At 36.8% G+C, this 72,089-nt stretch overlaps 1 pseudogene; it reads left to right on the top strand.

Annotated features, from left to right (window-relative positions):
* Nucleotides 1-19,724: 19,724 nt before the first annotated feature.
* Nucleotides 19,725-61,794, top strand: LOC131900190 (probable ATP-dependent RNA helicase DDX5; annotated as a pseudogene).
* Nucleotides 61,795-72,089: the final 10,295 nt, after the last annotated feature.

Below are 72,089 nucleotides of genomic sequence, written 5' to 3'. Positions count from 1 at the left end.
AAATTGTCTAGCATTGTCACTGAGTTTCATTAACCTTTAACTGTTCCTGGTGCAATATATACAGATTCTGATTTCACTGGGAAATGGAAAAATGTGTTCAGAACCTGGTGCTAGGAATAATGCATCTGAAATAATTTTCACTCACAGTGTTTCCCTCTTCTACTTTTAGGAATTGTGTTAGTAGTTTTTCAATTATTTTAGGAGTGAAATATGTATTGGAAAACTGGTACAGTTTATAATTTTGCAAAGTTACCTTTGGTGTGTTTGTTTGTTTGTTTGTTTGTTTGTTTGAGACAGGGATTATATACCGCCTACCTTACTCTGTAGTACCCTAGAATTCAGTTTGTGCCCATTGTAGCCTCAAACATGGGTCAATCTTTTTACTTTGACTTCCCAAGTACTACATAACAAATATGAGTCAATTCTCCCTAACAATATACTATGTTTCTACAGCATTTTTGTAACCCAGAACCTTGAGATTTGTGAGAAAAGCAGACTACACAGAGTTACACATTTCCTGCCCTCCATGCCACTACTCAAAGAGTTTACTAAGAGTAACAAAGGAAAATCGTACAAAATTATCTGATACTAGAGTTGATGCAGAAGAAGGAACAAAATAGCTAAGAGTAGAAATTATTTCTAATTTAGTTTGGTTAGTTTCAAGTGATCTGTCAATTAAGTCAAATATATCAACGGAAACTTTTTATACCACATTGTGTAGCAAAGTACAAATTTAATAATTTCACATAAGATGCATACTTTTAGTTTTAACTATCAAATCAGTACATGTGATTATGAGGCAGAGCACTGTGTTTTTTTAATTTAATTTTATTTTATTTTACAATACAATTCAGTTCTACATATCAGCCACAGATTCCCTTGTTCTCCCCCATCCCGCCACACTCCCCTTACCCCCAGCCTACCCCCTATTCCCACGCCATCCAGGGCAAAGCCTCCCCCAAGGACTGAGATCAACCTGGTAGACTCAGTCCAGGCAGGTCCAGTCCCCTCCTCCCAGGCCGAGCCAAGCGACCCTGTATAAGCCCCAGGTTTCAAACAGCCAACTCATGCAATGAGCACAGGACCCGGTCCCACTGCCTGGATGCCTCCCAAACAGATCAAGCCAATCAACTGTCTCACCCATTCAGAGGGCCTGATCCAGTTGGGGACCCCTCAGCCATTGGTTCATCATTGATGTGTTTCCATTTGTTTGGCTATTTGTCCCTGTGCTTTATCCAACCTTGATCTCAACAATTCTCACTCATATAAACCCTCCTCTTTCTCGCCAATTGGACTCCTGCAGCTCCATTTGGGGCCTGGCCGTGGATCTCTGCATCCGGTTCCCTCAGTCATTGGATGAGGTTTCTAGCACGACAATTAGGGTGTTTGGACATCCTATTACCAGAATAGGTCAGTTCGGGCTTTCTCTTGACCATTGCCAGTAGTTGATTGTGGAGGTATCTTTGTGGATTTCTGTGGGCCTCTCTAGCACTTTGCTTCTTCCTATTCTCATGAGGTCTTCATTTATCAGGGTCTCCTATTCCTTGTTCTCCCTCTCTGTTGTTGATCCAGCTGGGATCTCCCACTCCCACAAGCTCTCTTTCCCTCTACCCTCGCCCTTCATTACCCCTCTCATGTCCAGATTGTTCATGTAGATCTCATCCATTTCTCTGTAATTGGGTGATCGCCCTGTCTTTCTTGGAGTCCTGTTTTCCAGGTAGCCTCCCTGGTGATGTGAGTTGCAGTCCAGTCATCCTTGTTCCACATCTTGTATCCTCCTATGAGTGAGTACATACCATGTTTGTCTTTCTGAGTCTGGGTTACCTCACTCAGGATGATTTTTTTTCTAGATCCATCCATTTGCCTGCAAACCTCATGATGTCATTGTTTTTCTCTGCTGAGTAGTATTCCATTGTGTATATGTACCACATTTTATTTATCCATTCTTCAGTTGAAGGGTGTCTAGGTTGTTTCCAGGTTCTGGCTATTAAAACAATGCTGATATGAACATAGCTGAGCAAGTGCTCTTGTGGTATGATTGGGTATATGCCCAAGAGTGGTATAGCTGGATCTTGGGGGAGATTGATTCCCAATTTTCTAAGAAAGTGCCATATTGATTTCCAAAGTGGTTGTACAAGCTTGCATTCCCACCAGCAGTGGAGGAGAGTTCCCCTAGCTCCACTCCTCTCCAGCATAAGGTGTCTTCAGTGTTTTTGATCTTAGTCATTCTGACAGGCGTAAGGTGGTATCTCAGAGTCGTTTTGATTTGCATTTCCCTGATAATTAGGGATGTTGAGCAATTCCTTAAATGCCTTTTAGCCATTTGAGTTTCCTCTGTTGAGAATTCTCTGTTTAGTTCTATAGCCCATTTCTTAATTGGACTGTTGGGCATTTTGATATATATTTTCAACATGTAATGAATAAATTGTGTCTTAGGCTCATACTGCCCTGAAAGTGATTGATCTCATTTTCTCTAGTGAACAGATTTAGCACCCCTCATGCATATTTGTTTTTGATAGATTTAAAATCTAATACTATGCATATAAACATTCAAGGGTAGGCCAGGGTCTCAGTAGATGACCAACTGGAAATAAACTCAATGATATTTGGGAAAATACTTTGGTCTCATGGTGTTGTGGCATTTTTCTTTTATTGAAAATAGTTTTGCATATAATATATCTTGACTATGGTTTCCTTCACTCTTATTTTCCCAGTTCCTTCCCACCTATCCCCATCCAGATTCACTGGCTTTCTATCTCTCATTAGAAAACAAACAGGCTTCTATGGGATATTAATAAAAATTTAAAAAAAACAAGTCAGAATAGGACAAAACAAGCAAGCAGAAGAAAAAGAGTCCAAGACAAGATGCAGCAAACAAATACAGACATGGATACTCACTATTTTGCACACTCAGGAATATCATAAAAACAAGGAACTGGAAGACAAAATATATATGCAAAGGACATATAGATTAAAAAAGGAAAAAACAGATAAAATTTTGAAAAGTTAAGATTGTGAAAATGAAAAGAGGAAAGAAAAGAAGAGATAATAGAAAGCCCTGACATGATGTTATGAGACAAGGAACCTCCAATGATGCCATTGAGTTCATACTCTGTTGCAGTTTACTGCTGGACAGGCAGCCTACCTAACCTTAATATCAATGTCTGATTTGACTTAAGTACCACTCCACAAGACAGAACACATACTAGACACTGTTTGCATGACCAAGAACCAGAGACTAGATGGCCTAGAGGCTAGAGTGAAACCAAATACTACTGGTCTAAAAAACTTAGTGATAAAATAAATACTAGTGATATTCTTCTATACTCATAGATTGATGCCTTATTCAGACATCATCAGAGAGGCTTTCTTCAATAGTAGATGGGACAAATACAGAGTTCAACAGCCAGACATTTTACACACAACACACACACACACACACACACACACACACACACACACACACACACGTACACACACATACACAGAGAGAGATAGACAGAGACAGAAAGATCTTAAAACACACAACTACAAATGGGATATCTCTATCAAATCCCTTCCCTCCAATTTTAAAAATCCCTGCATAAGGAGGCAGAAAGAGTGAGCCAGAGAGGATGGAGGCTACCAGGAGAACAAGGTCCTCTAAACTAGTTGAGCAAGGCTCATATAAACTCACAGAGACTTAAGGAGCAAGAACTGAGCCTACACAGGTCTTCATCAGGTAACCTAGGTATATATTATAGCCTTCAGCTTAGCATTTTTATGAGACTCCTGAGTGTATGGAGTGGGTGTCTACTTCCTGTGCCTACTCTTGTGGCTATTTTTCTTCTGTTGGGTTGCCTTGTCCAATTTCAATATGGTGGGTTTTGTTTTATCTTACATTTTATTTTGTCATGTTTTGTTGTACGCTCCTAGAAGCTTGTTCTTTTTTGGTGAGCAACAGAAAAAGAGTGGATCTGGAGGTGAGGAGTGGGGTAGGGAGAGTCTGGGAGAAACAGAAAAAGATGTAATCAAGATATACTGCATGATAAAATCTATTTCAATAAATGAGAAAATTGGAAAGAAAAAAAGTAGTTTATTTCTCCAGTGAGATTCACTTGAAGAAAATTAAATTTTCACTTGCAAGTCATTATCAATTGGATATTGCTTCTGGGTTAGGACTGGGGGTTTGTCTGAGTATGTTTTTTACATATTTTGCTTATGTATTATGGTTTCTGATTTTGTGTTTGCATATGTTTTTGGTGTGCATATGTCTCTGCGTGTATATGTACTTCTCATGTCTTTTCTTTGATCTTCTCCACTTTTTTTCTCTGTTTTTTTATTATATTATTGTTGTTTGCCTGTTTGTTTTCTGAAGACAGAGAGAAAGAAGGCTTGAAATTGGATGCATGAGGAGGTGAGAAGGATCTGGTAGGGCATGATGGAGGAGAAATCATGATCATAATATATTGTATAAAAATACTATTTCACCAGGCGGTGGTGGCGCACGCCTTTAATCCCAGCACTCAGGAGGCAGAGCCAGGCAGATCTCTGTGAGTTCGAGGCCAGCCTGGGCTGCCAAGTGAGTTCCAGGAAAGGCACAAAGCTACACAAAGAAATCTGTCTCGAAAAACCAAAAAGAAAATACTATTTCAATTAAAATACTTAAAGATTATGTGTGCATGTCTGTGCACTGGCATGTGCACCTGAATACAGTTGCCTGCAGAGACCAGAAGTGACACATCTGAGACTTGGAGTTACTAAGTGGCTGGGTGCTATCCATTATGTGTGCTGGGACTACGACTTGTGTCCTCTGCAAGAAGAGTGCACACTTTTTTGCCTGCAGAGACCAGAAGTGACACATCTGAGACTTGGAGTTACTAAGTGGCTGGGTGCTATCCATTATGTGTGCTGGGACTACGACTTGTGTCCTCTGCAAGAAGAGTGCACACTTTTATTAGCTTTGCCATATTTCCAACCTTAAAATCTACTATTTTAATGGTTCTGAAATGTATAGTGATTTTAAACATCTATTTTCTTCAAGCTTTTGTAAAAAATAGTTCAATATTTTACTACATACTCTTTGTTTTTGTATATCCTTCTTACCCTATTCATGCCATTACATGTTGCTCCCTGGACAGTTGGATAGCATCTCTTTCTCTCCTCTCTCCTCTCACTATCTCCCTTGGATTTTCCCTCTTGGCTCCATCCTGCCCTGCCACAGGCCAAAGAAAGGACAGTGGCAGGAGACTCCAAACTGCCATTCAAGGAGCAACATATAATGGGATGCAGGTAAAGCCACAGAACATGTGGCAATACATAGATTAACAGTTATGGGTTGAGTTAAGTTATAAGAGGTAGCTAGTAAGAAGCCTGAGTTGTAGGCCAATGCAGTTTTATTTATTAGTCAATGGGAGCAACAGATATTCACAGCATGCAGAAATACATCCCACAGCAAATAGTTGTAGAAGGAATACAAGCTTCTTCTAAGATCTGTCTATAATACTGCAGTGATAGAAGTTGCTGTGGGATGTCTTCCTGTATGCTGAAAATATGTATTGCTCGGATTGGTTGAAAAAATAAAGCTGCATTGGCCTATGGTAGGACAGGATGGAGCCAAGCAGAAAAATCTAAGGATATAGTGAAAGGAGAAAGGGGAAAGAGAGACATCATCCGACCATCCAGAGAGCAGCATGTAATGGCATACAGGTAAAGCCATGGAACACATGGCAACATATAGATTAGTAGAAATGGGCTCGGTTTAAGTGTAAGAGCAAGTTAGTAATAAACCTGAGCTAATGGCCAAGCAGTTATAATTAATGTAAGCCTTTGGGGGACACAAGTGGGACACAGGAAAACTTCTGGCTACAAGAAGTATACATTGAAGAGGCTACATAGTAAGGCAGCAAACCAGAGAGAAATTTAAAGATCAATTTTGCTCATGCTCACAATCACAGAAATTAGCAAAGGACTCTAGAATTGATTGAATTTTTTTTTTTAAGTTAGCACCCACTATGATCCACCAACCTCCCAATGTTGTTGTGTTTTGTTTTTTTGTTTTTTTGTTTTTTTTTTTTTTTACTCTTTGACTCTTTTGGGAGCCTGCCACCCAGCTTCCAAATAAATACACACATATAATGTTGTGGCAATATAAAAGGCTACAACACATCTTTTCATCAATAAACAAATGCTCCACAATTTAAACAAATGTAACACATCTTAAAATAATATTCTACAACATCGCACAGGTAGCCATCTATATCTTAAGCAGTCAACACAGCTTCATGATGCTACTTTTTAAGACAAGATCCTAAAACATGAAATTTTGGAGGAGAAGTGATATCAAAGTTATATTATTTATCCTCTGGCTTTTAAATATTAGCAGCTTCTTGCAATGTAACATATATTTCTAAACATCCAAATATTATCAATGTATTAAGTCATTCTGAATACTATGAAAAGTGCTTCTGAGAACAAATCAAATCACTTCCAATAAATCCCTTCCCAAATCATCTCTTATCAAGACACAATATTGTATAAGGATAAATATGATTCCAACCATGAAACAGAGAGACAAAAAACAATAGTAGGTCCAGAACAAAACTGATACTCTACAAGGCAGATATACCATCTTAAGAGTCCATCATGCAATGCATAGTGTGTTGAGTGTGTCATGAAATCTTGGGATGATCAGCTCTCTTTTTTTGGCCTTGGGATAAATAACCACTATTACATATGGCATCCTGATGTTTACAACATTCAACTTTTTGTATTCTCTGTGCCTAGTTGATTTATTTTTTTTATGACTGTCACTCCAATCTCATGACTCAACTAAGTATCATTCATTCAACTTGAAGCTATTTGTGGAATATTAACTATTACAAACTGAAGAGATTCACTTTTTTTTTAACCGCACATTTGTGGTATATTTTCCATATAGATTGTATAATATCTTTTGTCTTTTTTCTCAAATAGCAGTGTTTATTTAATACTTTTTTAGTTCTATATAAATTTTAGAATTTTTCTAGTGCTGTGAAGAATGTGATTGAATTTTTCATAGAAATTGTAGTAAGTCTGTGAATCACTTTGGGTAGTTAAGATAACAAAATATCACTTGTTCTTCATCTGTGGTAAAAAGAATATCTTTCTAGAATTTAATAGCCTCTACAATTTCCTTCCTGAATGATTTTAAATTTTCAGTATATTTTTCTTTGGTTCGACCTCTTTGGTTGAATTTAATTCTCAGTACTTTAAATTTTTATATCTGTTGAAATTAAGATTCTTTTCTTAATTTGCATTTCAGATAATTTCCAACTGGCATACCATATTAATCCTGATTTCATATGTTGATTTAGAATCCTGCAAATTTTATGAGTTTGGTTTTAATATTTTCTTGGTTTTCTTTATAATTTTCCAGATATAGGATAATGTTATCATAAAAGGTGCCAATTAAATTACTGGGTTTCCCTCATGGATGAAATTTATTGTATCCCTTTCTTTAGCCTGATCATTTTGGCTAGAACCTCTAACTTACCTGGAATAGAAATAAAATTTTACAGGGAAATCATTAAGCTTTTCTGATTTAGCATAGTTTTGGCTAATGACTTATAATAAATAAAGAAATGTTCTTTATTATATGGAGAGACATTCATTTCATGAATAAAATATGTATTGTTTTAATTGAGAAATGATATTGATTTTATATAAATGCCTTTTGTATATAAAATTGCTATATTGTATTTTTTGTTATTTATATGGAATATCACTTTTATAAATTTGTATATGTTGAGCTATCTTTCCATCTCTGGGTTGCATCTCAATTGATCACAACAAATAATGTTGATTTCAATAAGTACTTTATTTAGTATTTTGGCATCTATACATCAAAGATATTGGCCTGGGCATTAGTTGAGGGCATTTGCTACTTTTGCAGAAGAACAGGATTTGGCTCCTAACAATCACATGGCACCTCAGAGCCATATGTCACTCCTTTTCAAGGGTATCTGACATCATCTGGTCTCTGTAAGTCCTGGACACAGAGACTACATGCACATAAAACAACCTTAAAATAAAATAAAAATGAACACATCTTTAGAAAGCATATTGTACTGTGGTTATTTCCTCTTTTTAAAAATGTTTTTAATTGAAATAGAATTGTATCACTTTTCCCCCTTCCTATTCTCTTTTCAATGTCCTATGTAGCCTTCCTCATATAATTCCAATTAACCATTATTTCAGTCTTGCTTATGCATTTTTTTCCACAGAGACTGATTCACAGCAGACTTCCTGGTATTCTAGCTCTTACAATCTTTCTGCTTCACCATCCATATTTTTCCTAGAGCTATAAATGGAGGAGCTGTAATATAGATGTATCCATTGTGGCTGGGCTTGCTATCATCTGTTAACCTCTACATTCTGTTCAGTTGTGGTGTTCTGTAATAGTCTCCACTTACTGTAAACAAAGGTTTCTTTGATATCTGTGGGTATAAAGATAGGATTGAGAATATGGTAAGGAATTATGCTGGTTTAGCAAAGTGGCAGTAGTATATTATTTTCTAAGGTCCATGTCTTCACTACCATAATGAAGCTGGCTAGGTTCATTCTTGTTGAGTGGAGTTTAATCAAGTCCAATTAGACAGCTGTGGTTGCCACTGACATGAATAAACAAAATTAAAAAGGAAACCACAGAATGGTACACCTGATAGAAGACTAATATCAAGAATATGTAAAGATCCCCCCAAAAAAACAAAGACTTGAGGAAACAATTTTAAAATGGGCTAGGTTTTTAAACAGAAATTTCCCAATAGAAGAAATGAAATGGCTAAGAAAAACCTCAGAGAGGTTCATCATCCTTAACAATAAGGAAAAAGAAATTAAAAAATTAAGATTTCATGTCACCTCATTCAGAGTGGCTAGGATCAACAAAACAATTAAAAAGAAATGCTAGCAAGGTTGTGAGAAAAAGTTAAATCCCCATTCACTATTGGGATAAATACAAAAAGGTACAGCCACTATGGAAATCAGTATGGAGAATCCTAAAATAATTAAAAGTAAATCATATGACCCAGTTATAACATTCCTGGGTATATGTTCAAATAATTTGCAATCTTAGTTTACAGATGTTGACTCACCAATGTACATTCACACCCATTTCACAATATCCAGGAAATGAGAACAACTTAAATATCCTTTAACAAATAAACAAAGATAATGTGGTACATAAACACAATGGAATTCTATTAAGATATAAATAAAAATGCAATCATGAAGTTTTAAGAAAATGGATGGACCTAAAAAAGATTATATTAAGAACAGTTACATTGACCTAGAAACACAAACACTGTGTGCTTTCTCTCATCTGCAGTTCCTAGCTCCAAACCCTCGGATGTGTTTATACCAAAGAGAGTAACTACAGAAATCCATAAAATATATTGAAACCATAGGTGTCTTATGAGGTTTGGGAAGTGAATAGCAAGATATAGGTGGCTTAAAGTGGGAAATAGGATAAGGAGGAGGGATTTTTAACTGAGTGGCACGGAGGGAGTCTAGTACAGAAGGACACAGAGGGACAGGGACTAAGTATAAATAACAGCAAGGTTGTTTGATAAAACATTAATAAATCATATTTTATATTAACTTACTATTAAAATATATGTTATACAATCATCTCATCATCTCATTCTTTTTTCTCATATATATATATATATATATATATATATATATATATATATATATATATATATGACACATAGTCTTAAAGAAATTTAAGCCACTTATGCTAACAATGCTGAACAGAAGAATCACAGACTAAGAAACAGCCCAATACTGGTCATGAGAAACCTCCAGGCGTGATAGCAGACCTCTTTTGCTGAAGACACCATACAGTCAAGATGAAGGACTCTGAGTATTTGAGATGGATATGTCCTTAAATAACTTTTCTTGTGTTATAGCTTCCATGATTCTAGTAAATACTATTCAAGTTATCAAGAGAGGGAAGCAGTTAAACAGTCCAATCCAGCTGCAACACCTATTGATCATGACAATAACAAATATAATAAGATATACTTAACAATGCAATTAGTGCTCTCTCAGGGGAAGGACAGCAGCAAGTGGGTCTCACATACCCCAGGCTGGCCACAACTCCCCACCTAGTTAAGGATGACCTCGAACTTCTAAACCCCCTGTTGGGATTACAGAGGCTGCTCCTCTGGGCAGTTTGTTATTCTATTGTACCATTTGGTGATTTTCTCAAAGTCCCAAGTACCAGCTAGTCACACTAATCTGCGCCAAAAGTGTTCAGACTGGATCTCTCAGAAGCTGCAATGGACATTTGGTACCAGGGCTTCATTTTTAAATTCAGAAACAATGGAGTACACACAGCTTCTCTCTTCCTGGCTTGACTGTCCCTGTTGGTACTGCCTGTGTGCTGTGCTGGTGATCGGGTTACCGAAGAAAACGTCAATATCCAAGTCCAGTGTCACATGAAAATGATTCCAGGTGCCTAAACTCTTAGATACACATGTACACACACAAGCCACTGCGTGTGTGTGTGTGTGTGTGTGTGTGTGTGTGTGTGTGTGCGCGCGCGCGCGCGCATATGTTCATGTTCTCGTTTAGAAGGTTGGACCTTGAACCTTGAAAACCAGTTGGAAACTTAAAACACCCCTGATTCTGAGAGCTCGCTGGGCTCCTCACTGGCTCCATTCCCTACTCCCTATCCACTGGTTTCTCTCCCCAGCTGTGCTCCTGTTCTGTTCTGGCTCATTTTCTTACTTGGACATCGGTATTAAATTTTTGTGAGAAGATTGAAAAAAAATGCAATTAATGACATTGCCGTTTTTTATATTTGTTGTGTTATAATCTGGTTTTTGATTCCATGGTGATTCTTACCTCCAAAATTGTTGTCTTTTATATCATTATTCATTTGGGGGAGAAATTCTAAGCATGATATCCATTTTTCTGAGCCTGTAATGACGTCTATATTTTATCATTGGATAGAAGTTTGCTCTGGGTATGTTTTCACTCTTTCAATGTTGGAGGAAAACAAAAACAATATTTACCTGAAATGTGCTATTGTAGCATAGTTACAAATGAACTTGAGAAGTATTTTTGAAGAGTTTGTCACCTAAAGTTGGTCAGTATTAAGCCAAGATGCCTCTTGCATAGTTACCAGCCTTGTCCAATTTGTGCTTGTGTGACAGGGTTAGCATATGGTCCTCAACCCATGAGCATCTCAAGAGAAACAGCAATATTGTATTGTATATTAAGATGAGCCTGAGCCTGAGCTTCATCATCATAGACAGCACACCAATTAAGGAAAATTTCAGGCTCCAACACAGCCTTCATCAAACGGTATCAGTCATAGTAAGTCTGTAAATGCATTGCCCATTGCTATAGGACTTGCTCAAAATATAGCAAGTCAGGACCTGATTAATTATTGGCCTTACAGACCAAGGACAGGTCTGCAAGAGAGGAAGGTATATCCATGGCTGGTTGGCTACATTGGGGCCCATATTAACTGGAAATGCCATGGTAGGCATGAGTGGCATCATAGGTGGAATAGGCTGGTAGGTAGTAGCTGCCTCAGAAGGCAGATATCCATCAAGGCAAATAACTCCATGGATATGGCAGTGGGAGCTAGCCACTAGAGGCATTCAAGAGCAGAAAGATGGGCAGCCAGTGCAGGCTTGGGCCCTGCTGCAATCATTTCCTCTCTCCTTCCATCCTTTTTCTTTACTTTACACCTATTCTCATCTATCTCCTTGTCAGCAGAGGCAGAGGAAATATCAATCATGGATGGAATGGAGGTGATAGATAAGTTAGTGTTACATTGTTCCCATGCTTATTGTGGGCCTTAATGACCTCTTCAGTAGGGGAGGACTTAGGTTAGCAATTATAGCCAACAAAATGGACATAAAAAACAATTGGAGTGTTAATCCCAAGGCCTCTTCCCATTTTCTGGCAAGGAACAGTGCTCTCATCCAAAGATCAGGTTCCCACATGTTCTCTGAAGAGATCTAGGGAGTAAGAACCACACCCTCCATCCAAAATCATTCTAGTTCTGATGTTGTAGCAGAGAACCTCTGGCTGATTAGGAGGAACTTGAGGACTCCAATAGGGACCTCTTTACAATGAGGGAGGAAATTTCCCATAACAGTAGAAGGTGTGATAGACAATAGAGACCAGGGCTCTGCTTCCTAAGGGTCCAGCACTTATATGGAAACACCAGGCAAGCCAGAACAAAAGTATGTGTCACTCTACCATACAAACAGACTTAACAAACAAAGCAAACAACAACAAGAAAGGGCGACGATCCCAGTGCTTACCTGACAGATGGACCAAAAGCACACAAAGTAGAGGGGCCTATTCACTGAAATATACCATTCAAGGAGGTGCTCAACCAGTGCTTCACCTGAGGAAAGGGAGACAAGCAGGTCCCTGTTCAGGCACCAGATGTGGCAGGGTCCTGTGCTGTTCCCTTTGGGGGAAGGGGTGAGAAGGGGCGGAGTCAATGACACAGACTCTGAGAGGATGTCAAAACAACAAGCTCAGATTATTCAGGAAGAAGCAAACATTATATACCCTCCACTCCACCCCAGGGGAAGGTCTGATGAATGTGCATCTGCTGGTGTGACATGGCTGCTTCTCATTGGTCCAGGTCATGTCAGATCATGTCTCAGCTGTTATTGCTGAGGCCCTTAGGCAGACCCAGGTTGGCTCTCAGGAAGTTTCTTATTAGTAGCTTGGGCTGACTGGCCCTCAGGCCTGTTAGGGATGAATCATCCCACAAGGCATTTCTTGTATATCTATCACAATACTAAGTTTTACCTGATACCTAATCCCTGAGGGCAATGAAAAAAATTTCAGAGAAGAGTAAATATAATTTGGATATACTTCAAGGCTTGTAATAGTATAATACCCAGACTAAAACCTCTACTAACACACAGGTCTTCATCTGATGTCTAGGTCAGTCCATCAGTTCTTTCTATGACATCTAGATAGTTCATGAGCTTTTATTTGGTAAAGATTCCTGGATCTCAGTGACATTCAGGACAAGATTCTGTGCTAGGTTTGGTATTCTGTTCCTCAGTGATTGTAGTTTGTTCACTATTCTGCCATTCAGTGTTGTAAGATTACTGGTGTTTGTAGCCAGGTTCTTAACTTGGTCAATTACCAACTATGTCACTGGAGCTTGGTTCAGCACTGCTTTTCATTTGTCTAGGCCTAGAATATTGAAAAAAGTCCAACATGCATCTTCAATTACATTTCTCTTCCCTAAGCATGAGATATGTTTTTGCATGCTGACCTACTGGAAATCATAGGAAGGGATGTTTTTCACTTTTACCAACTTAAATTCATCTTTTCATTGTTTTAGATTCAAAGAAGACACTATACTCTCACACATTGATTTCATTGCCTCTAATGAAATTACTTTTTTTCTGCAAATAGATATTCAATTATGAGTAATTTTGGAAAATGGTCACAAAAGGGTGTTACACAGCTCCCATATCAGCAACTATTTTTTTTTAGCCTGTGATTTTTTTGGTTGATTCCAGAAAAGGCATTTTTTATTAAATAGCTTTGAGCTGAGGCTTTATCAGATATTTCCTTACATTTCAAAACCACCAGAACAAAAATGTCTTAGGTTTTCAAGATGATATGTGTGTGGTAAGTATGCTTTCAATACTTAATATGGCTGATTAGGAAGCAGAGTAAATTCTTAAAGGGCATTGTCAAGCTGAGAAACACAGTATAGAATTGGGGCAGTCAAATTTTCACATTTTCTTAATGAGATTCTGATTTTTTCATATTCCCTTTGTTTCTGCAAACTTGGATGACTTTTCAGAATTATTTTAAAGGAAATCATGAGAATTTATGGCATATAAGTCTCTGTTTATGCCATAGAATTGGTTTTGGGGTTCCATGCCCTGCTGTGGATATCGCTCTGTATAAATAAAATGCTGAATGGCCTGTAGCCAGGCAGGAAGTATAGGTGAGACAAGCAGAGACGAGAATTCTGGGAACATGAAGGCTGAGTCAGGACACACTGCCAGCCACTGCCATGAGTACCAACATGTAAGATACTGGTAAGCCATGGACCATGTGGGAAGATATAGATTAATATAAATGGGTTAATTTAAGATATAAGAACTAGATAACAAGAAGCCTGCTGTGGCCATACAGTTTGTAAGCAATAAAAGTCTCTGTGTTTACTCTATTGGGTCTGAGCAGCTGCAGAACTGGTGGGTGAGAGAGATTTGTCCTGACTGTGGGCCAGGCAGGACTGGAAAAAAACTCCAGCTACAGTGCCCTCTAATTTTTGCTGCAGTCATTGAAAATTTACTTTTAAATAAGTCATGCTTTACCTCAAGAGAACCTAGAGAAATATATATCATAGTGTACTCATATCAGGAGAGTTTAAAATGATCAGTGTTGTGTAGATGAAGTTTTCTTGTGTCCTGACTCAGCCTCCCTCTTCCCAGAATTCTCCTTATCCTCTTATCTCACTTATACTTCTTGCCTGGCTACTAGCCAATCAGCATTTTATTAAACCAGTGTGCAGAAGCATTGTTCCATAGCATTTCTACTTTTCTGTTTAATTAAAAAGGTAAGTTTTAACTATAACATAGTAAAATTATATATAATAAAACAGTTATCAAGCAAGAATTATAGTTACAATATCTAGTCTATTTGTATTTGGCAAAGTCAAATGAAATATTCTATTTATCCTATATTTGTGAGTCTAAGATTTCATATCTAACTTACCTTTTATCATAACTAAGGAAAATTATAACTATCTGTTCTTCAACCACATCAAAGACCTCAGAAGGATATAATATTACCTAAGTAAACAGAAAGAGCATTGTAAGCAAATTCCAAAAATCTAGAATGACAGAGGTAGCTGCCTGCTTGGACAGATAACCAACATTCTTCTGTAATGTTAGATCATCCATCTCCAGCCCACAGGCCTAGAGTTTCTCAGTCACTTTTCTCTGTGTCTTGTAGAATGTCTGGCTGTTTCTTCTACAGAGCAGGAACCTGAAGGAACATCTCGCCTTACAAAGGTCAGTGGTCACCTTTCTATGGGTCCTGCATGTCCAGTCGATACAGCATTTTGTCAAGCAGTCCAGGCAAGATCAGTTTCTCGCCTAAATGGCTACTTTTGCCAAGAAGAAGATAAACTCCATTTAGAGTGTCTTCAATGCTCATCTTTTTCTTTGAAGTAAATTGGTGCTGCCAGGAGCAGACATGTCTCACTGTACAGAAAGGCTAAGTTTTTGAAACATTTTAAATACCATATTCTGTAGCTCTTTGAAGTATTTGAGGATGACCTACCTAATTGAAATATATCTATGTATATCTAGAATACTTAACCAACATGACTGTAAGTTTCACTAACATAGAAGACTAATTATTAATCTGTATTTCTTAATTATGCATTATGCTCTAAATGAGTTACATAAACATAATACCTTAAACAAGAATAGAAATATATAAACAGAATAACAAAATTAACTTTAAATTTATATCAATAAACTAAAATCTATAGCAATATAAAACATTTTAAACAAACTTCTCTTTAAAAGTAGATTCAGCAATCCATCTTCTAATCCTATCATATCTATATCCTATATTTACATATCGTATCACCCTATCTTCTTTTAGAAAGATATTGACTATGACCAATAACAATTTGTAACCAACAAGGTAAAGAAAGACAAACATCCATTATCCAGTTTTTGGGAATGTGGGCACAGTTTTCTAGGCTACTTCCTGCTGATAGAGGGCACTGTATTCTTATGGGGGAACTGAGAAAATTAAGAATTATGGTTAAGTCCTGACTGAAATAGTCTGTGAGGCTGTGTTGTCTAAGCCAGTTGCCTTGAAACCACTGTGGATGTTGGATCATCTGGGACATGGTGTCTTTGGAGACCTTTCATGGGGTCTTGGCTGGTCAAACCTGATGTATCATAACCTGGAACAAATCCATAGCCTCTTGCTTCCTGTGGAAACAAAAGCAGAGCCTCCTTTCCAAAGAAACATATCCTTAGATCCAAATTTTGAAGTCAAGATACCTTTAGAATATACATATTGGTTTAACTGAGCAGCCTTTATAATTAAATATCTTTCTGCAGTTAAAAATCCCAAAGACAACATAATTCAGATCCTCTGTGCAATATTCATTTATGTTGCTTATTTTTATACTACCTTTACTGTCACTTTAAAGAATTCATTTTTTAAAACTATTTCTTTATATAACTCTCTACATTCATTTTCTTCTCTCTTCCAAGGCTATGTACATTTTTACACCCACTGTAAACCATTTAAAGTCTTGTTCCATCTGAATGTGCCTTATTGTGAATCTATTGCTTTAAACTGAAGCATTACTAGGACTGAAATGGCAGCTTTGGCTGTTGGCTCTGCCCACCTCAGCTTTCCAACATGGTAGAACTACATTTACAGCCAGCTCTGGGAAACAAGCTCACAGCCAACTCTGGGAAGCAGTGGGTCTATGCTTCCATCCAGCAGCTTGTAGCCCAGAAACCTTTTTTTTTGTACTAGCAAAAGCTAAATCTGTCAGGACGCAGTGCACTGTGGGGCTTGTAGACACCACTGTGTACCATGGCAGAAATCTGCCATGCTGCACTCAAGTCCACATGCCACAGTGAACCGGCCATACTGTAGCTCACAGCTTGCCTGAGAGACACAACTAGGAAGCTGGTTTTAGCTCTATTTTAGAATTTTTTTTTTGTTTTCTCAAGTTTCAGGTGGAAACTCGAGCCCTACACTAGGTGTCATTTGTAGACAAAGTTTTCTTGTGTCCTTCCTGGTTCACAGCCACTCAAACCAAAGTAAACACACAAAGGCTTATATTAGTTAAAACTGCTCGACCATCAGCTCAGGCCTACCACTGACTAGCTCTTACACTTAAACTAACCCGTTTCTGTTAATCTATATGTTGCCACATGTTCTGTGGCTTTACCTGCATGTCATTACATGCTGCTCTCTGGATGCCAGGCTAATGTCTCCTGACTTAGCATTCCTCTTCCCAGAATTTTCCTTGTCTGCTTGTTCTGCTGATACTTCCTGCCTGGCTACTAGCCAATCAGTGTTCTATTAAACCAGTGTACAAAAGCATTATTCCACAGCAGTGTTGAATCTTTTCTTTCCTGCTCTTTGGTTTGGCGTGCCACTTAAATTGTGTTAATTAATTAGCATCGAAGTGTTTTACTGATTCTACAATTTCTGTAGCAAGAAAATTGTTAGAATTGCTTTTTACTAATTAGCTATAATGCCCTCCAATCCAAAAGACACTAATTTTCACATTAAAATTATCACTTTGAAATGTTTATTTTAAGGTGGGTAATTTAGATTCATTAATGCAATGATTGTGAAATCTCTAATCAACAATGAAATTGTATATATGTTTACTTGCATAAATATAACATAGATATATATATATTTAAGCTAATATAGCAAGTGTTTGGGAATTAAAATGAAAGCAGTATCTTTATTTGAGTACATCCAAATTGGACTGAACAGAGAAATGCAGCTTAAACTACAGGTACTGACTATATTTGTTACTTGTTAATAACATCATTAGGATTCTTATAAAGGCAAAATCCAAGTTAAAGCATAATTGTCGTATGTATTTATTTTAGGTAAATTCATGGACATATCCATTTTCTTAAAAAATATAACAGTTACAAGTATCTGAATTTCATTTTTTTGCCCACTGTTCAATCTAACATTAATATTTTTATTCTCTTATCTTTAAAGCATATTATCATTAATAATCCAAGTCACTGAAAACATGTTATTTATCTCTTTTGATCTAATACTTTAGTTTTAGTTCAGACTATAAAATAACTTTAACTTGTAATTATAAGTATCAGTCCTCATACAAAACTTAGTTTTCCTACAGTATATCATAACCAGAACACAGAAGAAAAAAGTCCTTCATATTCAATAGCTTCATAATTCTATGAGTACAATTAGTTTCCCTATAAATCATACTTAATTAATAATCCAATGTTTACTCCCTGCAATGTTTTTGGGAGATTAGTAAAACATGGAGAGAAGTGAGGTTGCAAATTCCTATCCTTTATGGGCTAAGAATGTTGGCACTCTCTTTTGGATCTGGGAAGAAATGAGGGAGAGGTTAATTAAAATTCAGTACTCATTTTTAAAAATTCTAAAAAAATCTAATGAAAAAGGACAATATAGAATATGTAACCTGGATTCAAATTTCAGTTCCACCCTGGAGAAGACTGTTTTTTGTACTCTCAGCATTCCTTAGTTGCCTGTTGTTCTTGTCTAGGGTTGAATCCTTCTAGGCTTTCCATCTTCCATGTAAGCTTGTCTATTGATGCTGTCCTTGTTCAGATCATGTTTAGGCAGCCTGATTTATGAGAAGCAGTGGGTGTAGCTTCGGACATTACTAGGAGACACAATGTCATAGCAAACAACCTATTCTTCTGGCTATTAAAATATTTCTGTCTGCAGTGATCCCTGAACTGAAGGTGTAGAAATTGCATTGTAGATATAGTAATTGGAACTGTGCTCAACACTTCTAGATTTTGAATGGTTGTGTTATTCTGTAATAGTTTTTGTTTGTGGCAAAGAGAAGCTTTGTTGATGGTTAGCCCTGAAGACATTTACATATAAGTAACAATATACAGATTGAGTAGATTGTATCTGTGTATTTAGGTACATATGACAGTAATTAACAAAGCAAGAGGTGTGGGGGCCCACAGAAACTCGAAAGTGTGTCCTTATTCCATCTACTCAAGGTCAGAGAGTCTGATCTTGTTTTGCCCAGCAAGGCTGCATAATAGGATGTGTTGGCCAAAGGTGTGGTTACCAGGTGTGTTACTCTTCAAGACTGGATAACAGGATTTAGTTTTGCCATAATGCATGGCTACAGGTGTTGTGAGAATTAAGGAAGTGTTTACACTTGTCTATACTTTGTATCTTGAACCATTGAGTCCTTGAGAGGGGGGGCCTTTTGCCTCTCCCCTTGCTTGAATGTAAAAAGCCCATGAAGAATAAACTGGAGGTGACTGTGGTATTGACTCAAAGCCCCCCCCCAAAGCTATCCTGTGTCTCTTTCTTTTTCTTTTATGTCATCTATGTCTCTATTTTTCAGATATATTATTTCTTAATTCTCACTTCTCACTTCAAGGACGGTTTGATAGTTGGGCAGAACCTGGCAAATGGTGCACAACCTACAGCTTGAATACAGAGGATAAGATGAAGAACACCACAGTTGTAGTGAGTGCTCACATAAGAATAATGATAGTGCAGTGATTTATTCTCGGGGGGTAAATTGTAAATATAACACAGAGTAATAATAGACAGCTGTTTAGACATATTTTAAAAGCTAGAGGAGCTAAAGTTAGAGCAGAAGCAAGTATGTAAGTCACGAAGGTTTGAGTTTGTGATTTTTTTTCAATACTGAGAAAGTAGTTTGGAAGTGTGAACATCTGGGTATGTTGTGTAGTTTGAGTGAGTTATGGCATGAGTCTGAGTGAGTGCTGAGTACAGATAAAATTTTGGGGAAGTTTGGGAAATACAGCCTTTAGGTATGGGGATATTGTGAAGACTTAGAATAAAGTCACTTAGGATAGAGCAAGCATGCCCTTTGGTTTCCTGAGCCTGGGATATTGGACACAGACACACAGAGGAAAAATGGAAAGCAGCCTCCATGACTGAGCACTCACTGCGAAACTAGAAGTCTGAAAATGAGCAGCAGCTTCAGAAGCCTTCACCGTCGCCGCTGCCAGCAGCAGCAGCAGCAGCAGCAGCAGCAGCAGCAGCAGCTCTTCAGGCCCAGCATAGCTGAGACCCGAGGGGCATCATTGCATTACCCACAGCTGGGAGTGCCAGTGAGAGTAACAGGTCTATGCGCACTTTCTGCCATGGAGGACCTTCAGCAGGGAAATCACAGATGGCTGAGATGTTTTAACAATGATGATTTAAAAGAGTTGGGACGAGTAGTAGAGGCTGAGCACCCAAGGGCGAAGCAGCAGCAGAGATGGTGCTGTGGACCCAGGGGAAACTGCTGGCTGAATTTGAACTAGAACAAGAAGGGGTATATGAAAGTATTTGGAGGGAGAAAAGGGAATGGAGATTGGTATCATTGTATTATGATCTCAATAAATTAAGAAAAATAGAAAGCCCAAGTTCTATTCCTATTTAGCTGGGTGTTATAAGGCAAGTAAAATACATTCACTTTCTCTAATATTTTTGACAATATTTCTGAGGAGATGACTAAATGTCTACTTAGACAGGGAGTCAATGCAAAACAAAGTAAGGACACAACCCTAGTCCAACTTGGTGACACAATGAATTTATTGGAGTTACAGACAGGAGTATGGGCAAGGAGTTTCTTATAGGAGCTGAAATTACTCAAAGAAAACTGTATCACCAAAATCCACCACAGCATGGATGGCAGCCCATAAAAGCTGGAAACCTGGAGCACACTGCACAGCCAGCATGGAGCTTAACCAATTGGAAGGTGTGCTTTCTAGGTAACTTATAGTTTGTTATACCTCATCTACAGCTTGGCAGGTATCTGCTCCTTCCAGGAAGCTCAGATGGTCTGAGCCTTTTTGAGGCAGCATGGCTTACTTGAATGTATGTCACAGTAGTATTATTGCTTGGGAAGAATGGTGTCCAGTGCATTTCATCTGTTTCATGGAATTCCTGAAGCTTCAGAGTTGTTACTTCCTGAGCTTAAGGAGTTTTCCTGCAGCAAAGACTGTTTCACTTTCCTTTAGAACATCCTGCATCTTAATGAACCTTGCCCCAAGATGTAAAGTTTTATTTTTCAGGAAATGGTTGTATTATACATAAGTTTTTCAACTGTAAAATGCAAGATAAGCATTATACAAAGTTGGGGGAGGGACAGAGTGGGAGAGCAATGAAAGAGATATCTTTATAGAGATACACATTATGGGGTAAGGGAGAAACCTGGTGCTAAGGAAATTCCCAGGAATCCACAAAGATGACCCCAGATGAGACTACTAGCAATAGTGGTAAGGGTGCCTGAACTGGCCTACCCTGGTAATCACATTGGTGAATACTGTAGACGAATTTCTAAACAGTCTTAGTAAATAAGAAACACAGAGCCAAATACAGGGGTAATAGCCAAAGAGATCAGAGAATTAGCAAAGAGTCACAGCTACCTTATCTTACCACCTCACCATCATTGCTTCTCCAGAGAGAGCTTCTTCCTGTCTGACTTGTGTGTTTATTGTTTTCTTGTTCTGCCTTCTTATTGGCTCTAAGCCCAGCCACATGACTTCCTTATCACTGCCTGTCTATACAGACCTCCAGATCTCTATGGTTGGTTGGTACTGGGATTAAAGGCTCATGTCACCACTCTTGGCTGTGTCCTTGACCACACAGAGACTCTTCCTGCCATGTGATTGGATTAAGGGTGTGGGCTACCACCACCTGACTTCTGTTCCTGGCTCGTTATGAACTCTGATCTCCAGGCAAACTTTATTCATTAACATACAAATAAAATCACATTTCAGCACAATTAAAATATCAGCACAGAATAACCTAACTGTCATCATAGAGCCTTCATCAAGTAACTAATGGAAGCAGAGGCAGAGATCCACAACCATGCACCAGGCCCAGCTCTAGGAGTCCAGTCGAAGAGAGGAAGGAGGGATTATATGAGCAAGGGGGATCAAGATCATGATGAGGAAATCTACAGAGACAACTGAGCTAAGCTCAAAGGAACTCGCGAACTTTGGACCTACAGCTGTGGACCCGAAAAAGCCTGTTATACCACTTTCTTCAATTCTTTGGTTTTTAAAAAAGTTTTTACTGTTAATTTTCTTGTGAATTAAATTCTATGCTAGATTTAAGAGGAAAGTATAGCAAGACTATAAGGATAGTCTAATATATACTTAGTGGTAAATAAAAGTTTTGATGTTGATAATGATGGTAATGATAAATGTAATCATAATTAAAGGGATCATGATTCACTTCTATATAGCCAGTTTGTGAGAAAATTATTCGATGGATGTTCTTCAAAACAGTAAAACAAACACTCAGGAGATAGTAGTGAGTGGATTATAAAATTATGAAACTTGTTAAAGAATGAAGAATGAAACTGGGATACATGTTGTACAATAAATTACTTTAACCATTTTTTTCTTTGCAGAGGTTAGTATGCTTTATATGATTTCCATTCTTCCCAAGAAGTATTCAAAATTATACTCAAATCCCTTTCTACAAACCAAATTCCACCATTTTCATTCTGAGTCCAAACTTTAGACTATGTTTTAAAAACTTTTATTTTTATGGCAAGTTTTTGAGATTTTCATTTATCAGTATTTTATTTACTTCACTATTTTCATCTGATACTCTCTCCCCTCTACCTTCTATCATGTCCCACCACTCCCACTTAAATCCATGTCATATCTTAACTAAGCTTTACATATATATATTCCTTCTGAGTAAATTTACCTGTTTGTGTGTGTGTGTGTGTGTGTGTGTGTGTGTGTGTGTGTGTGTGTATGTGTGTGTGTGTGTGTGTGTGTGTGTGTGTGTGTTTACGGCTGACCACTTGGCATTGGGTTCATTATTAGAGCCCTGTAACTAAATAAGATTGATACTACCTCTCTCAGCAGCTATTTATTTTCTGTAGCTTTTGGTCTATGCGTGGGACCTTGTAAGATTTTCCACATCCACGTTGGCTGTCAGCTGGTGTTACTATTATGCAGATCATGATAGTGAGCACATTCTTGAGATTTTTTTTTGGTTGTACATCTCTGACATATACAGAAGACACTATTCCATAGCAGACATCATGGTCCTTGGCTCTCATAATCTTTATTAATAGCATAATTTAAAGTTAACTTGGCATTGATTAAAGCAGTATGTGGGTTTCTAAAAATGGTGGACTGAATATTTAGTGTAAATATCTTTAATAAAATACTAAAAGTTTCAGGAAAGTGATGATGTCAATACATGAAAAATCACTAGAATGTTTAGCTTTTGTAAGTTGGTAGGGTAAAACTAAGGGAAATAACAGAAAATAGAAGCGAATCCATGGTTTCTTTCAATAACAGAGCAGTGGAGAAGTTGAGATCAAAATGATTTATAGGTAAGGCATATGAAAATTAAAATTAGATTCTTTTTAATAAATTTGAAAGCCATAAATTAATGTATATCAAATTATATCATTTTACCTACATAAATAAAGATAAATGAAAATATAATTGTAAAATAAAATTAAAGTTGAAATGGATATGTTTGTTATCAGTTTATCTTCTTGATAGACAATAGTTTGAATCAGAAAACAGTTCCAAATCCAAACTATAATGAGAAAATAAAAGAGAATTACAATGCAATTACAGTTATGCAATGATTAAAGTCCTCAAAAGAAAGAAAAATGGCAAATGAGACAGAAATTTTCACATGCATATAGAGTGTAAATACCCTGATAAGTTACTACAATATGGCCGGGCGGTGGTGGCGCACGCCTTTAATCTCAGCACTTGGGAGGCAGAGCCAGGCTGATTTCTGTGAGTTTGAGGCCAGGCTGGGCTACCAAGTGAGTCCCAGGAAAGGCGCAAAGCTACACAGAGAAACCCTGTCTCGAAACCCCCCCCCCCAAAAAAAAGTTACTACAATATGGCAATCTGTGTGAATACTTTGAGTTGGAAATGTGGATGTATGCTGAAGTAACATTATACTGACTTGCACAGGTTATATTTAGGAATATAATTGCATATACTTATGAGTAAATGCTTGTAACAGCAATTAATGAAAAACGAGACATAAATTTGAAAAAAAGATCTAGATGGGGTATATGGGAGGGTTTCATGGGAGGTAAAGGAAGGAAGAAATGATATAATTATAATCTCAGAACTATAAGAAAGAAAAAAAATAAATAAATAATTTGAGTCCCAATATAATGTGGATATAATCTTTCAGTACTGAATTTAATCTTCTTTTGACAAACTAATGTAAAATGTTTCTAATATTCTCCAAGAGTGTCCAATGTGCACCTTACAGGATATATGTGTTTCAGGATAATCATAAATGTACCCCAACACATTTGTAGATGATTGCATCATATTGCAGTAGAAATGTTTGAACATGCTTGTTGTGCATTAAAAGTCTTCCAATGTCTTCAACTGTTTATGGATTTGTATACTGCAAAGTAGAAGGAGCTTTTGGGCACTATAAACTGATACTGGGTATGCCCTTGAAGTGGTACCTTAACATACGCAATACTACTGGAGATAGTTCTAAAACAAATAAGGCCATGCACCAGGAACTACTTCAATCTAATGTAGTTTACTCCTCAATTTACTTTAGTACTAAAGTCAAATAAAGACTGCAAAAAATAAAATTATAGATCTATGACTGTGATGCGCATAAATGAAAATATACTTAATAAGACTTGAAAAGTTGAATTCATATCCCATCATTTTCATGCATCGTAAACAAGTGAGATCACTCCTAGAAAATGAGAGATGTTCAATATTTACAAATCAGTAAAATATTAAATCCAGTTAGAACAGAAGGAAAACAAAATGATATAATTTTCTCACTAAATTCAAAATAATAATCTGCCATCATGACACATCATTTGAATAAATTTTTGAAGTTGTTTCCAGAGAGGATTAATTGCAGGAGAGGGGATGAGTGGTAAGTTCTGTGTAAGTGGCATCATCCCACAGGCTCAGAGTTTAAATTGCAAAATGTAAAAAGAAGAAAGTCACTTGAATATTAGTGTTATTTTGCTTATTCACCTACCATGATATAAATTGGTTACCCCCTTCTTATCTTGATAAAAATAAAAACATGTACAGTTTTGCTTGTAAATTTCGATATAAATTATTAATAATAAAAACCTTATTAAAGCATTGGCAAAAGGATAAGTATTTTTTAAGACTTGATAATTCTATACATAGTAAATATTTTAAAGTAACATGAATCTACTTTTAATATAATTAAAGTGGATTAGTTGAAATAAAAATGTTCAAGAATACCAGGTTTAACTAAAGGGATAGTACAATGGGTAACCTCATATATAAAGAGCAGCAATTTAATGTTTCACAATTTAACTTTTGTAAGTCTTTGACACCATCACTGAAAGTTGTAGACAGCACATATATGTTGAGTTTTCAATTCTCCTCATAAATATATGCCTGACAAATATGATTTTACATGTTTTACCAAAACTGTGCGAAGTAGCTTAGAATGATAATTATAATAGCCATAAATAGTAAATAAATGCAATAAATAACAGTTACTATTAACTTTGAAAAAATGTTAAGTCATAACACTATGTAGTTCAATGATATCATAGAATTCCACAATAATTATCCTATATTAATTCATTTATTTAATATCAGAAATTAAAAAGTGCATTTCTATGAAGGTGAAAATAAGACAAAACACCTGGGTGTTTGATTGTTTGTCAATTTTTTTTTGTTTAGGGAGTTTAGCATAACAGTTTCCTTGGGGATATAATGTAAGGAGAATCTACTAGAAAACTATCAGTCCTATTTCTTTAACTGGATAAGGGAAATATGACTGTGCCTGTAAGATATATCAAAATGCACTTTATTTTTTTTACTTTTTACTAATATAAGCTCTCTTTAAGTATGATTCTTGGTCATAAGTTTTCATTTATTTTTTTATTACAACATTTCTCCCTTTCCTTTTCTAAACTTCCCATATGCCCACTGTAGTCGAAAGTTTCTCTGGTCCTGCCTAGCTCCACAGTTGGGATGGATCTCTCCCACCTGTGTCCTGTAGCTGCTAGGTACCAAGTAAACACAAAGAGGCTTGTATTACTTAATAACCAAATAGTCTATGGCAGGCCTTTTTGTAGCTAGCTCTTTCATCTTAAATTAACCCATTGCTATTAATCTATGTTTTACCATGTGTTCTGTAGCTTACTGGTCTGTAGGCATGTTGTTGTTCCTTTGGTGGCAACTGGCATCTCTTCGCTCTATGCCTTTCTTCTTCCTCTCTCTCACTTCAATTTCCTGTCTGGCTATAACCTGACTCACCATAGGCCAGAGCAGCTTCTTTATTAACCAACCATAGCAACACATATTCATAGCATACCAAAATATATCCAATTGCACTTCCCCTTTTCTGTCTAATCAAATAGGAAAGTTTTAACTTTAACATAGTAAAATTACATACAATAGAACAGTTATCAAGCAAGAATTATAGTTACAGTGTCTAGTCAATTTGTATTTGGCAAAATTAAAGAAAATACTCTATTATCTATCTTATTTTTGTAAATCTAAATTTTCATATCTAATTTACCTTCATCATAACCAAGAAAAACTGTAATTATAACTATCTAGTCTTCAACTACATCAAAGGCCTCAGAAAGATACAATAATACCTGAGTAAACAGGAAATGCATTGTAAGTAACTTCTAAAAATCTAGAATGACAGAGATATCTGGCTGTCTGGACAGTCACCCAAAGTTCCTCTGCAACCTTGGGGCATCTATCTTTAGCTTACAGGCCTAGAGTCTCTGGCAGACTTTTTAGTGAAGCAGGAAATTTGGAGGATCATCTTGCCTATTGGCAAAGTTCATCAGTTGCTTCTCCTGTGTCCTGCAGACTGTCTGGCAGTTTCTTCTCTGAAGCAGGAACCTGAAGGATCATCTTGTCTTACAAATTTCAGTGGTCACTGAACTTTGGGTCCTGCATGTCCAGTTTATAGAACATACTGTCAAGCAGTCCAGACAAAAGCAGTTTCTTGCCCAAATGGCTAACTTTTGCCATAAAGATGACAAACTCCATACGGAGTGTCTTCGATGCCCATCTTCTTCTTTGAAGTCTCAATGTCCAGAAAAGTCATTTGAAATGCCATATTCTGTATGTCTTTGAAGTGTTTGAAGATTACCTACCTAATCAGAATATACATTTATATACATAAACAACTTAACTAACATAACTATAAGTTTGATTATCCTTGATGACTATTAATCTGTATTTCTTAATTACATATTGCAATTTTAAATGAGCTGTACATACCTTAAATAAGAGTAGAAATATACATATGTTATAACAAAATTAACTTTAAATTTGTATCAATAAACTAAAATCCATAACAATATAAAACATTTTGAATAAGTTGCTGCTCTTTAAAAGTAGATTTAGTAACATACCCTTTCATTCTATCATATCTGTAATATCCCCTTTTCTTTTTTAGAAAGAGGTTTCATTTATAATAAACCTCCTTTACATAAAAATGAACATTTATAGCCGGGCGGTGGTGGCGCACACCTTTAATCCCAGCACTCGGGAGGCAGAGCCAGGCGGATCTCTGTGAGTTCGAGGCCAGCCTGGACTACCAAGTGAGTTCCAGGAAAGGCGCAAAGCTACACAGAGAAACCCTGTCTCGAAAAACCAAAAAAAAAAAAAAATGAACATTTATAAACAATATTTTGGGAACTTGGGTGTAGCTTTGCATACTACTTCCTGCTGGATGGAGCCATTGGTAATAATATGAAGATCCTGAAAAAATTAAGAATTATGGTCAAATCCTGATGGGAATAGTGTGTGAGGCTGCATTGTCTGAGCCAGTTGCCTTAAAGGTGTTCTGGATGTTGGATCATCTGGGCCATAGTGTCATCAAAGATCTTTCAGGAGGTCTTGGCTGATCAAACCATATTAGCCTGGAAACAATCCACAGATTCTCATCTTCTGTGGAAACAAAAGCAGAACCTCCTTTTCAAAGCAACATATTCTTAGACACAAACTTTGAAGTCAAGAAACCTAAAAATACCTAAAAACCAATATAGAAATCAGCAGCCTTTACAATCAAATGTCTTTCTGCAGTTAAAAGTCCCAAACACAATATATTCCAGACTCTCTGTATGATTTCCATCTTTATGTGGCTTATTTTTATATTACTTTTACTGTCTCTTTAAAGACTTTATTTTTTAAAACTATCTATTTCTTTATGTAACTGTCTATATTCCCTTTTCTCTCTCTTTCAAGCCTATGTACATTTTTGCACACATTGTAAACAGTTTAGAATTTTATTCCATCTAAATCTGTCTCATTGTGAATCTATAATCCTTCTCTGACCAGGAGAGATTTTAAACTGTTAAGCTGTGTGACTAGGATGAAAAGCAGCAGCCTTGTCTGCTGACTCTGCCCATCTCAGCTTTTTAGCATGGCAGGGGTACCCAGGAGAGTCACGCTCAACCCTGCCAAGTCTGGGGTCCATGCTGCTATCAGGTAGCATGCAGCTGGTCCATAACCCCTTTTTGTCTGTATGAGTAAAGGCTAAATCCACCATGCTGTGTGCTGCACAGATTGGAGACAGCTCTGTGTACCTAGGCGGGAATCCACCATGCTGTGCTCAAGCCCAAATGCTGCAGTGTCCATGTACTAGCCTCCCTAAGACATGAAGTTGGAGGCTGTTTTGGGCTCTGTTTTAGAATCTGTTATTAAGTTCTCTTGGGTTTTAGGTGAAAATTTGAGCCCCACGTTGGGCAGCCAAATACCAGCACTAAACATAGAGGTCTGGAGGTCTGTACAGACAGACACAAAGTGATGTAGCTGGGCAGAGAGAAGAAGTGAGATGTAAGACAGAAAGGAATATAGGCGTGGGTATACAGGAAGTAGGTCTTTTTGCCTGAGGATTTCCAAGTGGTAAGAACATGGCTGGCTTCTTCCTGCTTTTCTGATCTCTCAGTTTTTACCCCAATATTTGGCTCCAGGTTTTTTTTAATTAATAAGATCATTTAGGAATCCATTTTATAGCCCACCCTTACTCTTTTTCAAATTCATAGCTTCTTTTTTATTAATTATGATTACATGAATGGTTTTCTCACTATATGTAAATAAAACCTGCTCAAATTGTATAATGATACTGATATGCTTGCTTTCAAGGCTGACCATTTGTTATCAGATAACAATTTGGTGTGTTCTTCTCTGGAGAAGACTATGTCTCCCACTACTGGAATTTCTTAGTTGCCTGTAGTACTTTGTGTACAGTTGAGGCCTCATAATATTTTTCTTCTCCACTTCAGTATGTCTATTGTTATTATCGTCATTCAGTCTGCATTTTGGTGAGACTTTATAGTTGTAGCTTCTGATATTACTAGGAGATATAGTCTCATAGGAAACTTGTGATCCTCCAGCTTTCATAATCTTTTCAACTTCTCTTCTAAAATGTTCGCTGAGCTTTAGGTGCAGGATAAATTCTTTACCAAAAATAAGCTTTCATCGTTGCCAAGGGACCAAAATAAATTTAAAATTATTTTCAAGATGTAGAATTTTATCTATAAGTGTAACTAAATAATTTGTGAGAGACATTGTCACTAAAATAATGTGTTTTCAATTGAGAACCTATGAATATACTTTCTTAGTCTAGCTTTCAGCTCTCAGTATAAGGTTAGATATATAGATAAACTGTTTGATCTTTTAAATTTAATTTGGGATATACTTTGGCATAACTCTGAATATTACATAGATATGTTAGTCATTTTGAAAGTATTTTATGTAGTTATTTACTTACTAGGAGACTATTACTGGTTCACCCCCCATTTGGAAAGGCAAAATGAATAAAATGTTTGAATAAAATAAATTAAGTACTCTGTCATCAAACTTCCTAAAGTAAAAAGGGATGAACAGAATGAAAAATATTGTGAAAAGACTATTTCTTCATTAATTTCATTAGTTTTACTGTATAGTATATGTGGCTAATCCAGAGTTGTCCTCTGTTCACATCTCAAGTCAACATTTCATGTTGTCCATTATTAATTCTGTTAACTTAAACAAAGATTGAGATTATTTTTGCTACTATATACTATCTCTTTTCATATAAAAATCAAAGTTAGTATTAAGAAATGATCTGCCTAAATTTGTATCTCCTTTAGTAATGAGTCTTGAAAGAATGCTTATCATTTAATCTCTTATTAAGCCATAATCACAATAGGTTGTAGATTATAACATCATCTTTATAGATTATAACAATATCAATTAATGCCTTGAAGCAGCCTATATAGGTTACATGTATACATAATCATTATGGGTGTTTATACCATAACTTATATCCTATAACTACTTCAAAATACAACAACTATACACCTTGTAATACAAGCTTAATCTTCATAATATAATTGAAAAATAATAGAATACATTCATAATTCGAAATTTTGGGAGAAGTCTGCCAGAGTCCTGCTCTGACCTGTCAAAGAGTTCTTGGGTGGAGGAGAGAGGAATGAGGAAATGAGGAACGAGGAAATGAGGAAATGAGGAAAAGATTAAAAGAGACAATAAGAAAGAAGGAGACACAGGATAGCTTGGAAGGGCCCTGGGTCAATCAATACCCAGTTGCCTCAAGATTTATTCCAAAAGGCTTTTTATACAATGCCAAGGGGCAAGGCAAAAGACTTCCCCCTTTCAAGATCAAAGCACAATGTACAGCCAAGTATAGACCCTTCAAAACACCTGGTAACCATACCCTTGGCCAAATCATCCCATTATGCAGCCCTGCTATGTAAAGCAAGCTCAGATATTCTCTGACCTCAAGTAAAGTCTCACTAGGGAGCCCCTATGGGCCTCCACAAAATTTATGTTATTTAAAATATAAGGTTAATTTCTTCATTAATTTCACTTTCGTTTATTATACAATATATGTGGCTTTCCCTTTCAAACAAAAATATTCACAAAAATTGAAAGGTCTATTTCTTGGGAAAAACACTCAGGTACTCAATTATTTGGAGTTTTCTTATTTGAAATATATAAGAATTTATCTTATGTGTTTGCTTTATTTATGGAAATCAATTTTACCTACAAATGGATAATCAGAAAAGATAGTTCTTTCTATAAATATTGATTCAATGACCTAGCAACTTCTGGAGTTCATAGAGATTAGTGAGTGCTGTGGGATGGTCTGTATGTCAAGTGTGTTGCTGATTGGTCAATAAATAAATCACTGATTGGCCAATGGCTAGGCAGGAAGTATAGGCGGGACAAGGAGGAGAATAAAGCTGGAAAGTGGAAGGCTGAGTCAGAGACACTGGCAGCCTCCATGATGACAAACAGCATGTGAAGATGCCGGTAAGCCACAAGCCATGTGGCAAGGTATAGATTAATGGAAATGGCTTAATTTAAGATAAAGAACAGTTAGCAAGAAGCCTGCCACGGCCATACAGTTTGTAACCAATATAAGTCTCTGTGTTTACTTGGTCGGGTCTGAGCGGCTGTGGAAATGGCAGGTGATAGAGATTTGTCCTGACTGTGGGCCAGGCAGGAAAACTCTAGCTACAAGTGAGATTTTTGCAAAATTTTATCTGTTGTTCACTTTAAGAAGAAAAAAAATATGTCTAATCTATCAGAAGCAAGAGAACATTTATGCCAATCTATGGGAAAGAAAAAAAAAAACTTCATGAAAGCCCTATAAGAAAAAAAATTACTCAAGAAATTTTTAAAAAGTCAGAGTTTCCTTCCAACAGACAAATGGGGCTTACTACATTACAATCTAAAACACTGAATTTAGTCTTATTTTAAGATTTATTTTTATTATTTATTAATGTGTCTGTATTTTGTAGGGTTGGACATGTTCATATGGGTGCCTGAAGAGCCCAGAAGAAGTTGGATCTCCTGGAGCCAGTTACAGATAGATTGTGAACCACCTAATGGGTTAGATATCAAACCCAAGTTCTGTGCAAGAGCAGTAAGTACTTATAACTTCTAAGCCATCTTTTTAGGTCCCAAAACACTTAATTAGAAGGTAATATGATTTGTCATTGGAAGTGATTGAACAAATAGAGACAATGGTATCTGAATTGGTAAGGGATGAGTTTATTAAGCTATACAGTGATCTGAAGTAATTTATCACAATAAATATTTAAACTTGTCCAGCCTTGATATGAGTATTTTTGCCTTGTCTTATTGTACCTTGTTTTGTCATGTTTGATTGTTGTCTTTTGGAGGCCTGTGCTTTTCTGAAGGGAAATGGAGGGGGAGTGGGTCTGTATGGAGAGGAGAGTTGGTGGTGGGAGCTAGAAGAAGTGGAAGGGGAGGAAAATGTTGTCAGAATGTAATATATGAGAGAAGAATCTATTTTTAATTACAAAATGCCTTGAACTTCAAAAATAAATCAAATGTATCATAACAACAAAATTCTGTACATATAAAAGATTAGAAATAAAAAGTCTAGTATAACTATGGATAATCTAAAGTTCAAAAATTAAGAAAATATAATATGAAAATAATCGTAAGGAAATATGATTTTTTTCTAGCCATATAACAATTTCAATTAATAAAAAGAAAGCCCATGAATTTGGAAGAGAGTGAAGAGGAGTGAATGTGACAAAAGTAGATAGAAATGGAAGAGGAGAATGATGTAATTATATCATAACCTGAAAGAGTATTTTTAAAAATTGCAAAATCTAAACTTTAGTTTTTCAGGTACTTCAGTGAAGTTTACGAGTTTTTTGTTGTTGTTGTTATTTTTTTGTTTTTTTTTTTCCATATGGAGTTTTCTTTTATTGTGACAAAGTTAGCCACTGAGCAAGAAACTCCCCTTGCCTCAACTTCTGACAACACGCTGTCCAAACTGAACAAGCAGGACACAAAAGAAGTCAACTACCAAACTTTCCCAAAACAGGGTAGTCCTTCAAAAGTTTCCTGCTTCACGAAAGAAGTCTATCAGATATTCTAGGCCTGTAGGCAGAAGATGGATGCCTCAACATTACAGAGGAAACTTGGATGACTGTCTAGGCAGACAGATGTCTCTGCAGTTTCTATAGTTTTGGAAATTGCTTGCTCTGCATTTCCTGTTTACTCAGGTAATATATTGTATCATTCTCAGGTCTCTGATGGAGTTGAAAATACTCTATTATCTTTTGTATCTCGATGAATCCCAAGTTTTATACCTAAACTACTTTTTATCGTAACTTGTATTACCATTTAAAAAATATCATTTTATCTATTATCTTTTGTATCTCAATGAATCCCAAGTTTTATACCTAAACTACTTTTTATCGCAACTTGTATTACCATTTAAAAAATATCATTTTAGATCTTAAAACATCTTCTCAGATAAGTTAAGCTTTTATGTTTCACAACTTTATAAACTTTACATATCTTATATAAATTTTTTTTTTCTGAATTCAGAAACAAGAAAAATTATAAAACTGTAACTATCTAGTCTTCAACTCCATCAGAAGTTCACGAGTTTTAAGCAGAGAAGTAAAGATTTTCACTACGAAGGGTAGAATAGAACAAAAATAAATGAGAGGCATCACATAGAAACATTAAACATTTATTGTAATAATCCAAACAACAGACAATTAAGTATATGAACTCAGTAAATAAATTATATGTGTGTAATGAATTTGGCCAATAGATACCCATATAACTTTCCATATTACAACTCTATTTCGTGTAGACAAATTTTCCTCCATCTGTAGAAAATATGATATATATATATATGTATATATATATTATCAGTTGTGATTTCATCAATTATTAGCTATACAACCTTGGACAGGATAATTTTTGTGCCTTTTTAAAACTTTAGAATGGGAAATGAATATATATTCATACATAAATACATATATATATAGTTCATGGTGATATTGAAATGATATAATATGTGCCAATCTACAATCAAGATTTGTTTTAACCATTGCCATACAGTAGTATGAATATAGTTTCCTTTAAGATGCATTTCCTTGATAAAGGAAAATGTCTCAGCAGGTAAAGGATCTTACTACCAAGCCTGAAAACTGAGTATGGTAGAAGGACAGAACTAACTTCCACAAATTGGCCTCTACAAGTGTGTGATAGTGTGAGCACCTCACTACATACAAGATAAATATAATTCAAATTTCTTTTAAACTAATCTTAAGTCAATAAGGCTTTTTTTTGAACTTACAAAATCATACCTGGCATATTGAGTAACAGGAGGCACATTTTTATTATTCATTTATTTATTTTAAAACTAATTTATTAATTGACTGCTTCATATATATATATATATATATATATATATATATATATATATATAAACATTCTGTTCACACTCATCCCTATTCTCTCTTTGAATCCCCACTTTCAGTTCCACCATTTTTCCATCAAGCCCCAATCCTACCCTCATGGATTTTGTTTTGCTTTTGCTTTTTCTTTTGATTTATGATCCATGTGATTAAATCAGAGTCACTGGTGTGCTAATCAGTAGGAAGCTTTGTATGGGACAATGAGCACATTGCTAGTAGCTTATGTTGATTAGTACCTGGCCACATGAACCCATTTTCAATCTCTGAGTGAATATTTTACAGTCTCAGCCTTTTGTAGGCCTTATTCAGGCAACTGTTTAAATTCAAGTGTACCTTAGCGTTATGATGCTCATGAGACGGTACTTCATTCCCTCCCTTCTTACTACTTAGCTCTTATATTCTTCCTTGTCCTTTTGTCACATTCTCTGAATCTTGGAAGAAGTGATACGGCTGCACCTTTTAATGCTGACACTTGTTTTCAGCACCTTGATCATCCATAAGTCTCGACATTAACTACCATTTACTGCAAAAAGAAGCTTCCTTGCTAAAGGTGAAGCATAACACAAGCCTGTGGTTATAAATGTAGCTACTTCAAAGCCTGTTTAACAGCATGTCTGTTTAGCAAATGAATAGTAGTAAGTTCACGCTTAGTACCTCTGACCTTCCCTGCTATGGGCCTTTGACCAGGTCCATGATATTGATAATGAAAGCCCTTTTATATACCTATCCTCAAAGCCAATCAGAAATCTGTTGTTTACTCCATAAACATTGTACTACTATTGCACAAGTTGCTGCTGTTGCCTAGCAAGTTGGTATTGTAGCATGTAAGGTCTAAAGACAAGAAGACCATTGCCAACTTTTCTCCCGTAGCTGCATATAAGAGAACTTCTGATACTTGGAAGGTAAGCAATCAGGAAGAAATCTTCATGCTAAACTCCAGCAAGTTTCCTATGTATTTTGAAAACAAGGTGTGTGGTGTCTTCAGCAATAGGATTTTGCCATCCTGTTCTCTTGGGCATACAATGACAATGGGTCTATAGTTTTAAGGTTCACTATGTTTTTATTGAAGAACAATTCTTATGGAGGTGTCCTGCATTTAGCATTAGAATTTTTGTTTAATAACCCAAGGTTCCTGGGATCTGCATTATCCATCCATGCATAATACCTCCATACCAATACTTTTTTTAAAAAAAATATGTTTTTAATTAGCTTATACAGTAATGGCTTTCCGTGTGACTTCATATTTCTTTAGTTTTAGTTAATCCACCTTCTGTTGAGCATCTTCAATAGAAATCACATTGTTCTTTGTTTATTTTCACTGAGCAAATTTCTATATTTACAAAACCTTACATTTTCCTTAGAATGAGAGCTGCAGAGATCTTACATAATTACTGAGGTCTCAACTGTAAAAATAATAGTTATTAAATTAAGAGTGATCTGAGAGTCCCTGTTTGGCTGTATTACTCACTATAAAGGAGTAGGAAAATTTGCTATTTGATTGCCATAAAGTTTAGTTTTAAAAAGCAATTTAAATTAAATTGAATATAGAAGATGAAATGAAACTTAACAATAACCCTAATTCAACTTTTAGATAACAGAAATGTTGAATTGAAAGATGCTTAATTAGCTTTACAACTGTGTTATATTATGCGTTTTCTTCAGAGGAATATGAGTTTTCTGCAGAGGAAGTTCCTTAATGGTGGCAAACTGTAATCTTTGTACTCATTGTGTTGGTGTTTACAATAAAGATTTGGCATCTTTATTCAAAGTGAGTATTGGTATTATTTTAATGAATTATGTGTCTGACTATAGATTTAGTATAATGCTGGAATTAAAGAATGAGAAACTGTTGCTTCCTTTCAGTTTGAAGGCTTCTTTAAATGTGCAATGGAACTCCTCAGTAACAGTGTCTAGGACGAGACTTTGTTGGTAGCTGTTTTACTGTAAATTCAATAGCATATTTCTTATAAATTTAATCTGGGTATTTAATAATTTAGTTTAGGTGTAGCATGAATCTTAAAAGGTCTTATTAAATAAGAAGAAACCTGGAGTCAGGTACTGGGGTCAACGCTGGAAGATCAGAGAGACAGAACAAGCCACAGCTTTCTCATCTCGCAATTCCTCAGCTGATCCTGTTTCCTCAGACTGGAAGCCTCTGTGTCCTTAGCCAAATGGATCTCAGCTGAACTGATTCATGAAAGCCTGAAAGCTTAACCAGGTTCTAGTTCCTGGTTTCCCCGCCTTATATAACTTTGTGCTTTCTGCCATCACTTCCTGGGATTAAAAGCTTACTTCCTGGAATTAAAGGCATGAGTCACCATGCCTGGCTGTTTCCAGTGTGGCTTTGAACTCACAGAGATCTGGATGGATCTCTGCCTCTGGAATGCTAGGATTAAAGGCGTGTGTGCCACCATTTTCTGGCCTCTAAGTCTATGTAGTGGCTGTTCTGGTCTCTGACCTAGATAAGTTTATTAGGGTGCACAAATTTTTGGGGAACAAAATATCACCACAGTTAGGTAATGTTTTATGTCTTTCATTTGTATAACTTAATATTGACATTAAATTTGTAATATTACTTATTTTATCAGTTTTATTAATTTTATGTGTGTGGGAGTTTTGTTTTCATATATGTCTGTGGACTGCATACATGCCTCCTATGCACAATTCCCAAAAGAGTACATCTAATCTTCTGGGAGTAGAATAGCAGACAGATGTAAACTGACATGTGGGTGATGGAAATAAATCTTCTGTACTATCAAAGAGCAGCCAGTGTTTTTAACTGATGAGCCATTTCTCTAGGCCATAATATTACCTATTGTTTATAAAAACACTGTAACTTCAGTGGTGTTTTTTTCTTTTTTTAGTGTCAGTCTCATAAAACAATTAATTGTAAATCTTATCAAATATTCAAAAGTAGGCTTTGTTGTTGTTTTCTATTCTTTAGTGTGTGCTTTGTTTATCTGTGTTCTGATATTAGTAATTCCATTTCTTTTCCCAGCTTTGGGATTAATTTGATCTGTATGTGTGTAGTTACTTAAGATGTAAAATTAGGGTTTTTTTTTTCCCCTATGTAAGACAAATCTTAAATGGTCTTATTAACTGAAAACTCAGAGCCAGATAGTGGGGTGAAAACTGAGAGATCAGAGGAATAGGACAAGCCACAGCCAACCTCACTTTACCAACTCCTCAGCCTCCAGAGAGAGCTACTTCCTCTATACTAATGCCTATATTCTTTCTGTGCCATGCCATCTCACTTCTTCTCTCTGCCCAGCTATAACACTTCCTGTCTGTCTGTACAGATCTCCAGACATCTATGGTTAACTAGTGCTGGGAATTAAAGGTGTGTGCCACCACACCTGGCTCTGTTTCCAGTGTGGCCTTGAACTCACAGAGATCCAGATATATCTCTGCCTCCTAATACTAGGGTTAGGGTGTGTGCTACCATTACCTGACTTCTTTTTTTAATTTATTTTTTTATTTTTATTTTTTTTTAATTTTTATTTTGCAATACAATTCAGTTCTACATATCAGCCACAGATTCCCTTGTTCTCCCCCCTCCCGCTCCCCTCACCTTCCCCACCCCACTGCCCCCCATTCCAATCTCCTCCAGGGCAAAGCCTTCCCCACAGACTGAGATCAACCTGGTAGACTCAGTCCAGGTAGGTCCAGTCCCCTCCTCCCAGGCCGAGCCAAGGGACCCTGCATAGGCCCCAGGTTTCAAACAGCTGACTCATGCAATGAGCACAGGACACGGTCCCACTGCCTGGATGCCTCCCAAACATATCAGGCCAAACAACTGTCTCACCCACTCAGAGGGCCTGATCCAGTTGGTGACCCCTCAGCCATTGGTTTACATTTCATGTGTTTCCGTTCGTTTGGCTATTTGTCTCTGTGCTTTATCCAACCTTGGTCTCAACAATTCTCGCTCATATAAACCCTCCTCATTCTCGCTAATTGGACTCCCAGAGATCCACCCGGGGCCTAGTCATGGATCTCTGCATCCAGATCCCTCAGTAGTTGGATGAGGTTTCTAGCATGACAATTAGGGTGTTTGGCCATCCCATCACCAGAGTAGGTCAGTTCGGACTGTCTCTCGACCATTGCCAGCAGTCTGTTGTGGGGGTATCTTTGTGGATTTCTGTGGGCCTCTCTAGCACTTTGCTTCTTCCTATTCTCATGTGGTCTTCATTTACCATGGTCTCCTATTCCTTGTTCTCTCTCTCTGTTGTTGATCCAGCTGGGATCTCCCACTCCCCCAAGCTCTCTTTCCCTCGACCCTCGCCCTTCACTACCCCCACTCATGTCCAGGCTGTTCATGTAGATCTCATTCCATTTCTCTGTCATTGGGTGATCCCTGTGTCTTTCTTGGGGTCCTGTTTTCCAGGTAGCCTCCTTGGTGATGTGAGTAGCAGTCCAGTCATCCTTGTTCCACATCTAGTATCCTGCTATGAGTGAGTACATACCATGTTTGTCTTTCTGAGTCTGGGATACCTCACTCAGGATGATTTTTTCTAGATCCATCCATTTGTCTGCAAACCTCATGATGTCATTGTTTTTCTCTGCTGAGTAGTATTCCATTGTGTATATGTACCACATTTTGTTTATCCATTCTTCAGTTGAAGGGCATCTAGGTTGTTTCCATGTTCTGGCTATTACAAACAATGCTGATATGAACATAGCTGAACAAGTGCTCTTGTGGTGTGGTTGAGCATTCCTTGGGTATATGCCCAAGAGTGGTATAGCTGGATCTTGGGGGAGATGGATTCCCAATTTTCTAAGAAATCGCCATATTGATTTCCAAAGTGGTTGTACAAGCTTGTATTCCCACAAGCAGTGGAGGAGAGTTCCCCTAGCTCCACATCCTCTCCAGCATAAGGTGTCTTCAGTGTTTTTGATCTTAGCCATTCTGACAGGTGTAAGGTGGTATCTGAGAGTTGTTTTGATTTGCATTTCCCTGACGATTAGGGATGTTGAGCAATTCCTTAAATGTCTTTCAGCCATTTGAGTTTCCTCTGTTGAGAATTCTCTGTTTAGTTCTATAGCCCATTTCTTAATTGGACTGTTGGTCATTTTGATGTCTAATTTCTTGAGTTCCTTATATATTCTGGATATCAGTCCTCTGTCAGATGTGGGGTTGGTGAAGATCTTTTCCCATTCTGTAGGCTGTCGCTTTGCCTTGTTGACCATATCCTTTGCCCTACAAAAGCTTCTCAGTTTCAAGAGGTCCCATTGATTGATTGTTTCTCTCAGTGTCTGTGCTACTGGTGTTCTATTTAGGAAGTGGTCTCCTATGCCAATGCGTTCAAGACTACTTCCTACTTTCTCTTCTAGCAGGTTCAGAGTAGCTGGATTTATGTTGAGGTCCTTGATCCACTTGGACTTAAGTTTTGTGCACGGTGATAGATATGGATCTATTTGCAGCCTTCTACATGTTGATATCCAGTTTTGCCAGCACCATTTGTTGAAGATGCTTTCTTTTTTCCATTGTGCACTTTTGGCTTCTTTGTCAAAAATTATTTGTTCATAGGTGTGCGGATTAATGTCAGGGTCTTCAAATCGATTCCATTAGTCCACATGTCGGTTTTTATGCCAGTACCAAGCTGTTTTTATTACTGTAGCTCTATAGTACAGCTTGAAGTCAGGGATCGTGATGCCTCCAGAGGTTGTGTTATTGCACAGGATTCTTTTGGCTATCCTGGGGTTTTTGTTTTTCCATATGAAGTTGAGTATTATTCTTTCCAGGTCTGTGAAGAATTGTGTTGGTATTTTGATGGGGATTGCATTGAATCTGCAGATTGCTTTTGGTAAGATTGCCATTTTTACTATGTTAGTTCTGCCTATCCATGAGCATGGGAGATCTTTCCATTTTCTGACATCTTCTTCAATTTCTTTTTTCAGGGACTTAAAGTTTTTGTCATATAGGTCCTTCACTTGCTTGGTTAGAGTTACCCCAAGGTATTTTATGTCATTTGTGGCTATAGTAAAGGGTGATGTATCTCTGATTTCCTTCTCCGCTTCTTTGTCCATTGTATATAGGAGGGGTACTGATTTTTTTGAGTTGATCTTGTATCCTGCTATGTTGCTGAAGGTGTTTATAAGCTGTATCAGTTCCTTGGTGGAATCTTTGGGGTTGCTCAAGTATACTATCATGTCATCTGCAAATAGGGAAAGCTTGACTTCTTCCTTTCCAATTTGTATCCCCTTAATCTCCTTATGTTGTCTTATTGCTCTGGCTAGAACTTCAAGTACTATATTGAATAAGTATGGGGAGAGCGGACAGCCTTGCCTCGTTCCTGATTTTAGTGGAATTGCTTTGAGTTTCTCTCCATTTAATTTGATGTTGGCTGTTGGCTTGCTGTAAATTGCCTTTATTATATTTAGGTATGTTCCCTGTATTCCTGATTGCTCCAAGACCTTTATCATAAAGGGGTGTTGGATTTTGTCAAATGCCTTTTCAGCATCTAGTGAGATGATCATGTGGTTTTTTTATTTGAGTTTGTTTATATGGTGTATCACATTGACAGACTTTCCTATGTTGAACCATCCTTGCATCCCTGGAATGAATCCTACTTGATCATGGTGGATAATTGTTTTGATGTGTTCTTGGAGTCTGTTTGCCAGTATTTTATTGAGTATTTTTGCATCACTGTTCATGAGGGAGATCGGTCTGTAGTTCTCTTTCTTTGTTGTATCCTTGTTTGGTTTAGGAATCAGGGTAATTGTAGCCTCATAGAAGGAGTTTGGTAATGTTCCTTCTGTTTCTATTGTGTGGAACAATTTAGAGAGTATTGGTATTAACTCTTCTTTCAAGATCTGGTAGAATTCTGCACTGAAACCATCTGGTCCTGGGCTTTTTTTGGTTGGGAGACTTTTAATGACTGTTTCTATTTCCTTAGGGGTTATTGGACTATTTAAATAGTTTATCTGGTCTTGATTTAATTTAGGTATGTGGTACCTATCCAGAAAATTATCCATTTCTTTTAGGTTTTCCAGTTTTGTGGAATACAGGTTTTTGAAGTATGACCTGATGATTCTCTGGATTTCCTCAATGTCTGTTGTTATGTCCCCCCTTTTCATTTCTGATTTTGTTGATTTGGATGCTCTCTCTCTGTCTTTTGGTTAGTTTGGATAAGGGCTTGTCTATCTTGTTGATTTTCTCAAAGAATCAACTCTTTGTTTCACTAATTTTTTGTATTGTTCTCTTTGTTTCTATTTTATTGATTTCAGCTCTCACTTTGATAATTTCTTGGCATCTATTTTTCCTGGGAGACGTTGCTTCTTCTTCTTTTTTTTTTTTTTTTGGTCTTCTTGTTCTAGAACTTTCAGGTGTGCTGTTAAGTCACTAGTGTGAGATTTCTCCAGCTTATTTATGTGGGCATTTAGTGCTATGAATTTCCCTCTTAGTACTGCTTTCATAGAGTCCCATAGGTTTGGATATGTGGTGTCTTCATTTTCGTTGATCTCTAGGAAGTCTTTAATTTCTTTCTTTATTTCTTCCTTAACCCATTGGTGATTCAGTTGGGTATTATTTAGTTTCCATGAGATTGTAGGTTTTCTGTAGTTTTTGTTGTTGTTGAAATCCAACTTTAGACCATGGTGGTCTGATAGAACACAGGAGGTTATTCCAATTGTTTTGTATCTGTTTAGATTTGTTTTGTGGCCAAGTATGTGGTCGATTTCAGAGAAGGTTCCATGGGGTGCTGAGAAGAAGGTATATTCTTTTTTGTTAGGATGGAATGTTCTGTAGATGCCGATTAAGTCCATTTGAGTCATGACATCAGTTAAGTCCTTTATTTCTCTGTTAAGTTTCGATTTGGGAGATCTGTCCAGTGGTGAAAGTGGGGTGTTGAGGTCTCCCACTATTAATGTGTGGGGTTTTATATGTGATTTAAGCTTTAGTAATGTTTCTTTTACATATGTGGGTGCCCTTGTGTTTGGGGCATAAATGTTTAGAATTGAGACTTCATCTTGGTGGATCTTTCCTGTGATGAGTATGTAATGCCCTTCTTGATCTCTTTTGATTGATTTTAGTTTGAAGTCTATTTTGCTGGATATCAGGATGGCTATACCCGCTTGTTTCTTAAGACCGTTTGATTGGAAAGTCTTTTCCCAGCCTTTTATTTTTAGGTAGTGTCTATCTTTGAATTTGAGATGTGTTTCTTGTATGCAGCAGAAAGATGGGTCCTGCTTTCGTATCCATTCTGTAAGCCTATGTCTTTTTATAGGTGAATTAAGTCCATTGATATTGAGGGATATTAATGTCCAGTGATTGTTCATTCCTGTTATTTTTTGGTGGTGATGTGTGTGTACTTTTCTTCGTTGGGGTTTACTGCTGTGGCTTTATCTATTGCCTGTGTTTTCGAGGGTGTATCTGACTTCCTTAGGTTGGAATTTTCCTTCTAGTGCTTTCTGTAGGGCTGGGTTTGTGGATAAATATTGTTTAAATCTGGCTTTGTCATGGAATGTCTTGTTCACTCCATCTATGATGATTGAAAGTTTTGCTGGGTATATGAGTCTAGGCTGACATCCATGGTCTCTTAGTGTCTGCATTACATCTGTCCAGGTCCTTCTGGCTTTCAAAGTCTCCATTGAGAAATCGGGTGTTATTCTGATAGGTTTGCCTTTATATGTCACTTGGCCTTTTTCCTTTGCTGCTCTTAATATTCTTTCTTTATTCTGTACGTTTAATTGTTTAATTATTATGTGGTGAGGGGACTTTTTTGGGGGGTCTAGTCTGTTTGGTGTTCTATAGGCTTCTTGTATCTTCATAGGCATTTCCTTCTTTAAGTTGGGAAAGTTTTCTTCTATGATCTTGTTGAATATATTTTCTGTGCCCTTGAGTTGGTATTCTTCTCCTTCTTCTACCCATATTATTCGTAGGTTTGGTCTTTTCATGGTGTCCCAAATTTCTTGGACATTTTGGTTCTTGACTTTGTTGGCTTTAGTGTTTTCTTTGACTGATGAATCTATTTCTTCTATTGTATCTTCAACGCTAGAGATCCTCTCTTCCATCTCTTGCATTCTGTTGATTATACTTGCATCTGAATTTCCCAATCATTTTCTCAGATTTTCTATTTCCAGCATTCCCTCTGTTTGTGTCTTCTTCATTTTTTCTATTTCCCTTTTCAGGTCTTGGACTGTTTCCTTCATTTGTTTCATTGATTTTTCTTGATTTTCTTTCAGTACTTTATTGTTCTCTTCCAGGACTTTATTGATTTCTTCTAATTTGTTTGCCCTTTCCTCTAGTTGTTTACAATGTTCTTCACATTTTTTTTGTCTTTTCCTCTACACGAGCCTCTAGCTTCTTCATGATGACAATCATAAGGCTATTTTCTTCTGCTTCTTCCAATTTCTGATGTTCAGGTCTAGGTGTTGGAGGAGGGCTAGGGCCTGGTGATGCTGTATTGCTATTCATTTTGTTGTATGTGTTTCTGCCTTGATGTCTGCCCATCTCCTTGTGGTTCGTTCTTGGCCTTATCTGCACACTTGGTTCAGAGAGAGCTGACAGATTCAAGGAGTCTCTCTCTCTTGTCCAGATGGGAGCTCTCTTGTCCAAATTGGAAGTCTGGGGCAGGATGGGAGCTCTTGTCCAGAAGGGAAGTCCAGGGGAGGATGGGAGCTCTTCTCTCTCTCTCTCTCTCTCTCTCTCTCTCTCTCTCTCTCTCTCCTCCAGATGGGAAGTCCGGGGCAAGATGGGAGCTGGGGGCTGGCCTCTAAGTTTCAGGAAGAGGCTTGGGGCTCGGGAAGATGGGCGTGGGGGCAGGGCATGGAGACTGCAGGGTCTGCCAGGGGTCTTGGAGAAGGGGATCCTTCCCGGTGGGGCTAGAAGGGAACCTGCCCGGTGGCCAGAACCTGGGACCAAGTCGGGCAGGTCTTCCCCCAAGTGGCTGGTGCCCAGTGATGGGGTTGGGGGCCCATTACCTGACTTCTATATAGTGGCTGATGTTTTCCTCTGATCTCCATGGGAGCTTTATTTATTAGAGCACAAATGAAATATCACCACACCCCTAACTTATTTTTTATTTTGTTTATTTGGCAAATGATACTATGAAAAATATTGTTAAGGTTAGAGGAAATCTTGTGGAAGTCATTTCTAGCCTCCCAACCTAATGGGATCTAGGCATTGAACTCAGGTTTTCAGGCTTGGTAGTACTTTACTGGTCAAAAATTAAAATTTTCATTTGCAATCTTTATTTCTTTGTGTAATAATTTAAGACTATTTCTAAATATTCCTAGTACTACTTTTGTTGCAACTATTGCCTTTGGTATATTATGTTTTCATTTAGGTTTATATCAAGATACATTTAAATTCCCTTTACTATTTAAAGATGTCTTTCTTTCTTTGCACAATTTTAAAATTCTAGACAATTTCCTTCTCTGTCTTGTTAGTTGCCTTCTACTTTGATTAGAAAGATATACTTTACATGATTATGTTTTTGATCTTTGAACTTAATAAGTCTCTTTATGGGGTAGAATATTATGTTTCCTGTAGGATTTTTCATGCATATGTTATTTAATGAAATATATGCTTTTGTATTGTCTAATGGAGCATTGTTTATATGAATTTCAGGCCCTATTGATTACTTCATGTCATTTATTTTCTCTTCTTCTGTATAGTTGTTCTATGCAGTATAAAATGTGGGACAATGAGTTTTCTATTATAATAGTGATATAACTTTTTTCATCTAATTCTGTCAGTTTTTTCTTCAAATATTTAGTGTCTGACTTTATATCTATATGCACATAATAATTTTATATATTTCTGTTAAATTGTTTATGAATGTATTATGTTTTCTTTTGCTTCTTGTAATAGCTTGACTTAAAGTTTTTATTTTCCAATATCATTTAACTACCATAGCACTTTTAACTCTTTTATTACTTTTATAGAGCATTCCCTACAATTGTAAAAGCAATTATTATGTTTTATACTAAAAATAGTAATACAGGAAGAAATAAATATGTGGTACAATTTAGAGAAGCAAATAGAACATAACCAAAGCTGCATATTTTGCTGGAAAAGAATAGAATATCTGAAGCTGTTTCCAAAAGTAAGTAGAATGAAACATCAGTAGTCCTACCCTTAGAAAAAGTCAAGAGCTCTCAAAGCTTCAGTTTCAGTTGTGAGTTTTGATGATATAGATATACTTCTATTGTGCATGTCTGTGGGACAAAGAAATCTCATTTTTGTCATACTAAATGATTTAAATGATGGTGGTTGAGAAAATCTATTATTAAACATTGAGATACCATAGAGGACAGAGATCAAAGAGTATTCTCTGGATGGTAAGCTCCAATTTAGCTAGTCATCACTGAGGGAAGTTTGAGAGTGGACTATCATGGAAAGAATCCCCAACCATGGGGATCAGGAAGGCAGTAAATCAAATGGTACAGGCAGCAGGGACCTGGCTCAAGCTGAGAAGTTCACAGGAACATGTATTCAAGCCCTAAGTGGCCAGGAATAGATATAATCATCAATTGATATTTTTATGTCTCTGAGATGATGATTTAACTAAAACAAGATAGAAACATGGGTCAAATCCAGACCTTAAACAGGAATGTTAGTGAAATAGATGAAAAGAATCAACAAAAATCATGAGAAAATAAACAATCTGGCTGAAAAAGTCAGCAATATGTAAGAAAAAATTCAGCAAAGAAATAGGTATTTTGAAAAATAGTAATTTTATAAATAAGAGCTAGTTTTCATAGTAAGAGAAGCTGTTGTTCAAATTGTAATAGAAGCAAAGCAATCAATAGCCCTAAACATATATAATGCCTACAAAGCACAACAATGACTAATATGGAAAGATATCCTCAATGGTACAGCAGCAGTACTTACATCTTGAGGGCTAACCAACTACTGTCTAATTGGACTTAAGGATCTCACAACAGGAGAAAATTCATGCCTGATACTCTAAACCAAGACAAACATATCTGCCTAATGGGTTAGGACACAGAACCTAGAGGAAAACCCATTACTGCTAATTTCCCAAACCAGTACAAAGTATACTCTCTGTCAGCATTTTTTTTGTTGTTGTTTTCTTTCTTTTTGTTCTTCAAGACAAGGTTTCTCTGTGTAATACTCACAGTCTTGGAACTTGCTTTGTAGACTAAGCTGGCCTCAAACTCAGAGATCTGCCTGCCTCAGCCGTATGAGTGCTGGAATTAAATGTAGATATGTGCATTCTTAATATTTAAATTTATATAGAGTGGCAAGTATAGTTCCCACCATTCATCCCAGAAGCTTCTATTTGTAGCAGAAGACCATTACATAAATCCACAACTTGTTCAAGTGCCTAGAACCATGGAGTGGTCAGCCCTAACTAGTACACCTATAACACAACTTCTACACCTAAATATCTGGAAACATTATGGAAGAGCAGGCCAAAAGAGTGTAAGATCCAGAGAGCAAAGATTCCTCCTTTGAGAAGGTGTCTTCCATACAGGACCCATGAATTCTCAATAATATGGCTGCTTAAACAAGACCTGAACAATGACAACAACATTTGGCATGCCAATGCTGATGAGGCAAAGGTTATAGGGCCCTATACCAACATGAAGAACTATAGGCAATTAACAACTCCTGAGAGTGAAAGAAACAATCCTCCTCAGGGATGAGGTACCTAATTGTTTGTGAAATACCAAGTGGTCAGCTCTAAAAACACATGAGCAGCACACACACACACACACACATACACACACACACACAGGATAGTAAGAAAAAAGATACCATGAATTTGAGAGGTAGCAGGGTGTCACGGGAGGATTTGGAGGGAGAGAGGGAGGGATAGGCATTATGTGAATGCAATTAGACATATATGAAAGCAAGACAACAAATTAAAAAATCAAAAACTCAAATAAAATAAAACGTTGCATTAGAAAGGATCACAAATATATTTGATGAAACAGATAAAAATCTCATAACTGGATGATAAGGGTGATAAAACTTCTCATTCAAATATCTACAAGGAAATGCAGTTAAGCAAAAAAGACTACAATACAGGAACTCTCTCTATACACACACACACACACACACACACACAAGCACATATATATATATATATATATATATATATATATATATATATATATATATTCAGGAGATTTCCTGTGTCCTGTGTGTGGTCAGGACAAATCTCTCACCCACAGTCATACAGCCTTTTATAAAATAATCACACAAAGGCTTAATATTAATCATAACTGCTTAGCCAATAGCTCAGGCTTATTACTGACTATCTCTTACACTTAAATTAACCCATAGTTCTTATTTATGTTTAGCCACGTGGTGGCTTGGTACCTTTTCTCAGGTCTGCCTTGTCGTCTTGCTTCCTCTGTGTCTGGCTGGCAACTCCTGACTCTGCCCTTCCTCTTCTCAGAATACTCCTCATCTGCTTGCCCTATCTATACTTTATGCCTGGCTACTGGCCAATCAGTGTTTTATTTATCAACCAATAAGGGCAACACATATTCACAACATACAGAATGATATCCCATAGCACTTAATAAGCAGGTTATTTGTGTGTTCAATGCTACACTAGGGAACAGAGCCAAGTGTGGTGACACATGCTTTTAATCCCAATACCAACCATAGAGGCCTGGAGGTCTGTACAAATAGACAGAAAGTGACAGAGCTGTGTAGGAAGAGGAAGTGATATAGCTGGACTAAGATAGCCAATGAGAGGGCAGAACAGCAAGGCAATAAAGGAGTGGGTAGACTGGAAGCACACACATTTGGAAGCTGCAGAGTTGGAGAGGTAAGGTTGGCTGGTGGCTTTCCCTATTTCCCTGATCTAAGGCATTCATCCCTATATTTGGCTCTGTGTTTTTTATTTAATGAGACTATTTAGAAATTTATCTACATTTGACGTACCAACATGGGGCTCTCAAATTTCCATAAGGCCTAAAACAGTTTAAATAGGGCTTCTAAAAACACAATAATGGAGCCAAAAACAGCTTTCTCCTTCATTTCTCATGCAGGTCGAGATATAGAGACCCGAAGGTACATGGCATGCAGATTTGAGCTACAGTATGGTGGGTTCATGGCATATGGGCTTGAGTACAGCATGGCAGATTCCTATCACTGTAAACAGTGGTGTTGACAAGCCGCACAGCATGGTGTGTGGTGCATATAGCTTCTGCTAGTACAAAAAAAAAGGGAAAGAAAGAAAAGTTTTTTTGGCTACATGATGCTGGATGGAAGCATAGACCCACTGCTTCACAGAGTCAGCGATGAGCATGGTTCTCCCAGAGCTAGTGGTAAACATAGTTCCACCCTGTTGGAAAGCAAAGGTGGGTGGAGCCAGAAGCCAAAGCTGCTATTTCAGTAATAGCCACTGCAGTTTAAAGCAATAGATGCACGATAAGACATATTCAGATAAAATAAACCCTAAAAAGTTTACAATGCATGTAAAAATGCATGTAGGCTTGGAAGAGAGGACAAGGAATATAGACACTTATATAAAGAAATAGAAAGTTTTAAAAAAACAAAGTCTTTAAAGAGAAAGTAAGAGTAATACAAAAAATAAGCCACATAAAAATGAAAATCACACAGAGTCTAGATTATATTGTCTTTGGGATTTTTAACTGCAGAAAGACATTTGATTGTAAAAGCTGCTGAGTTAAATCAATATGTATATTTTAAAGTTATCTTAATTTCAAAATTTATGTCTAAGGATACATTGCTTTGGAAAAGAGGTTCTGCTTTTGTATCCATAGAAGATGAGAAACTGTAGATTGCTTCCAGGCTCATATGGTTTGATCAAGGAAGACCCCCGAAGGGGTCTCCAGATGATCCAAAATCCAAAATCAGCTTCAAGGCAACTGGCTCAGACAATGGAGAATCACAGTCTACTCCAGTCAGGACTTGACCATAATTTTTAATTTTCTCAGCATCCCCACAACCAGCAGGGAGTAGTATGAGAAGCTATGCCCAAATTCCCAAAATATTGTTTATAAATGTTTATTTTTATTTAAAAGTTTTTGATTATAAAGGAAATCTCTTTCTAAAGAAGGGGATAGTATAGATATGATAGGATGAAAGGGTAGATTATTAAATCTACATTTAAAGAGCAACAACATGTTTGAAATGTTTTACAAGGCTATGGATTTTAGTTTATTGATACAAACTTAAAGTTAATTTTGTTATACTGTATGGATATTTCTACTCTTGTTTAAGGTATTATGTTTATGTAACTCATTTAAATTGTAATGCATAATTAAGAAATATAGATTAATAGTTATCTAGGATAATCAAACTTATCATCATGTTAGTTAAGTTTTCTAGGTATACATAGATATATTTCAATTAGGTAGGTAATATTCCAACACTTCAAAGACCTGCAGAATATGGCATTTAAAATGTTTTAAAAACTTAGCCTTTCTATATAGTGGGACACGTCTACTCCTGGCAGGACCAATTTACTTCAAAGAAAAAGATGGACATTGGAGACACTCTAAATGGAGTTTATCTTCTTCTTGGCAAAAATAGCCATTTGAGCAAGAAACTGTTCCTGCCTGGACTGCTTGACAAAATGCTGTATCGAATGGACATGCAGGAACCAAAGAAAGGTGACCACTGAGCTTTGCAAGGTGAGAAGGCCTTCAGGTTCCTGCTTCACAGAGAAAACTGCCAGACATTCTACAGGACACAGAGAAAAACATGACTGAGAGACTGACTAAGAGACTAGGCCTATGAGCTGAAGATGGATGCCCCAACATTACAGAGGAACTTTGGGTAACTGTCCAGGCAGACAGCTGTCTCTGTCATTTCCAAAATTTTGGAAGTTGCTTACAATGCATTTCTTGTTTTTTTAGGTCATATTATATACTTCTGGGGGTCTTTGATGTAGTTGAAGACTAGATAGTAAAAATTATAATTTTCCTTGGTTATGATAAAAGATAGATATGAAACCTTAGACTCATAAATATAAGATAGATAGAAATTTTTTCTTTGATTTTACAAAATATAGATAGACTAGATAGTATAACTGTAATTCTTGCTTAATAATTGTTTTTTATATGTAATTTTAATAGGTTAAAGTTAAAACCTTCCTTTTGTTTAGACAAAAAATGGGAAGTGATTGGGGAATGTCTTTCTGTATGCTGTGAATGTGTTTGCTCTGATTGGTTGATAAATAAATCCATTTGGCCTATGGCAAGGCAGCTTAGAAGCAGGCAGGAAATTCAAAGAGAGAGACAGGAAGAAGGCAGGAGAGACGCCCAACAAGCAATGTGTAATGGGATACAGGTAAAGCCACAGAACATGTGGCAATACATAGATTAATAGTTATGGGCTAATTTAAGATATAAGAGCTATCTAGCAACAAGTTTGAGCCATGTTCATGCAGTTGTAATCAATATAAGCCTCTGTGTGTTTACTTGGAACGTGAGTGGCAGGCCAGGACACAGGAAATCTTTTGGCTGCATGTTCCAGAGGCCAAACCTCAACTTCTTCTATCTCATGGATTCTTAGATTCTGATGATCATATAAATGTACCATTTTTGCTTAGCAGCCCACAGAAATATTTCTTTTTATTTTAGGCAGTTGCTAGTTTCTGAGTTAACAATATTTCATTGCACAAAGAAAACTCTCAAACGTGTTCCAAGAATTGTACTCATATATGACTATGGACTTGTGAGTTTAGAGGGCCATTTGATACTATGTCCATTTCACAAAGTAATAGTAGTAGGTTCACTCCACAAGCCTACGAGTTCTACAACCATGGAAAATTGGACAGATTTATAGTACCAAGCATGTTTTGCTTCTTGTGCATCTGGGTTTAAATCAAGTCAGAAGTGTTCGTTTGCCCCTATAATATTAATTCCACTATTGTGTCTATGGACATATCTTGGCATGGTGGTCATTATTGTTGCTTACAGAGTTCACAGCTGAGAAAAACTAGTGATGACTTCTTTTTACCCTTAGCAACCTGAAAAACAGCTTGTGGTACTTTGAAAATCTAGCTACCAGAGAGGAAACTTCCTGATCACAACCAATTTGAATTCTCCAGATTCTATGACTAAAATATGTGATATCTTTAACAATAGGGTTTTACAATCAAGTTCTTGTGGGAAATCAATAGCAACAGCAATAGTCAACATGTGCTGTGAGTATGCATGTATATGTAGTTATTTGAATATAATTTTTCATCCTTTTGCATATTTATAAAGGACAGAATATAATGGATCATGTAATATACTACATATAACTCTTTGAGAAACTGCCTTTCTGCTTCATATAGTGCTGTACAATATTGCATTCTAACTTGTAGCATATAGTATTTAGTATCATTTTTGTCTTTTATATTAGATTTGTTTATTTTATGTGCATGTATGTTTTGTCTGCATATATGCATGTGCACAAAGTGTATGCCTAGTGATGCCAGGGGTCAGAAGAAGCATTGAAATCCCCATGTACTTGAAGTTGTGGGCAGTCTTGAGCCACCATGTGGGTTGTGACAATCAAACAGGGTTCTATGCAAGAGCAACAAAAGCTCTTAATTGATGAATCATCTCTCCAGTCCCATTTTTTTGATTACAGTCTCCTAATAAGAGTGAAATGTTGCTTCATTTGGTTAATAAAGAGTTTTCAAGTTCCTTACTCTACAGGCAAATGGAAAATATCATATATGTGCATAATTACAGATACATGAGAAATAAACAACTGAGATCTTACATTTAATCCTCTGAACAGTATCCCAAAATGAGAGTAAGAAAAATATATACTAACAGACAAGACATTGCTAAAGTTGCCTCAATTAGGGTCATTGAAAATATATCCAAAAAAATTAATGAGCTAGATTCTTCAGAAATGAAATTTTGTTAATCCAAGCAGGTAAAGTCATTATAGAATTTGTAGTAGAAAATGTAAATTACAATTATCAGTTAAAATCACATCTCCAGTTATAGAAATCACTGTAATCATCATAAATATTTACTCTATTCTTTGTTTACTTATGAATGTTTATATTTGTGTGTATATAACCACATATCTCTGTTTCATTCCCTTATCATGTATATTGTCTGTCTACCATAATATTTAAATTTTGTTATTTTAAACAATAATATTGCTATAATAGGCTATAAAGGCAAATAATGGACCAGTAAAGAACAGTATTTTCTCCTCTGGGGTGGATTACAAATGGATAAGAAAAATAATACACATATAGAATGTAATATTAATAACCCTAACAATGAATTGTTATCATTTTTGGTAACATGAATAGACCTGTTGGTTATAATTTTTAGTGAAATAATCAGCTATAGAGAGACAAATTTTGTGTTTTCTAACTAAATTTTACAATCACTATTTTTCAGTTACTATAAAGCCATTTTGCTGTCTATACTTTGACCTCAAGTAAGAAATTGCACATTGATACCAAGAATTTAATGTTATAACAGTAGCGAATGAGTATTAAATTTCTCAAATGTCCTGAAATTTTTGCAAAAGCAAACAGTAAATCTATTATGATAATTTATTTGGTGGGGTCTATAATTCATCTTAAAATGCCTTTAAATAAATCTTTATTCTTCAAAAAGAGATGACACATAACTGAAAACTCTTGGTCATCTGAGGATGGTCAAGCTGGAACAGGGACAAATTCGGAGAACAATGAAAGAGATGCCTTGATAGAGGGAGACATCATTGGGATAGGGAGAAACCTGATGTTAGGGAAGTTCCCAGGATTCCACAAGGATGACCCCAGCTTAGACTACTAGCAATAGTGGAGAGGGTGCCTGAGCTGGCTTACCCTGGCAATCAGATTGGTGAACACCCTAACTGTCATCATAGAGCCTTCATCCAGTAAATGATTGAAGCAGATGTAGAGGTCCACAGCCAGGTACCAGGCCGAGCTCCAGGAGTCCAGGTGAAGAGAGAAGAGGGATTCTATGAGCAAGGGGCATCAAGATCATGATAGGGTAATCTATAGAGACAACCGAATCATGCTAGTGGGAAATCATGAACTTTAGACCAGCAGCTGTGGAGCCTCCATGGGACTGGACTAGGCCCTCTGCATAGGCAAGACAGTTGTATAGCTTGATCTTCTGGGTGGCCCCATGGCAGTGGGACCACGATTTATCCCTGGTGCATGAGCGGGCTTTTTGGATCCCATTACCTATGGTTGTACAACTTGCACAGCCTTGATGCAGGGGGGAGGGACTTGGTCCTGTCTCACCTGAGTGTACCAGGCTTTGCTGACTCCCCATGGGAGGCCTTACCTTTTTGAGAGATGGGGAGAAGTCTGTGGGGGGCAGGAGGAGAGAGGAGAAGGGGATCTGTGGTTGCTATGTAAAATGAATAAAAGTTTCTTAATAAAGAAAAAAATTGAAATATAATTTTATATACTGACTATAACAGGTCAGATTGCTGAAAGTTTTTCTATATCTGTTGGGCATTTATAATTATTTGAAGCTTTCCTTCCACAGAATCATAACACCTTTTCAAATTCTCATTAACTTGTTTTCTATATTTCTTCACTGATGATGGTGTCCAGCACAATGTCAAGATAGTGATAACAACCACAGTTGTTCAGATAATAGAAACAAAGAACAAACTATAAAGTATCTCTAATTTATAATAGGTCTAGGTAGATAGATACTCATTAATTTTAATGTTTGAGCCTTAATTGATATATTTCTTCACAATTTTGTATATTTTACTTCTTAAAATATCATTCTTTTTAGCTATTTTGGTTTTTCATTGGAAACAAATCCCTTTGTCATAGTGGCTTTTCACATAAATGTGCTAATGTAATGAAGTAATTTAATTGATTTGACAAATATATTCCAACTTCCGGCCTATCTGACCAATATAATGCTCTTGACTTTATTACCAACACTATAGTTAATGTATATATTCTTATTTGACAGGCAATAAATTGAATATTCCATTTGATTTTTAAAGCCTAAGCCATGTACTACATTAATGTGCACTTCAATTATACTTTTTTTTACAACTTGCTTCTAATTATCACTCTACTAATTTTTGTCTCACTAGAAAATTATTTTACTTCACTCTTTTCATATTAGTTTATTCAATACACAAAAATTTGAATTTTCTAAGGTAGGTAGAAATCTAGACAAGACTATCAAGGTTTATCTTTACTTAAAAAGATTAGAAAAAAAACATTTTGTTTTCAGAATGGCTTCTAGGTCAAAATCCTCAAAGGAAGAGAGTTTTGTTGCAGGAGAAAGTATAGGTGAAGCAAATTAATTGGAATCACAGAATATATTGGAGTAGCATTGTGAAGACTCCCTTTTCTTTTCTGTTGTTAGCTAAATGCATTAGAACAAAAAATGATGACCTTCATAGATAAGATTGAAATGAAGTAAAAATGCTTTCAGTTCCAATTTTACCTTGAAGGTTGATTATTATCAGACCTCCTAAATGCATTTTTTAAATGAAACCTGTAGGCAAGGGTAAACTTTTAATGTACTTTTCCATTTCTTTCTTAAAAGATAATTGTCATTTTAAGCATTGTCATCTATTTTGTTATTACAATTATTAAAGTAATTTTACTTAATTGGAAAACCGATATTTCATTTTCAGTATAACATAAATGTCTTAGCAACTATAAAATGTGTATCCTCTACTGGAATATATTCATATATTTTACATATTTGAATTGAATATTCCCCTTTCTAGTCAATTAAAGATTTCAGAAATCTTTTAGTTTCAAATATACTGCTTGTCATATATTTTATTAATAATTAATGAACAGAAGTAGTGAGTATTCTTTTCACAAATACAATTATCTGCATGGCATTCTCTTTGTCTATGATTGGACTTTCTTGTCTCACACTATTATCAGACACTATTCACTCTATTTGCATTATGACACAATCTGTCAATCAGACAGAAAATATGTTCATTTTCTTTTTTTTCTTTCATTTTTGTTTATTAAGAAAATTTCTACTCACTCCACATACTATCCACAGATCCCCCTCCTCCCTCCTCCCACCAGCCAGCCCTCTTTCCCAAGCCACCCCACATCCCCACATCCCCCAAATCGAGGGTTCCCGTGGGGAGTCAGCAGAGCCCTGCACACTGAGCCTAGGCAGGTCCAAGCCCCTTCCCACTGCACCAAAGCTGTGCAAGGTGTCACACCACAGGCACCGGGTTCCAGAAGCCTGCCCACAGATCAGGGACAGATCTGAGAAGAACTGAAATAAAAAAAAGGTTAGGCAGTTTACTCAGCTACATCATCAGTGAGTAATGATAGATTGCTATTAAACAAAAAGCAATTAATTCAATCTAATCTTGTTGGAAATGAAGTTATATGCAAAGAACTGCTAACTGCTACAACTGACTGATCCATCAAATACATATTGGGCAGTTAACTAGGTTAGCACTCTGTACAATAGTTATGTGCATTAAAGCACAATTACACACTAATTCTCAATTCATTCTTCATAAGGAATGAGTAGGCAAATAGATAAATTTAATTTTACTGCTTTATTTTTGAGATTTTAATGAGATTGGGAAACTTTTTCATGAGAGATTTGACCAATATAAACATATCTTTCAAATAGTTCACTGTGGTTGATATATTGTGTACCCCAATAAACTTATCTGGGGTCAGAGAACAGAACAGCCATAATATTAAACATAGATGATAGGCAGTGGTAGCACATGCCTTTAATCCTAGCATTCCAGAGGTGGAGATCCCCATGGATCTCTGTGAGTTCAAAGCCACACTGGAAACAACCAGGCATGGTGACACATGCCTTTAATCCCAGCAAGTGATGGCAGAGAGCAAAAAGGTATATAAGGTGTGAGGACCAGGAACTATAGGCTTTTAAGCTTTCAGGCTTTTAGCAGTAGTTCAGCTGAGATTCATTCTAGATGAAGACTCTGAGGCTTCCAGTCTGAGGAAACAGGATCAGCTGAGGAATTGGCAAGGTGAGGCGTCTGTGGCTTGTTCTGCTTCTATGATCTTCCAGCATTCACCCCAGTAACTGGCACTGGGTTTGTTTTTATTAATAATACCTTTTAAGATTCATGTTACAGTTCACAGTACTCCCCATTTGAATACATAGTAAACAAGTAAGTGGACTGAACATAATTTTAAACAGTAAAAATTAGTATAAACCATTCCAATTCCAAGGCAGCTTTTTGTCTAGTTCTCATCTAAAGGCAATGAAATATAAATTCTTATTTTCTATTTTTAAAAATCACTGTGTCATTTGAAATTTTCCCCTTCTGATAATTTTTTTTCTTGAAAATAGACTATTATCTCATACAATACATTCGGACCACACTTTCTTCTTCTTCTACTATTCCCTGCTTGCCCCACCACACTTCTTCCCCCAGATCCATCCCCCACTCTGTTTCCTTTAGGAAAAGATCAGGCCTCCAAGACACAACAACCAAACATCACAAAAAAAAAATACAACAAGACAAGGCAAAACCCCTCATATCGAGGCTGTACAAGGAAATGCAATAGGAAGAAAACAGTCCCAATAGTAGGCAAAAAGAGTCAGACATAGACCTTTTCCCACTATTAAGAATCCCACAAAACTACCAAGCTTATAGCCATAACATATATACAGAGGACCTGTTGAAGTCCCCTGCAGGCCCCGTTCTTGCTGCTTCAGTCTCAGAGAACCCATATGAGGCCTGCTTAGTTGATTCAGTGGGCCATATTCTCCTAACATTCTTCATCCCCTCTGACTCCTATAATCTTTCTTCCTCAACTTCTGGGGGGATCCCAGAGCTCCGAAGGGAATTGTAGCTAAAGTTTTCCTGTGTCCTGGCCTGCTGGCAGTTGGGGCAAATCTCTCCCACTAGCGTCTCCCAAGTAGACACACAGAGACTTATATTATTATAAACTATATGGCCATGGCAGGCTTCTTGCTATCTGTTCTTATATCTTAAATTAACCCATTTCCATAAATCTATACCTTCCATGTGGCTTGTGGCTTACCAGTGTCTTACATTATGCTTCTCACAGTGGCTGGCCGTGTCTCTTTCTCAGCCTTCTCTGCTGGTCTCACCTATATTTCCTGCCTGGGTACTGGCCAATCAGCATTTTATTAATCAATCAATCATAGCAAACACATTCACAGCATAGAGAACATCCCACAACAGGGAATGACCCAATAGAGACTTCCAATTTAGACATACACTCACTCACTCTGTATAATGTCTGGCTGTGAGTCTCTGCACCTGCTGCCATATGCTGCTTGTGATGACAACTAGACAACTAGACAAGATATCTATCTATGAGTATAGCAGACAATCATCTGGAATCATATCATTGATCTTTCCCCAGTCATGGCTGGTTCTCCACTAGGTCTCTGGGCTATCCAATGTCTTGTTCCTGGCCATCAAGTGTAGGGTATGGACTCCCTTTTGTAATTTTGACCTCAAGTTAAACCAGATGTTGGTTGGCCACTCCCACATGTTCTGTACTACCATTGTCCCACCAATCACATCTTGCAAGCAGGGCATATTATAGATTGAGGGTTTTGTGGCTGGATTGGTATCCAAGTTTCTTATCTTATATCCTGCAGAGTACCTTCCTGTGCCAAACTCAACCTTTCTACATTTAATGAGCTTTGTGGATGTTGTTCTTAGCAATTGGGCCCAACTGTCAGTTTTCAGAGAGTGACTCTCTGTCCTAATATCAGTCTGGACTGTTTAAGGGATATTAATGGGACCTCCTTGGCCACAACACAAGTAAATATGCAAGGTAATGGATGTCATTATGCCACTTTTGTATTTATATATGTTGATATACTTTGTTCTTTCTCAAGACAAATATCATTTTATGCAACATATTGTGGAGGGAGATCATGCATGATATTGTAAACCTGTAATCATGCTAAATTGTGTCTAAATTGGAAGTCTCTATTGGGTCATTCCTTGCTGTGGGATGTTCTCTATGTTGTGAATGTATTGCTATGATTGATTGATAAATAAAATGCTTATTGGCCAGTAGCCAGGCAGGAAGTATAGGCGGGACTAGCAGAGAGGAGAATTGGGGGAACAGGAAGGTGGAGAGAGAGAGAGGCAGCCAGCCACCATGAGAAGCATGCTGTAAGAATCCATGTTTGAGGAGGTGATAACCACTATTGAAGAACTCATGACTGTTGTTTTTGCTAAATGGACATGGTTAAAAACTATCTTCTCAATATTGACATTTATAACCATAGATTAGTGGTGCTTACAGCTTATATCAGTGAAATTTCTTTTGGCATTTGGCAAGAGTTAATGCAGAGACTCACAGGTTATCTTAATATGAAGAATAAGTGCCTGTGGACTACTTTTCCTTACATAGTACCTCTACATCATCTGCCACTCCACTCTCCAAAGGCTCATGAAAAATTGTAGTATAGGCTGTGAAAATAATGTAAGAATAAGAGAATGGAGAGGAACCATATACAACAATATATTCTGGTCATGAAATAGATATTAGTGGTTATGGGGGGGGCAGTTATGTAACCACTGATGTGCTGTGTTCCCATGAATAATCTACCTGTCATGCTCTGGTATTCCTGTATTATGCAACATTGATAAAATTCAGTGGGTATAAACAAAAGACATCTAAGTTGGAGGTAGTTTTTTTGGAAGAAAAAAGAGTTTCAGTGGGATAGAGCATGAATGAGAGTTGAAGAAAATGTACTGGAGTTGATGCATACATGTACAAAATTGACAATAAAGATTAAAATTATATATATATATATAATTATTGATTTATTTTATTGTATCCTACTTCTGAGTCAAGTGCTGAAATGAATTCTTGAAATAGAATCTACATATGGTGAAGAACTTTATACAGCAAAACACAATGAAGACATCATTTGGGCAAATAATCGAAGTGTATCATATCAGTTCTCTACTCTTCCTCTAAAGTCAAAAGTTCCATGATTAAGCTCAGATACACAATGTTCAGATATCGCTAAGTATTAGAAAACATCTACCCTGCAGAAACATTATCTCACTAACTTTTGAATTAAGTATTCAACATGCAAATTTTTGAAAAACACATTTAAACCATAATTTTATCATATGAGAAATGTACAAGACACTCTGGGATGATTATTTATCTTATAAAACCAAGGAAATTTTAAGTCAGAAAATTCAAAAAACGTGTTTTAAGTCTCATGGAATGGATCATGCTAATACTTAGTTATTCAGTATACTAGAGTAGGAACATTACTTGAACCTATCAGTCTGAAACCAAAATAAAAGATATCACAAGACTCCATCTCAAAATCAAAACGACATATTAAAAAAGTAAAACATTGATAAAGTAATTTATATAAGACTACATGTTTCATAAAACTTATGTGGAACTTATTCTTAACTAAATTTTCTAGAAAATGTTGACTTTTAATGTGCATTTAATGCTATTAGTACTTCTTGTCATAAGAACCCCAGAACCATTTATCTTGATAGTCAAGTCAGACTCTTTTGTATCTGTGCCAGAATTCAAAGCTAAATACAAGTCAGTTTCAGTCACTAGGATCCTAGCATTTCTTTTCACTTTGTCATTATATACTTAATTCATTACAATACAAGGTTGTCAAATGAGACACTGTCATTTTAACTTGCTAATAAACTACCTTTACCGTGTTCTTTCCATCAAAAGATTATATAGACATGAGACTTTATGTGCTAAGGATATTTTCTGCTGTGATATTGAATGGAAATGCAGATTAGACAGGGGTAATTAATCACTCAGATATGATCAGGTCAGTGCTTTCACATTTAGTATATAATGAGTCATCTGTTTTTTGGTGGTTTTCTTGTTATTTTTAGTGTGTGTGTGTGTGTGTGTGTGTGTGTGTGTGTGTGTGTGTGTGTTTTATTTTTTCCACTGACAGAACTGAGAAGTAAATATTACTTTATGAAGGTCATAATGTTTTTTATTTGATTATAGATTCTAAGAAGAAAATATATGAAGGTTTTAATACTCTTACCACCTGAGTGGGAAGGAATGATGCAAATATTCCATTACATATATTTTATCATGAAATTCTAATGAATAGTCTCAATAGTCAATGGCAAAAAGTAATATATTTTTAACTCTAGATCATATAAAGGTCAGATATTCCTACCTCTGAATATTGTGTTATATACCTCTTCCAGAAAAAGCTCACTTACAGATTAAAGCCTCATTTAAAAATTTTAAATTCTTTAAGAAGCAAAAATTGTCTGTGTTAGTAAGTATAGGAATACAATAATGAGGTAACATTATAGTCCCACATTTATCCATTGACTCCAGTTATTTTCTGTAGCTAGTTATAAAGTGGAAACTATGTCACAGAGCATCTGTCTTTTAGTATCTGCCTGAATTAAAAATAAAGAAATAGTTTCTTCTTTTGTTTCAGTTTTATATTCTGATAAGCCTTGCCTAAAATGGTAATTGACTTTGAGAACTATGAATAGGTTGTTATATGAGAGATTTTGGTAACAATTGCCATTTGTGTTTAAATTATTTATGATTCTGTTAAGAAAAACCAAGAAGATCAGATTCAATTTACTACATAAGCCTAATGAAAGGCTCTACATTCTCCTTAATGCCTTGTACTTGGAGGCAAAGAAAAGCTGACAATAATCATCTTAATAAAAATACTATATTGCGTACTAAAAGCAGCATGCTGAGAAGTCAATGCTATCTAGTTGCTTTGCTGACCAGACAAGCATCATTTTTTTCTCATTCTTTCCATTAAAATGAAACATACACTTTGGGCATTTTGTTTGTTTAGAGAATTATATAAACTCTGCAGTAGATTGTGTTCTTTGAAATCTGAATTAGTGTCATATTAAGGGTTATCTTTTATACATATTAACTGGGAAGTTCTTAGGTGTCCTACATTTGGTGCATTACCTATTTTGTTTATAAAATGGAAGCATTAATAGTTTTCTAATAGTTGTGTGTATGTGTACATGTGTGTGTATAAAGTCCAGTAGTAAATAAAAATGAAATCCTATTAGTAGAAAAAATATGGTATAGAATATTATTAAGTATAAACAATTCTCATGTGGAGAAAAGAGTTAGAAAAAAGTGCTGTTCACAAAAAATATACCCAGTGGTTATTACTTTATTTACTTTATTTGTCTTATCTTCCATATGTACCATCAACTCTCAGAAGCAGTGGGTCTATGCTTCTATCAAAGCAGCGTGTAGTCCACATAAATCATCAGCCATTCCTAGAGAGGGGTGATGGGCCTATTTGCTTGATGCTGGCACCAACTTGAAAACTGGCATAGCAAGTGCAGCAAGTCACTGCTGAATACTGTAGAGCTTGTCAGTTGAAGTCTACTTGGATCTACGGTGGTGCTACCAAGGGATCACAGATTTGGAAAGAGGTGTAGAAATCTGTATTGCAACACCTGGAAGACTGATTGACTTTTTAGAGCGTGGGAAAACCAACCTGAGAAGAACAACTTACCTTGTCCTTGATGAAGCTGATAGAATGCTTAATATGGGATTTGAACCGCCAAGATGGAAAATTGTGGATCAAAAAAGACCTAATAGACAAGCCCTAATGTGGGGTGCAACTTAGCCAAAAGAAGTAAGACAGCTTGCTGAAGATTTCCTGAAAGACTATATTCATATCAATATTGGTGCACTAGAACTGAGGGCAAACCATAACATTGTTGAGATTGTGGATGTGAGTCATGATGTAGAAAAGGATGAAAACTTATTCATCTAATGGAAGAGATCCTGAGTGAGAAGGAGAATAAAACCATTGTTTTTGTTGAAACCAGAAGAAGATATGATGAACTTACCAGAAAAATGAGGAGAGATGGGTGGCCTGCCAAATCAAGGTGTTAATGATAAAAATTCTTCTCAAATTTGGGCAGCTCATAAAGATTCCCCTTCTTCTTAATTAGTTTCTCCCCAAGATTTCCAAACTTCTTTCCAGAGAGGGATCCTGTTCTACTAGTGCTGTGGGATGTTGTTCTATATGCTGTAAATATGTGTTGCTCTGATTGGTTGATAAACAATGCTGTTTGGACAATAATGAGGCAGAATAAGTTTAGGTGGGACATTCCAACTAGAGAGACAGGAAGGAGAAAAGTGGAAGGCTGAGTTAGGAGACACTGCCAGCCACTACTACCATGAGAATCAAGATGTAAAGTACCAGTAAGCCACAAGCCACGTGGCAACTTATAGATTAATAGAAATAGGTCAATTTAAGATATAAGAACTAGATAGCAAGAAGCCTGGTATGACCATACAGTTTATAAGTAATATAAGTCTCTGTGTGTTTACTTGGGTCTGAGCAGCTGCGGGCCCAAACGGGAATGGAGAACACTCCAACTACATCCATATAGAAAAGGAAAAGCATATACCTGATGAATTAGTAAATTAAGGTTTGCATGAGGAAATACTATATAATCTGAGTTCCTAGTTGGATTCTATCTGAAACTAGTAATGTCAAACAAAAGAAAATAAAGCCATATGGTTAGTAGTGATTTACTCTTGAGAACCAGTGGTTAGTTATAGTGAACCTGATGGTTTTTTGCTTACTTGTTTTTTTTTCTTCATTTTTCTGGTCATTTGTTGATGTTTTATATAGTGCTAAGGATCAAAGTCCAGATCTCATAAACATATGTAAAGATTCTTCTATTGAGCTAAGTATCCTCAGACTGTTTGACTCCATTTTTCACCTATGTATCCATTATTCCTATGACCAGTTTCCTTTCTTTTATTATTTTTTCCATTTCTAATTAACATATAATTACATCATTTCCCCCTTCCCTCTCCTCCCTCCAAGCCCTCCCATGTTCCATCCCTATAACCCCTTCTGTGAAACATGAATATAACCTAAGTGTGTTCATTTTTGTTATTTTGTTGTGTTAGTGCTGACCACTTTGTACTCTGTAACCAATTGGGTCATTCATCCCTAGGAAAGACTAATTCTCCCCCTTTTAGCAGTTATCAGTTTTCTGTAGTTGTAGGTTTGGTACCTTGTGAGATATCTATCTCCCTTCCACATTAGTTAGCCTGTTTATCTATTTTGTCATTGTTCAGGTCTTGTTTATTCAGCCCTGTCTAAGAGATGCACAAAGACAGCATACTTCCTGGTATATTGGCTCTTACAATCTTTTCACCCTGTCTTCTGAACTGTTCCTTTAGCTATCAATGCAAGAATTATTCTGCACATGTATCCACTAAGCCTGGGATCCTGACACTCCATTGATCTTTAAATTATGTCCAGTTGTAGTATTCTGTGATGGTCTCTTTGGCGGTTTGAAATAAAATGGCCCCCATAGGGAGTGGCTCTATTAAAAGTTGTGGCTTTGTTGGAGTAGGTGTGGCCTTACTGGAGGAATTGTGTGACAGAGGGATGGGCTTTGAGGTCTCCTATGCTCAAGCAATGCTCAGTGAAATAGCCCACTTCCTGTTGCTCATAGATCGAGATGAAGAACTTGCAGCTCTTTCTCCAACAATTTATCTGCCTACAAGCCACCTGCCATGATGATAATGGACTAAACCTCCGAACTGTAAGCCAGAAACTCCAATGAAATGTTTTCCTTTTAAGAGTTGACATGGTCTCATGAAAGTTGGATCAATGGCTGTGGAGCCTGCATGGGACTGGACTAGACCCTCTGCATGACTAGACAATTGTGTAGCTTGATTTGCTTGTGGAGCTGCCTGGTGGTAGAATCAGAATCCATCCCTGTTGCCTGAGAGGGCTTTTTGGAGCCTACTGCCTATGATAGAATACCACGTGTAGCCTTGAGGCAGGGTAAAGGGCTTAGAATTGCCTCTACTGGATGTGCCTCCCCATGGGAAGCCTTGCCTTCTTGTGGAGTGTAGTGAGGGGTGGGTTGAGAAATGGAGGCTGAGGGCTTGGGAGTAGGGAAGAAGGGGATCTTTGATTGGTGTGTAAAATAAATAAAAAGAAATTTCTCAATTAAAAAATAAGAGTTGCCATGATCATGGTTTCCCTTCACAGCACAAAAACCCTAGCTAAGACAGAAGTTGGTTACCAGGGACTGGGGCATTTCTATGATAGGTCTGACTATGCTTTTGTTTGAATGAATATGGACCTTGATACTGTGGATTAGAAAAGCAGTTGAACACTTTAAATGCAGCTACCATACTAGTAGGAACATGGAAGACAGTGGTGCTGAGTATGATTTGATGAACTGTGTGGGCCTGCCTCAAAGGTTTCAGAGGGGAAGAATTTTAGTGTGTTTCCTAGAGATCATTCTTGTGATATTTTGGTGAAGAATGTGGTTGCTTTTTGCCTTGTCTGAAAAGTCTGCCTGAGGCTAAATTGAAGTGTTTGGATTAATTCCATTGGCAGAAGAACTCTCAATAGAGCCTAGTATAGATGATGTCATGTGGTTGTTAGTGTTAACTCTAAAGAATATTTATAATGAAAAGTAACAAGCTGAGCAAGGAAAAAGACAATGTACAGCAATTTGAAGAGAAAAAGATCACCAGAAAATGGAATGGAGCTAAATCCTGTGTTCAAAAAGATAAATAGACTAATTAATGGAATAAAGAGAGCAGTGACCTGCTGTGGGATAATGCTCTTGTACACTATAAAGATTTGTCACTCTAATTGGTTTATGCTGGGGATGTCTTTCCATATACTGTGAATGTGTTGCTCTGATTGATTGATAAATAAAACACTGATTGGCCAGTAGCCAGGCAGGAAGTATAGTATAGGAAGGATAAGCAGAAAAGAGAATTCTGGGAAGTGGAAGGCTGAGGCAGGAGATGCTGTCATCTGCCACTGCCATGAGAAGCAAGATGTAAAGTACTGGTAAGCCACAAGCCATGTGGCAACTTATAGATTAATAGAAATGGGTTAATTTAAGAGATAAGAACTAGATAGCAAGAAGCCTGCCATGGCCATGCAGTTCATAAGTAATATAAGTCTCTGTGTGTTTCAAGTCTGAGCGGCTGCAGGCCCAAACTTCAACTACAGGTTTATAAACTGCTGATTGGCCCATAGCCATGCAGGAAGTATAGGTGAGGTGACCAGACTAAGAACATTCCAGGAAGAAGAAGGGTGGAGTCAGGAATCACCAGCCAGACACAGAGGAAGCAAGATGAGCATGCCACACTGAGAAAAGTTTCTATTTGCTGACAGCGAGCAGAGATGGCTTCTTGACTCAACATTAGTGGCAAAAACCGCATGGCTCTTTTAAGAGGCTCTGCTACCAAACACTTAAATGGAGTTTATGAGCAGTGGGTGACACACTACTTGGGGGCAGCATGGACCCAAAAACTTCTCAAAGTTGAAGCAGTAATATGGCTTTCAGAGCTGGTGGTAAATGTGCCTCTGCCATGATACTAGCTTCTCAAGGAACCAAGGAATGGGGCAAAGCTAGCCACCAAAGCTGCAGCTTTAGTCCTAGTCACATCTGCTTAGCAAATTAAATGCTCATGTGGTCAGAAAAATATACAGATATGCAGTAAAGACAGATATAGACAAAAACCCCTTTAAATGGTTTATAGTATTTTTGAAAATATATGTAGGCTTGGGAGAGTAAGGGGAATTATAGACAGTCATAAAAAAGAAATACATAGTTTTAAAGTAATAAAGTCCTTAAAAAGGGAGTAAAGTAATACAATAAAAGCCATGAAAAGATGGAAAATACACAGAGTCTGGATACTGTATGTTATTTTGTTGTCTTTGAATTGTTTGGCAGCTGAGGAAGGAGCAACAGCTGCTAAAAAGATAAGACTAGCAGAATTTTGAGAAGAGAAAGGATGGAGTCAGGAGTCACCAGCCAGATGCAGAGGAAGCAGGATGAGAATGTAGCACTGAGAAAAGATACCAAGCCATGTGGCTAAACATAGATAAGAATTATGGGTTAATGTAAGTGTAAGAGCTAGTCAGTAATAAGCCTGAGGTACCAGCCGAACATCTATAAGCAATATTAAGCCTCTGAGTCAATTATTTGGGAAGCAGATGCCAAGTATTTGGGAGTTGCTGGCAGGACAGAAACTTCTGCATACAGTGACCTCAAGGCAAGCTCTTACCCAGCTAAGTATCTAACTTGTGAAAAGGAATTAAGGCAAAGCTTAGATCTAGGTATGGTGGTACATGCCTTTAATCCCAGAACTCCAGAATCAGAGTCAGGTGTACCTTTGAGTTGTGACCATCTTGATCTGCAGAGCAAGTCCCAGAACAGCCAAGCATAGGCAGTGAAGGAAACCATTGTAAACAGAAAGCTGATAAAGATTTAGTTGAATGAGAAGGGCATTTTCCTGTCTTAGCGAGCAGCAGAACTTGGTTCTGACTTTAGAGTCAAGAATAGAAGAAAGGGGTTATGGAATCTTCTTCCACATCTAAGGAAAGCATCAGTATTTCCTTATTATGGTTGCTTCCCTACATTTTGGAATGGAAATGTATATCCTATGCCATTATATGTTGGAAGTATGTGATCTGCTTTTATATTTTGATTTTACAGGGGATTATAGTTAAGATATTGCATGAATCTCAGAAGAGACTTTGAACTTTAGACTTTTAAATAAATTTGAGATGGTTATAAACTATGGGGACTTCTGAAGTTAGACTGAATGCATTTTTGAATTATGATATAGCTACAAGCCTATGGGGGCCAAGGAGTGTAATGTGGTAGTTTGAAAGAAAATGTCCCCCATAGGTAGTAGCACTATTAGGAGGTGTAGATTTGTTGGAGTAGTTATGGCGTTGTTGGAGGAAGTGTGTCATTGTAGAGGTGGGCTTTGATGTCTCTTGGGATCAAGCTATGTCCAGTGAAACATTTCACTTCCTATTGCCTGTGGATCTATTTGTCAAACTCTCAACTCTTTCTCTGGCTATGTGTCTACCTGTATGTCACCTACCATGATGATAATGGACTAAGCCTCTGAACTGTAAACTAGCCTCAATTAAATGTTTTCCTTTATAAGATTTGCCATGATCATGGTGTCTCTTCACAGCAAAAGAAACCCTAAGACAGTCACTATTTACTATAAAGAGTAATTTCTTTGATTGGTGGAGATTCCTGCACTTATCCACAGATATAAGGATAAGATTCAGAGCAATTAAGGAATTATGATGACAATTAGGGTAATCACTAATCTGATTTTAGGGGAAGGTAAGTTCAGGCACCCTCTCCATTATTGTTAGGAGTCTTAGCTGGTGTCATCCTTGTGGCTGGTTTAGTCAAACGGCAGTAGTAGATTCTTGTCTAAGATCTTTAAATTTCCTATCCCTGGGTAATTGGCTATGTTTCTAGTACCAGACATGATTTCCCTTTTGTTGAGTGAGCCTTAAGTATACCTAGCCAGCTGTTGGTTACCAACAACATGTTTGTACCACTATTGTACCTTTACAAATATCTTAACTTGCTAGTCATGTTCTGTTTTATAGTTGTAAGAGCTATGTAGGACTAGTAACCTCTTCCCTCTCTTGGCGTCTTACATAATACTTTCTGGTACTGTAGAAACTAGACTACTGGAGGGAGCCATTTAGGTTAGAGCCACTTCAAATTATCTGAGTTCTATGACCTATGTATGCAGTATCTTCAGCTATAAGGACTTACTTTAACCATAAGAAATGTCCAAGGGCAAGAATAATAGATTATATTGCTGGGGGAGGCATTTGGACTACCCTGAACAACCTTTTATTCAGAAAGTGGTTTCTTATATACTGTACTATGACTTTTCTTAGTCTAGGATACTTGTGTGGAGCATTGTCAGCCCAAGTGGCATAACTTTGCTTTATATATTTATACAAATACATACACACAAATACACACACATAGACACTCTCACACAGTATAAATTAGAAAAATATAAAATATGATTCTTGAGGCTTTAACAAATGACCTGAGAATTTTGACTCCTACTTCTTTCTCCATGTTTATTGACTTCTCTATCCCCTTGCACTTTCCAAATTAGTGTGCCTCCCTATTGTTGTGTTTTCTCCTTCATATTACCTGTGTCTTGCTATTTTCCCACATGGGCCTTTTATACTTTTGCTGTTATTCCATGTGTGCTCAAATATGAAGACTTGGGTTTAGGAACTACAAATAAAAGAGAACAGGTCATGTTTGTCTTCTGAGTCTGGGTTAATTTATTCCATGTGATCTTTTCTAGGACCATCAAGTGCCAACCACAATGCCCAGGAACTATTATGGAATAGGGTAAGAAAGAGAAGTTACATTTTTTTTATGTGTATCTCAAAAAGTCTATATTTTACTATGCATCCCTATGGATAGAATAAGGAATATAGATTCGATGCTGTAAATCATCCTGCCTCTGAATCTTAAGCTAGTGTATTTTGTCTTATAATTTCATTATTCCTGTTGAGAAATATTACTTTCTGCTTACTTCTGACATTTTTAAGTCATTTCTATATTTTTATGATTAAAATTTAATAATGTTTATCTAGGTATGGCTTTAATTTCATTTGTTTTCATTGGTATCCCTAATGCTGGTTTAATGTAGACACTCATATTGTTAAAATAATTCAATTATTCTTAAATTACTTATTTTATTATTTCCTCCTGTATTTTGTCATTATTAGAAGCTTACCAGGATGCCTGCATGCCTTTTTTTTCTTATAAAGGGTTATTTCATCTTATTGTTTTCTCACAATGTTTATATACATCGTGTATCCATGAACAATTTCGTGTGTGCCTATATATCATTTATTTTGTGTTTCTTAGGTGAAATAACCTTTGTTCAGAGTGTGTGATTGATATTATTCAGATTTGCATTGTTGCTCATATTAGAATCTTCCTGTATGATCAGCTAATAGTTACCTACCTTTCGTGGATAGTTAAAACCTTGTTTGAAAGGGAGGTCTATGAATATTTTGGGAGGCTTTTTGATTATTGTTCTTTATTATATGAGGATTATGCTGGAGTGGCTTTATTGGGGGATCTCCAACAGCTGTTTTAAACTACCATTTTTCTGATTAATTAGTCTTTAAAATATTCCCCTGAAAATTAATGTCTAAATTTTATTATATTCATTCCTAAAATAAACCTCTAAGTAATTCATGTTCAATACATAAAAGGAATTTTCATTTTCTTTACTTTCTAAACATTATTTATATTTAGTTAATTTTTGGAATAAGGTGCTTACTTATTATTAATGATTATTATTATTATTATTATTTATATTTATACTAAGATAGTAAGGTTTACTTTGCTAAACCTGGTCTTACCAAATTATAATATCATTTATAAATTTGTAACTATAATACTTCCTTATTCTGAATTTCAAACAGATATATAATGAAATATGATCAGTTTCTCCTCCCCATTTCCCTCCTCCGACTTTTATTTGAACATACCTAAAGATTAAACAAAGTCTCAGAAATAGTACACAGAAATTCCACAGACGTTTATTTGGTTTAGAATGGTTAAATATTTCCCTATATAATTGAGTATTTCTGTAGGACTCATAATTAATAAGCATGATCATTTTTATATATGGCTTTTGTTAGACTACAGCAGTCACTGATTTAAATGTAAAGAAATCCCACGTTTTCTACTAACCATCCTATGAAAATTAAGTGAAACCATAAGAATTTTAATAGACAAACATTTTATGTTTCTTAGAGATATTAAGAACAATTTGAACTATAAATAAAAGAACTGATTTTTATCTCTAAAGAACCAATTAATTGTGGATGGGGCAGGTGAGTCAGCCATGAGGGCATGAGAGGAGCTGGTACTTCCTCCATCATCAGTGTTGTAGTAGTGGATGCAAGAGACTGATGCTCTCCCCTTGCCCCTGCCACCTGTGGTGAGTGAGGGAGCTAACCCTGCCTTTAATCAGCTGCAGCCCTCAGGAAAGTGGTCCCTGCACATTGCCTGGCTAGCACAGCAGAGCTAACCCTATTGACAGTGGTACTGGTGAACTGCCCCAGAAAGTGATCATGAAATATCTGACCCTGCCCCTCATCTGCCTCTGGTGGTATGGATAAGGGAGAGATGCCTTCCTGCCATCCTTCACTACCTGCAGCATTTGGGAGAGATGACCTTGAGGTCATAAGAGCAGAAAAGCTGTCCCTGCCCCTCACTGGCTGCAGGACTAAGGAGAGTGGCCCTTGCCCCTCACCTGGGCAACACAGTAGAGCTGGCCCTGATGTTTCAGATGTTGGAATGTTGACCTTGTGGGTGTGAAAGTAGGAAAATTGGCCCTGCCCCTTGCTTATTGCTACGAGGGGTGAACAATCCAGGGCAATGCAAAAGAGTTTGTAGCACGAATCCTAATTGGTCTTAATAAAAACCCAGAGCCAGATATCGGGGTAGATGGTGAAAAACCAGAGAAACAGAGCAGCCAGCCAGTAGTTCTTACCTCTTATGAAATCCTCAGCCAAAGGAGATCTGAGCTTCTGTCTCCTCCCTCCTTATATTCCTCTCTCTGGCCAGCCATATCACTTCCTGTATCCATCTCACAAGCGCTGGGATGAAAGGTGTGTGCTGCCACTGCCTGGCTCTGTTTCTCTTTTAGATTGAATGAATCTTGTGTAGCCCAGGGTGGCCTTGAATTCAGAGATCTGTCTGCCTCTGCCTCCCAAGTGCTGGAATTAAAGGTGTGTGTCACTATTGCCTGGCCCCTATGGCTATCTAGTGGCTTAGCTCCAAACTCTGATCTTCAGGCAAGCTTTATTTGTTATATCACAAACAAAATATCACCATAAGTGTTCACCCTAGTGGTGAGGATGGACTGACCAAGCCTGCAACTACCCAGGTCTCGAGCCAGTGTTATGAATTGGCATACCCCACATCTGTCCCTTCTATGATCTACATCTGCAGGAGCATAGGAAGGGGCTTGCCCTGAAGAACCTAAGCTGCAGGATCTCCACAGCATAGGAAAACAGTAGGATATCTAAGAGGAGTCCCAGTGAGGGCCCAGCATTGATAGTGTAGCAGAACCCAGAGGCCTTGACCAGATCAATGACTCTTTGCAATGAACCCCTTGCAAGTAAACATATGAGGATAAAAGGGTTTGCTGCATGACTCACTGTGTCGCAGTACAGCTGCATGAGACTTTTTCTTTTTTCTCTTAAATTTTATTTTATTTCAGGATTGGGTGGTTTGCAAAGGCAGAGGGCAGAAATGAAGGGATGGGGAAATGCATAGTTCCAGATGCAGAAAAAATAAAAAGAAAGTTTGAAAAAGTATTCGTTAACTACTATTTCAGAAATTATTCACATATATTCCTGTATTTATATTTACAGTAAGACAGCTATAAATTTAAGATAAATAATTTTAGAAATACAAACACCACTTGGGAAATATATAACTCTAATTTTGTAAAAAATATTAAACCAAGGCCTGGGATACACAAAGATGTGCTCATTTTAATATTTAAATAAATAAAGAAATCAGCTCTGCTATACTACTATGGATAGGCTTGAAAAGAGTCTTTGGTCCCACAGATTGCCAGTGTAAAGTAATTTTGATGCTATTTTCAAAATTTGAAATATCTATTTGCTTTCAGTTTCATTTGACCTGTTTCGTTCAGGGAAGTATGCTCATCAAATCTTCAGTGTATTGATACAACAGTAGAATAACAGTAAATTAATAGTAGTGGAGTAGCTCTGCTTTGGTGTTAAAAATATACCAATTGATCTTAATATAGGATGTAGAATATTAATTTTTAAATGTCTATGACTCATAGTTAAAGGTAGTAAGAATGTATCTCTTCTCAGGAAAGTTACATCTGTCTAAGAATCTTTATTTATACAGATTAATAGAGGCCATAGGCCATGTATCTTCAACTACTGCCATACTAGTTAATGTTCTATTGGTAAGAAACACCATGACCATGTCAACTTTTAAAAGAAATCCTTTTAAATGGACTTGCTTACAATATGAGAGGGCTAGTCCATGATCATCCTAGTGAGGAGAAGGAGGAAAATAAGGCATGGTACTAGGCAGTAGCTAAGAGCTCATATGATTTGGAAGTGGCAGAGAGAAAGAGAGCTAGAGAGAGAGAGAGAGAGAGAGAGAGAGAGAGAGAGAGAGAGATATGATCTGGAATGGGCTTTTGAAACTGTTCAAACTTCCAAAGTACCTTTGGAGACTCAAGGCAGTCTTTGACTGTAACTCATTGTAAAATCAAAAGCAAACCACATACTTACAATGTACAATGGCACAAAGTAGATATTA

This window comes from Peromyscus eremicus, chromosome X (genome assembly GCF_949786415.1).
Source record: "Peromyscus eremicus chromosome X, PerEre_H2_v1, whole genome shotgun sequence".
Taxonomy (NCBI): Eukaryota; Metazoa; Chordata; class Mammalia; order Rodentia; family Cricetidae; genus Peromyscus; species Peromyscus eremicus.
Note: the sequence above shows the minus strand (reverse complement) of the source record. Positions and strands in the feature narration are given on the sequence as shown.